The sequence below is a fragment of the Hoplias malabaricus genome, chromosome 12, assembly GCF_029633855.1.
Source record: "Hoplias malabaricus isolate fHopMal1 chromosome 12, fHopMal1.hap1, whole genome shotgun sequence".
Taxonomy (NCBI): Eukaryota; Metazoa; Chordata; class Actinopteri; order Characiformes; family Erythrinidae; genus Hoplias; species Hoplias malabaricus.
In genome coordinates this window covers 22451971-22522663 of record NC_089811.1, presented here as the reverse complement: position 1 = coordinate 22522663, position 70693 = coordinate 22451971, and the positions used below count along the sequence as shown (strand labels likewise).

Below are 70693 nucleotides of genomic sequence, written 5' to 3'. Positions count from 1 at the left end.
CTCATGAAACTGTCCAAATAATCCTTGCAAAGTTCTGGCTTGTATTGTCTTAAACATAGTTTAATTACATTGAATAGTGGGTTTCTGTTGCAGCTTATGTTATTTATAGCAACCAATCACTGCACTTACCTCTTGCAGGGAATAACCCTATACTTCAGTGTAGATATAATGATATCCTCTCTCAGTTGAAATGGTACTGATGAACTCTGGGAGAACTAAGTAAATCTATTAAAGATGTACACTTGTACCTCCACCATGACACTTTATACATTTTTCTGACTGTTTACTATTGTTATAGCACCATTTCCCCACACAGTGTTTTTCCTGGCTCAAAATGAGAGAAAATTGGTACAGTCCTGTCAGCTGCACATGCAAATGATAACCACTGATTTTAAATGGCTTTTGCAAACTTTTGTTTTGAAACAAGCAACGACATGTTTTAAGAGTTATATACAGGAATTATATAATTATAATTGAAAATAACAATTATCCCATTAAAGCAGGCTGTAAACTACTCCTGTGTATTTTATACTGAATTACAGTATTTTTAATGTGATTACAGTAATTAGAGTTTTATACAGGAGCCTGTGTTGGATTTTGGAAAACATATTTACAGTAGCAGCGCTTAATGCAGTATACATTAACATCTTACTGTATGGCTATTGGAATGTTAATGTAGGAATATTGTTGTAATATAGCATACTGTACAACAACATCAGCCTTACTGTAAAACTAGGTGACAGAAAGGTTTTCCCTAATAGTACAAATTTTCGAAATATTAATGGGAGTTCAATAGCTAGCTATTTAGCCGATAAGTGTAAGTGGTCAGCAATTTAAGGACCACAGTTTCACAACCACAAATCCAGGACCCTGTTCTCGGTCATAGTTTGTGTGTGTCTCTGTGTGTGGTTGAGGCAGGTATTTGGGAGATAAAACTTACTTGTTGAATCTTATTGTTATTATTATTGATATCAATAATTTGAAATGTATTATCACTCCAAAGTTGTCCTTGTGTCTCCAAAATCTGATTCAGGTCTGGAGTTGAATTCTGAGATAAAGTGTTATTACTCATTTAGCCAGTTTGCTACTCAGTACCTTTCAGGTTATGAAATAACATGCTAGCTCAATACGTACATATAAACATTTGGATGCAGCATGAAATTTGATGCTGTGACCTTGTAAATCTCTAAGCAGGAAATAGCCTGTAAAATGTAAAAATAAATATGTTCTGGATGGAAAAAAGCAGCAGTGAAAAGTCTCCACACAGCAGGAATAAAAACGTGTTGTTTTGATGTGAAAGTCTTACATGTTGGACCCTGGATCTGAAACATTAGGGAGATATTCCAAAGCCTGTCTTTAGTTTACATTTTGATTGTTTGAGCAGCGTCATAGAGTCTCTTCATTTCCATTTCTATGGGGTATGTGTCTACTTTTCTTATGTTTACCAGAGTGTGATCTCACATCTGGAAACAAGAGCAGCTGTGTGCGGAATTGAAAGAGCACTGTTTAGTTCCTGGGTGTAGTCTGAGCTAGCAGAACTGGCACCATGTGTGTGAAGTCAGGAGACTTGCCCAAAAGGAACGCTTTGGCAAACACTTGGTTCTTGTGTGAAAGTTTTACTGCTAGCTGAACTACAGTTGCGTTTACATGTAGTGTGTGCAGTATATCTGTCAATTCTGTTTCCAAAAAGTAGATTTTATTTAGAATAAAGGATTCTTTCATGTAATGGAGACCTACAGCTTATTGGAAACATTTTGGTTTTGTGAGTTAGGGAGACCTGTAATATTTTGTATATTAAAAACATCAGAGGTGGTCCATGATAGCATCAGGGGAGCTCTCACTGCATTTAAAAATACAAAGTGCACTGCACAGTCTTTTACTTTTCTCTGGGTATTTCAAACCACATAATTGACCATAATACATTATGGTCAAGTGTTTTTCTACCATATTCAAGTAGCTGAATTCACACCTCACATGGACAATCTTTCCCCAGCACCAGGTCAGGTTGTATGGGCAAAATGATTTTTCTAAGTTCTCAATTATTGTGTGGAGTTCTTATAGAAGCTGATACATCTAGAAAGTTATCAATAAAGCTACTTGCTGTGGAAGATTTTGTATAATGCTTCACAAAATATTATGGGACTGAACATATACTCTGACAGAAATTAAATTCATATGCAATAAGGTAATGTTGTGATTTAACCAAATTCTATTGGAGAAGTGTTATATTAATATGTACACCAAAGCTCAGTGCAGTGTTTGGTTAGAGTAGTGAGTTGATCCCATTACATTTTAAGTAAAGTCAGCTGAGTCTTTAACTGATAGCAATGCTTTTTTGCCAGCTATTATTATTTTTGACTATTATAACTAATAATATTACTACTATTACTGTTATTTTAAAACAGCTGGTTAGATTTGTATAATAGTGAATTTCTTCTTGCATTAGCTTTGCGCTGTCTATATCCTCGGTGTCCAATTAAAAACTTGTATCTCCATTTTTGTAGACTTTTAGTTTGCTACATCATTTGATAACAGCAGCTGTCCTTCACTTCACATTGTGTGAAATTTTCATGAGGAATGGACCGATAGAAATGCTTGTGTTGATTTCATAAACCAAATTTCATCTCCGGGATTCATGTTATTTTATTTTATTACACAGTTCTATAATGAAAGCTTACAAGTATTCAATTCTCCTGGAGAAGAGAATGTAATGTACCTTTAGGGAACAAAACTGAGACTTTTACACCACTACTGTATCTTTAAAGATACATTTAAACTGTTAGTAACTTTAGTGAATATTAAATTTTCCACTACTGTACCTCATTTGCCCTGAAAATGTTGATAGTATTTAGATGAACAACTTAAATGTTTTGATAACTGTCTTTAAATTAGGGAGCTCCAAAGTGGCATAGTGGTCTAAGACCTGGCCGATCTCAAAGCTGCACATTAAATTGTTCAGTGGCTTTGCTTTATAATTGGTTAGGGGAAAAAACGCTAAATTAGCTGCATGCTTTGGTGGAAGCACATGCTCCTGCCCATTTTTAAAAGGTTCTGCACACTCCCACATCAATACATTAACGGTTCTTAAAGGAAATGTGACACAAAAAGAGGAACAAAACAGTGGTTGTTCTATAGCATTGTTCCAAGCCTTGTGGCATTTGTTAAACAGTGGCTGTGGATGTGGGCTGTTGAGCAAATTATGGCCCTGAATTATTTCCATATTGTAATATTGCTGTTGGCTCATATACCATAACAGCAAGTGCCTGTTTGTGTAAGTGGGTAGGAAATATGGGGAACTCAACAAACTGTATTTATTTTTGAATGTACACATATACAACACATTACTTGTGAATTCAGCTACATTTAGGTGTACAGACATTTAATTTCAAACAAAGAGCTTATATCTCCACAGTAAGAATGAAATTAGCTGAAGGTGACCACCCTGGGTCAGAGATATACATCCTCCAGCACTGGGCTGTGGAGCAGTGAAACTCAGTTCTTTGGATTGATGGCTCACCATCCTATACCACTGGGATGATGATCCAAAACTAATTATCAACACTGGTTCCTGAATTTGCTCATGTTCTTCTGGCTGAATGCCACAGATACATTGACAGTGGTACCAGCGCAACACAAAATAACAGAACATTACCACATCAGTTTCACTCTGTGGGGGTCCAGTGAGAAGAGAGACTAAAAACAGTAAACATAGCAATAGAAGGTTGGCTCTACTACTGAAAGTTCCTGAGATTGATCCCAGATTTGTCCATTCGAGACCTCGAGTCCAAGAGAGCACAGTCAGCTTACTCACTCTGGGTGTGTAGGATTGCCCTCCATATCCCCATTACTCAATGTGATGCTAGCCAATGTGGGCATCTGTTAGCTAACATAACAAAACTTGACAGTCAGCATTCTCTTTCAAGCATGTTGATCTTCCCAGTGGTTGCAGCAGTTCAGAAAGAAGAGGATCCAGATTAGTCAGAACATAAATTAAATGATGTAGCATTTTTTGTAGTTGGATGCACTAAGGTTTTTTCATTACAGGCCCATACTGTGTGCGATGGGGAAATGATCCTCTACATGTGTCGTCCACATTGGAGCATCTCTGAGGAAGCCAGGACCACAAACACCAGGTGAGAGAAAGGCTGGGACTTTTTAAGGAGAAACAGACCTTGGGAAATGCTTATGTAATGATTCCATTAATTGTCTTCTTGTATTTGAAGACCTTTATCCTCAGCCCATTGGCAGGCAGCAGTAAACACAAATGTTGGATAGTGTGCTCAACTCTCAGCTGTCTCTCATCAGGTCCAGATTGTAGAATGCCGGTCTTGACATTTTACCTCATGGCAATGTTACTGTATGTGAAGGTCCAGCTGGGTACAGCCATTAATTTGCAGTAACACTCATCTTCATATATGTAGGCACCTCAACATACAATATGTCTAATCCAAGATAATGACAAGTTTGACCCCCTCTTTGTAGCAGTAGCAGCCTCTAATCTTCAGAAAAGATTATATTCTAGATGTTGGAACATTGCTGTGAATACCTGATTGCATTCAGCAATAAGAACATTAGCAAGGTCAGGTACTGATGCTGTTGCGATGGTAAAATATTTCATACAGTCACAGTCAAATCTGACTAACAGTTTGAATGATTCTACTTACAAAGAAATGCAGTCAGAACCACTTTTATGAGGCAAAACGTACACAATATATGTCTTGAAAATATCATACATGTTTGAACACGTTGTGATATGCTGTAATGTGTCTACGTAAAGGGAATATCTACGATTGTGGTGAAACACAATTCTTGGTGTTTGTTTACATTCAGAAGCTCTGTATCTTTTAAGGTAGGGATGTGTGTTTGAAGGGAAAAATTACTATGTTTTTATTCATTTGAATTACCACAGAAACTCATTTGTAACTGAGCTAGCAGTTAGCAGTCTCCCAATTCTGGAGACATTTCCAACTTAAGTAATAAGAAACAGCAAAAATAAGTCAATATTACCCAAATATGGAGCAGGAATATAGCAATATCCTCATTTCTGTCCGTGTTTTTCAACATTTGGATTTCTCTTCATTGTCAGACTTGTGTTTTTGATTAAGAAATGTTTTTGATTACAGTTGTGTACATCACCTTTAAAAGTGCAACATAGATGTTGAATGTTGCACACAGCTTGTATATTATCCATAGAACAGCATGCAATGAAATGGAATGCTCTGGAGCAGCCACACGTGAGCCTGTTTGTACTGTTCAGTACATGGTTCTATGCGACTCTCACTTGGTGCTTTGTAGCTTGTCCACTATAACAACCCCACCCCCGAAATATATTCAGATCAATTTTACATGTTCATTTTTCAGAAATGAAAACAGCTCTGCACCCCAGTTATTTCTTGTTGATCTATTTTCGCACTGGACATTTGTCAGCAACCAATCCAAAGAGCCCTTGAAACTCTTAAAAAGACTACAGCATAATTGCACAAGCTGTCATTGCCAGTCAGATAAAAACAAACAAGATCTCTATTGTAGCTTGGAGATTTTACAAATGGTGAGTTTGTGCTGGAGGTCTGCATTTTGTAACAATTAACAAGCATTTTTCTGTGGCCAATCAGTACTCAGGTTTACACCTCCAGTTCAGTCTAATTTCAAGGGAGTGAGACACCAGCCTCGGTAGTGTCTTAGTGAATACGTGCCCTCTCTATAACACACACAGTCAACCCATGAATTTGGTCAACTGACACTTGCTAGAAGAGAGCAAAATGTGTCACATCGCATGCTAGCTAGCATCAGGAGTAGAGTTATGAGGATGGGATGTGGAGGACATCCATACAGTGTGTAAGACCAATTGTGCTCATTAGAACTTCCAACTACTGAGGCATTACTGAGGTTCGAACTTGTGATCTACTAATAATGAGACCAACTCTTAGACCTGTGGTCCTCAAATCTGGATCTTTCTGGTTGTAGGCCAGGGTTTTAAAATGGCTGACTGGTATGCCACTATAATTGCAATTGCTAATGCACCTGAATTGCCAGATATAGTAATAGTAACTGGCCAGCCATTTTAAAATCCCAGCCTGGAACCTGGATCTAAGATTGGGATTCAACGACCTCTGCCTTAGACCACTGGCCAGGCTGGAGCCATACTCAGTTTATATATTTGATGTTGTTATGCCCCGAAAATAGACTTATGGGATTCTATCCTCTGATCTGGAGAGATTTCATGAAGCTGAAGAACAGCTGTTGGTACTGAGGAAGTTCAGATCTGTCAGAGTTTGTTATGTAACCTGGTTACACTGCACAAACAGGGAACAAATACCAAGGTAAATGTTTACTTTGGGAATTTATGTTGAAATGTGCATGTGATTTTATCTTTATTTTTTAATGGGGCACCATCCACCATCCTTTCCTGAGCTGAGGCCCAGATCTTTCTCTATCATTCACTGGCTTTCCCATAGCAAACACCATACTTCTCTTTCTCTTAAAGGAGCAGTCAGTCAGTTTCCCCAGTGATTCTTCTTCATGTTTTAAACAGCTACTGACACATAGCAGCATGGATCAATTAATGATTCTGTTCAAAACCTATGTTCCTATTTTAAACATGGCCAACCCCATGTTGTGGATCCGCTTTGTGGAGCATGAACTAGAGTAAGTTCATTTAAGTGCAAATTCTGAATTATGCCAGAATTCAGTGGGGTTTCTACTGCTGGGCTCGGGTCAGGGGCATGCCAATCCACAGGAAGCATTTAACTATCTAATGAAAGATCGAAGTTATAGCTGTTTTTTGAGTGTGGTATTGATATTTCTTTCACTTCTTCATCCTCTTACAATTTTTTACCTGTGTCATGTTCATTCTGTGGCACGGTGGCGCAGCAGGTACTGTCACTGTCACACAGCTTCAAAGATCTGGGGTTGAGGGTTTGAGTCCCACTCCAGGTGATCGTCTGTGAGGAGTTTGGTGTGTCCACGTGGATTTCCTTTAGGTACTCCGGTTTCCTCACACACGTTGGTAGGTGGATTTGCACTCAAAAAGTGTCCACATATATGAGTGTGTGTGTGTGTGTGTCACCCTGTGAAGGACTGGTGCCCCCTCCAGGCTGTAACCCCACCTGGCACCCAGTGATTCCAGGTAGGCTCTGGACACACTGCGACCATAAACTGGATAAGCAGTGACAGACAATGAATGAATGAAGGTTTATTCTGTTTATAAGTGGTAGTTCTTGTTGTTTTCTGCAGGAGAGGTAGCTGTGGGTAATGGCCCTGAAAATCCTATAAAAACTGTATGTCGTAGTTGTATTTCTTTAGTTGCCATCTTTTTCAAAACTACACCTTTGTTTACAAAAAGTTTGGCAGCAGTACCTAAGGTTACTTTAGATCTCTGCTGTTTTGTAGTGTGAGGGATTCCACACTTTGAGTAAACGTTTACAATATTCACTGGCGTGTGGCATACGATTTGGGACCAACTTTTTGGGATAATTTGCCTGCTCAAGGAACTCAACTGATCTCAACTCATGGCAAAAATCAAGTGCATTCAACATTTTTGCTGTCTACAAATTTAAATTATTTATGTGTGGATACATAACATATTAAGGTTTTGGGCCAAGTGGTATGCCATACGTGTGAGCTTTTCCAACGTGTAAGTTTTTCTATGTATGCCAGCTGTTCCAATTTTCAAGGGAACATTACAGATATTTTGTTTATTATGAGTTTAATTTCATGTACAAAGACCAAGTTTTCTTGATGAAATAATAACAATAATAATGATAATAATAAGAAGAATAATTACTACAGTGCTGAATCCCTACTCTAATTTTGTTGAATAATAATCACTTTTTGAAGTATTATTTGCTAACATTTGCTAGTAAAAATATCTGATTACTTATTTAAAAACATGTTATTTGAGATGACTGGACTTGCTTAACCAGGCTGCTGAGGTCCAGTAATTGCTTTCAGGGGACGCTGGCGGAGTTGTGGTCCTCACAGTGATAGTTTCCCAAAGAGACTTTTAATAAGTTCAGTGTCAGTGGGTTAACTGCAGAGGAATTTTTATTCTTTCCATCTGCTCACATTGCCTTGCCACATCTATTTACACTCTCTTAAAAGAGGAATCTGTAATTTTCTCTAGTGCTGCTGCTTCACATTACGGAACAGCTCTTATAATGACACCTGGATGTATCAGACATTTCCTACATTTACACTACAAAAAAATGCATTTTATATTCTATAACTGTTTAGTCTTGTTTTTAGCTGTGGACTTAACACATGTTCCTTATGGACCTAATAGATGAAAGGGGGTCCAGAAAGGGGTCAGATAAAATTGGTAATGAGAAGGGAATACTGTGATGGAGAGTCCTGTTTCAAGAGCCAATCTAAACATGATTCAAAGCAGAACAATTACAGTGCAGGACTCCTACTGACACCAAGCCAATTTAAATCCTGCAGCCTATAAGTAAATATATCCACATACATCATCAAAAGTTTGTGGACACCTGCTTGTCAAATAATTGCTCTGAAGCTGAAATGATGGGTTTTAATATAGAGATTCCTATCTACTCTTTGCTGTAGTGACAGCCTCTATTAATGCTTTGTGATATTAAACTTATGATACGCTTCTCCAGATCCTTCAGTTTCATTTTATGCTTTTCCTATTTTACCGTGAAATGTGTAAAATAAAAGCCAATCTGTTTTAGAGCCATCTTTAAAATTTAAATCATTACTGGATGTTCTATGATAAAAGCATAATCTCAATATTTTTATAGTGCATTAACGTAGAAATCATCATCATCATCATCATTTTCTTCTCCGCTTCTCCATTTCAGGGTCGCGGTGGCAACAGGGCGAGCAAAGAAGCCCAGACGTCTCTGTCCCTTGCAACATCCACCAATTCCTCCTGGGGGATCCCAAGGCGTTCCCAGGACAGCCGGGAGATATAATCCCTCCAGCGTGTCCTGGGTCTACCCCGGGGCCTCCTTCCAGTTGGACGTGCCTGGTATACCTCCAGTGGGAGGCGTCCAGGAGGCATCCTGATCAAATGCCCAAACCACCTCAACTGACTTCTCTCAATGCGAAGGAGCAGCGACTCTACTCCGAGCTCCTCCCTAGTCACTGAGCTCCTCACCCGATCACGGAGATTACGCCCAGCGACCCGTCGGAGAAAGCTCATTTCGGCCGCTTGTATCCGCGATCTTGTTCTTTCGGTCATTACCCAGAGCTCATGACCATAGGTGAGAGTGGGAACGTAGACTGACCGGTAAATTGAGAGCTTTGCTTTATGGCTCAGCTCTCTCTTCACCACAACGGTGCGGTAAAGTGACCGCATTACTGCAGACGCTGCACCTATCCTACGGTCAATCTCACCATCCCTCTTCCCATCACTCGTGAACAAGAACCCGAGATACTTGAACTCCTTCACTTGGGGCAGGTTCTCACCCCTTACCTGAAGGGAGCATGCCATCTGTTTCCGGGAGATAACCATGGCCTCAGACTTGGAGGTGCTGATCCGCATACCGACCGCTTCACACTCGGCTGCAAACTGCTCAAGTGAACGCTGGAGGCCTCCGTGCGAAGAAGCCAGAAGAACAACATCGTCCGCAAAAAGCAGAGATGCCACCTCCCGAAATCCTCGACGGAAGCCCTCCTGCCCCAGGCTACACCACGCCACCCTGTCCATGAATATCAGGAACAGGAGTGGAGATAAGGCACAGCCCTGACGGAGTCCAATGCCCACACTGAACAAGCCTGACTTACTACCAAGGATGCGAACACAACTCAAACTCTGAGAGTACAAGGACCGTACGGCTCGCCGGAGCGACCCTGGCACCCCATACTCCTGGAGCACCTCCCACAGAATCTCTGGGAACACGGTCATATGCCTTCTCCAAATCCACAAAGCATGTGTAGAGTGGAGTAGCAAATTCCCACGCCCCCTCAATCATCTGTGCAAAAGTAAAGAGTTGGTCCATAGTTCCACGGCCAGGACGAAATCCGCATTGTTCCTCCAATATCCTAGGTTCGACTATCGAACGGATTCTCCTTTCCAGCACCTTGGCATAGACTTTCCCCGGGAGGCTGAGAAGTGTAATGCCACGATAATTGGCACACTTTCTCCGGTCCCCTTTTTTGAAAATAGGAACCACCACCCCGGTTTGCCAATCCAGAGGCACCGTTCCCGAGGTCCATGCGATATTGTATAGGCGTGTCATCCAAGACAGCCCCACAGTATCGAGTGCCTTCAGTAACTCTGGGCGAATCTCATCCACTCCTGGAGCTTTGCCACTGCGAAGCTTTTTCACCACCTCAGTGACTTCAGCCAAGGAAATGGAATCTGACCCCCCAGACACTTCTGGCCCTACCTCCTGTACAGGAGGCATGTCTCTCGGGTTAAGGAGTTCCTCAAAGTGCTCCTTCCAATGCCCAACAATACGCTCAGTCGAGTTCAGAGTTTCACCATCCTTGCTGAGCACAGCTTGGACAGTGTGTCCGGAACAGTGTCCATTCAGACTCCATTCCCCCTACCTGCTCCGGAACATGTGAGAAGTTCTCTCGGAGGTGAGAGTTGAAATCCATCCGGACAGAGTCATCAGCCAGCTTTTCCCAGCACACCCTCACAATACGTTTGGGTTTACCAGGTCTGTCCGGCAGCTTTCCCCGCCATCGGATCCAACTCACCACCAGATGGTGATCGGTTGACAGCTCAGCCCCTCTCTTTACCCGAGTGTCCAAAACATACGGCCTCAGGTCAGAAGACACAACCACAAAGTCGATCATTGACCTTTGGCCCAGAGTGCTCTGGTACCAAGTACACTTATGAGCAATCTTGTGCTCGAACATGGTGTTCGTTATGGACAAACCATGGCTAGCACAGAAGTCCAACAACATCACACCACTCGGGTTTAGATCAGGCAGTCCGTTCCTCCCAATCACTCCTCTCCAGGTTTCCCAGTCATTGCCAACGTGAGCATTGAAGTCCCCCAGCAAAACAACAGAGTCAGTGCATGGAATCCCCTCTAGAACTCCAGTCACTGCCTCCAAGAAGGCCGAATACTCTGAGCTGCTGTTCGGTGCATACGCACACACAACAGTCAAAGTTTTCCTCTCTGCAAGCCGGAGCCGCATTGAGGCGACCCTCTCGTTTACTGGGACAAACTCCAGCTGTACAGGCGCCAGCCGGGGACTTGTGAGTATCCCCACACCCGCCCGGCGCCTCTCACCCTGTGCAACTCCTGAGTAAGAGAGAGACCAACCCCTATCTAGGAGTTTGGTTCCAGAGCCTACACTGTGTGTAGAGGTGAGCCCAACTATATCTAGCTGGTATCTCTCAACCTCACGCACCAGCTCTGGCTCTTTCCCCCCCAGTGAGGTTATGTTCCACGTACCAAGAACCAGTTTCCGCTGACAAGTTTCACGACGCCAGGGGCCCCCTTGCCCCCGCTCTGTGCCCGATGGGCATTGCACCGCACCCCTACTCTGGATCTTGCGGGTGGTGAGCCTACATGATCCTCCCACGTTGCCATTTCGGGCTGAGCCCGGCCGGGTTACCTGGGCTGCCCAGCCACCAGGCGCTCGCCGTCGGACACTACCCCCAGGCCTGGCTCCAGGGGTAGGTCCCGGTAACCCTTTCCCGGGCAGGGTACACTGAATTTTAATGTGTGTACTCATAGGAATGCTTTTGGATCATGTTTGTCTGGATCTTCACTCCAGACCTGTTCGCCATGGGAGACCCTACTGGGAGCTAACAGCTCCCGACGACATAGCCCTGGAGGTCATGAGACCACACAAGCCCTTCCGCCACGACAAGGCCCTGATCCAGGAAGGGTAACGTAGAAATGAATTATTAAAATCATGAGAGTTTGGAACGTGTGTTTCGATGAAATCTGACTGTTGCTGTTTTACAGCCTCCTGTGGGGTTGCCAGATATAAGTACAAAATGACTTAAGTAGCAGTATTGTGGCATTTTTGGTGACAGTTTTGAATGAACTGTCTAGATTTTTGTGCACTGTATAGATTTTTCATGAAAACGGTGATCCTTAGTAGTTCAAAGTATGTGTAAAACTCTAAAATGTCAATTGAGTGTATAAAAAAAAATAAATGTGGTGACTTTTCTTGCTTTGGAATTATTTTAGCCTAATATTAAATGTTACAGTACAACATTAAAGGCGTAGTTCATGACTGTAATCAAACATTTTTATGAAATTCAGAATTTGTTTCCTTACCATTTCTAGCTCTCAAGTTTGTCTGCTCAAAACTGGTCTAATGTGTTTATGAAGCCCCAGTTTCTGTAAATGAGTAAAATAATTAAATAAATACATAAATAAATAAATTAATGGCTGGTATGCTAGCATCTCTCTCTCTCTCTCTCTCTCTCTCTCTCTCTCTCTCTCTCTCTCTCTCTCTCTCTCTCTTTCTTTCTCCTCATGGCAGAGGCATCTGGAGTTCTGTTAAATAACAGAGAGAACTCCAAATGTTGAAAAGCATTAACTGCAATGTTGATTGCTCTATTCATTCTCCATATGTGGTTAATATTTACTTACTTGCGCTGTTTCAGATCATTTAAGGTGGAAATGTCTCCAAAATTAATTAGGACACAGCTAAAGGCATTACCAAAAGTGCTACAAAACTAAACAACCCCAGTTAAAATGTATTTTCTGTGGTAACTGGTAATTCAAACAGTGCATTACACTTACAGATAAGTTAAATGTTAGAGATGTACAAACAGTTGTTATTTCCCCTTAAACACACTTTTCCACCTTAAAAGATGCAGAGCTGTTTCCCCCCAATAACAGACTTTAAGTAAATCTGTCTTAAACCGGATAGAAGGAGATTAAACACCCTCACACACATCATATACAAACACAAAAATAAATTTGAAATTTAACACATTTACGGTCAACAATGAAAAAAGGCTTGTAGCATATCAAAGAAATAAAAAGCTGTACTGTGACCTTTAACTCACCCTGTATATGCTAAGGCATTAGAGAGGATATATTGACAAGTATCCCAGGAGAACTGAGTTGATAATATTAAAAACTGGTGTGTGTGTGTGGGGGGGGGTTTAATAGTGCAATCTGGCAACCCAGCTGCTAGAGTTTATGCTCGCTGCGCTCAGAGCTCAAACACAGCGGAGACTGAGGCGAGCTTGTGCCATGAGCGGAGTATCGTCCAGTGATAAGCGGCTGGGGAAACTTTTCTGAGCGCAGCGAACTTTTTTTTCTGAACTCTTCGTCAGAACATTTTCGCGGATTTCTCTAGCTACTTCATACAACTGAGCGGAGTTATTGACATCAGGGTAGCAGAGGAGAGTGACCTAGTTCAGCTAGTTCAGATGAACTGTGGACCAGAATTTCTTTATTAACCGGAGGATTCTGTGTCATCTGAAAAAGTCATATGGAACTATTCTACTATTTTTGTACGGAGTCCAGTGGTAACCAGTGAAGGCCACGCACACTTGAATGGCCAAGGGCTGCTTTCCACATGAGCCACATGAGGGGCCAGTCACAGGTAAGCGTGCTGAATGTGCAAACTGGGGGCTAAACCAATGCTGGAGTAGCCTGATTGCACTTGTCTTTTGAGAGAAAGCCTTGTAAACCTGAAATATCTCCTGGAACTGGATTTCTTCATTTTGAAAGCTGGACTACTTGAGTGAACTGAAATCAATCATGGTTTGAAATAGTTTTTCATTCTGCTGCTGTGGAATTTGCCCCAGAGGATTCTTGACTTTAGACTACTGTCAGTCATTTGTATTGGATATATATTTTATTATTTTATTTTTTTATATATATATACTTGACAACATGGGGAGGAAACACATGCTGGGTGTTGCTTTTCTGTGTTTGTTGGCATGGGTAGTGTGTGGCTCAAAAAGCAGCCCAGCTGACAAACAAGCCAACCTCAGACCAATGGCCAGACTAAACAAAGCCCAACGGCGAGCAGGTTTCCCAGTGCATGAGAGGATTACCGACAGCCGAAAGGAAATGCAGGGAGATGAAAGCATGCGCTCCACCAGGACTGGCCAACGAAGGAGAGTGCTGACACAGGACAGTCCCATGCAGGTTGGGGCTCAAAACCCAGTCCAGAGGGACAGCAGTGCCCCTGGACCAAGGGCCCGAATGCCCACCAGTGCTGGTTCCCCTAATCTCTTAGCATCATTCGCTGGGAAAAACCGTGTGCTGGTCATCTCAGCCCCTCACGAATCAGAAGGCTACTACAGGCTGATGATGAGCCTGCTCAAGCCAGATGTTTACTGCGAACTGGCAGAGAGACATGTGCACCAGATTGTGATGTTCCATCAGGAGGGCGAGTTGGGGGGAAAAGTCCGACGCATCACCAATGAGGGAAAGGTGATGGAAGAACCTTTGGATACAACCCTCATCCCCAGACTCATGAACTTCCTCAAGTTAGAAAAAGGCAAGTTTGGAATGGTGCTTCTGAAAAAGACGCTTCAAGTTGAGGAGCGCTACCCATACCCAGTGAGACTGGAGGCCATGTATGAGGTCATAGACCAGTCTCCAATGCGTAAGATGGAGAAGGTCCGGCAGAAAGGCTTTGTGCAGAAGTGTAAAGGGGCTGGGGTTGAGGGTCAGGTTGAAGGTGTCTCTAATACTGGAACCCAGGTGGAACTGCCCACTGAGAGGCAATCAGAGAGGAAAGAGGTGCGCAAACCTTTCAGAAGACCCATCCAGAAGACCACCACGCAAGCTACTACTACTACAACAAAGCCTACAACTACCACAACCACCACCACCCGTCCCACTACTACTACCACCACGACTCGCTCAACCACAACAACTACCCGCTCTACCACAACAACTACCCGACCTACCACGACAACAACCCGCCCTACCACGACAACGACCCGCCCTACCACAACAACAACCCGCCCCACCACGACAACCACCACACGGGCCACCACCATTCTCCAGAAGACCACACCATCGACCACCAAAACCACTGCTGAAACATACTACTACAACCGAAGGGACAGGCATCATTCCAAAAAGACCACCGTCCAACCCACCACCCCGTCTTACTATTACACCAAGGCCTATACAGGAAAACATGGAGACAATCACACTGACAGAAAGGACCCCATTCGTAACAGGTATCCTGGCCTTTTGCCCACTCAACACAAGCCCAGCAAAGCTAAGCCCTCCAAGAAGAAACATGGTGATGGTGGACTAAGTAACGCATATGAGGATAAGCATGATGTCGGCAAACCCACAGATAGTTACCCTGAGGAGAAGGAAGTGGAGGTCATTCCCCCTAAGAAGGACAAAGGTAAGCAAGACAAGTCAGAGAAGAAGAAGAAAAAGGACAAAGGCGAAAAGCTGGGAAAGAAGGATAAATCAGAAAGAAGGGGAAAGGACGGGAAAGGCAATAAAAAGAATGGCAAGAAAGTTTCCAAGACACATGAACGAGAAAAAGACGAGTACCAGAAACCTACCAAGAAACCTCCACCCTCTAAAGGAGCTCTGGAAACCTTTTTGGACTATTTTGAGAACAGGAGACGGCTAATTGTGAGTACTGTACATGGCATGTAACTAAGTACATAACTATTCAGATGGGATTAGTTTAACATGGGGAGTTAGGGTAATGCCATTTTACAAAAGGATGTCAGTAATATTTGTGGCAGGCTTGCACTGAAAAAGAAATCTTGGTGAAAATAACAGAGTTGTTATTTTTCAGATTTTAATGTGAATCTTTTTTGAAATTTTAATGTGATCTCTTCTGAGATCAGCCCTTTCATCAAAAAATCCAGCTAGCAGTAACCTTAACTTCTTATTCTTCAAACAGATAATGGGTGAGAAGAATGGGCAAAAAATTTACTAATCCTTCACATGATTATTATAACTGATATTATAAACATTTTATCTGTAAATAAATGAGTAGGACACACATTCATAACACATACATAGTCTGCTCTTGTGCATAAAACCTACCTATAGCTATCAGAAAATTCTCTCCACTGAGTGCTCCTTAAGGTCGTGATATAGATTTGAGTGTGGTGCATCGTTCAGCAGCTGTGCGTATCCTCCTACATGATATTTCATTACTTATCCAGCTCCTCCATTCTTAAGAAATCCTGCAAAAAATTCCTGTACTCCAGGAAATGACAGAATATTCCACCCACATGTCAGTTTATATGGGATTCGTATTACCTGTGGTTATTTTTACTGCTTGTTATAGAGTAGGTAAAGGCTCAGGAATATTTCATGAAACGTGAGCATGCATTCCGTAAGAATGACTCAAATTATCTATTCAGATGGGATTAAAAACTACTGAGCTACTCCTGTATGAATTACTTTACCCCATGTCCACAGGTAAAACCGATCCTGTAAGAAAAGGGCTTAAGATATTAAAAACTTGTGTAAATATTACAAGGCCTTTGACTTTTGCTGCATGTTTAAAAATGTATATCTTTGTCTTTGCTTGTAGCTGATTACAGCTCCAACAGAAGAGCACAGCATGTATGTGCAGCAGAGGGATGAGTATTTGGAACATGTGTGTGAGATGGCCATCAGGAAAGTCTCCATCATCACCATCTTTGGAAGTTTGACCAACAGCACCATGAAAATTGACCATTACCAGCTGGGTGAGCCAAAGATTCCACTGAACCATGCTCTCTTAATGTGCAGTCCCTTAAGTATTTGGATATTTGTGCAATGTTAAAAATATAAATAAATATTCTCAAGGCAGTTGGTGGGTCTTAAATATTTCTATATGTGGTAATCTCTTTGCAGATTTTTATCCAAAATGCTTTTGATCACTTTTGAGTTCATGGTCCCATCCGTGAACGCAATTTTTATAGAGATTTGGTGGCTGTAATCGGCTGAGATGATTTAAACAGTTCTGTATAGACAAACCTCTTACACTAAGGACATCAAAGGAAACCTCTTACTCTATAATCATATTGTGGGACTGATGTTTAAACCTATGTGCTTTACAGCACCCTAAATGCATTCAGCTTCTCCATGTTTTTTTTTTTTGCACCAGTGTTCTACCATCAGTGTGATGTTGTACTACAAGTGTTTTTCTCTGAAAAACACTCATTTTCTGAAGCAATTTATGAAGTAACAAAGTTTACAACATGCTTAAAGGCATTCAGAAAGTTAATTCAGAAGCTCTGTTTCTCATGTTTTAAGGGGGAACTATATGTTTGAATAAGAAGCCGGCTTTTCCATGGTTGATCTTTAACTAACTTTCCAGTAAGTTTTTATTCACTGTTTGAATTACTACAGAAACTCATCTGTAACTCAAATGGTTAATTTGGTAGCACTTTCAGGTGCAGTTAGCAGTCTCCCACATTTGGAGCCTGTTCCTTCTTAAGAAATGCAGTTACAACAGCAAAAATAAGTCAGTATTACCCACTGATGGAGCAGGAATAGAGCAATGCCCTCATTTCTTTTCATGTTTTTCAATGTTCTGAGGTCTCTTCACAGTCGAAACACCTCCAGATGCCGTTTCACGCCTGAGCAGGCAGCAGAGGGAGAGAGCTGCTGAGCCAACTCTGATCGAGACACTTTCTTTGTTTCCCATTTATGGAAAAAGGGCTGTATGCAAACTCTAGACATACAACATGTTTACAACACACAAACAGAATAGAGAGATAGCAAATGATAAGGAAATTCCTCTTAACATTATAAAATGTGTACCAAATTTAAGTTGTGAACATCACCTTTAACAGTTCATGTATCTGTATTATTTTGGGGCCATGTTCTGTTTACATTTTGGGTGACATGTTTCATGGTACTTCCAAAAGTATCTTATAAATCACCCAAATAAAAGCCTGTTTTAAAAGAACTGTATATATAATTCAATATAATATAATTAAAAAAATTCAAATAACGACCTTATTTCACCAGCTATTGAAGGAGATTGGAAGGCTTGTCTAATGTGTTAACATATGCTGATTTCAAGCTTTCCATGCTCCCCTGCCAAAACCAGGTGTGCCCGCCAAGGAACAAAAAAGTCAGTGACATTTACAAAATACAGCAACAGCTTCCTGTACTCACAGCACTTTAACTGGTCTATGGTTTGAAATTATGTGTGACCAGGCCAAAGAGGGACATTTTCACTGGACCTTTATTTTGTGTTGTGGATTAGGAGCTTTGGTGTGATACCCCAAGCAAGAAGTCCCTTGGATCTGACAGCTGGCCTTTGAGTAGTGAGCAAAACCAGCACTTTTCCAGACAATGACCTCATATGACATGGCGACAGTGTAGGAACCTGGCACTAAATCTTGAGAATGGATTCTTGAGGTGTGTGGTTTGAGGAGCGAAATGATAGTTGGAATGGGATATCCGAATCTATCTTGGCATTTGTTCTCTTCAGTTCTTTACAGCAGACATGGGAAAGAATTTTGTAGCTGATACTTTTAACTGGGAGAGGTCAGGTTCACCAAGAGCAAGAGAGATTCAGTTGTTGGCAAAGCAAGTACCTTTTAGAGAGGGTATTTTTACCAGTCCCTGGCATATACTTTAAGACAGGCCTCCCATGTTAGATTTTTTTCCCCACTAAAATAGAATGAAAAATGCATATTGTCGCTGTCTGAAACTTGTATCATCAAAAAGTCAACTATACATTCATTCATTGTCTGTAACCACAGTCCAGGGTCACGGTGGGTCAGAAGTCTACCAGGAATTAGTGGGCACAAGGCAGGAACACACCCTGGAGTGTGTACCAGTCCTTTGAAGGACGACACACAAACACACACACACACCCCTATGGACAATTTTGAGTAGCCAATCAGTAAACTGTGGGAGGAAACCCACGCAGACACGGGGGGACACTCCAAACTCCTAACAGACAGTCACCCGGAGTGTGGTTTGAACCCACAATCCCAGGATCCTGGAACTGTGTATCAGTGACATTACTTGTTGCCATCCACCAACTATACAAGAGAAGAAAAATCATTATCAAATTTTAACAGAATTCAGTTGAACAGGAATGTTTTCCAAAAATGTTTTGCGTGTTTTTTTTTTTTTAAATCCATTAACACGATTTAAAGAAAAACTTACACAAATGTCCAAAAATTTAAATGGAGAAACAAGATGAGGATATAAGGTTTATTGTTAGACAGCGTGTGACTGTTTCAGTGTCGAATCTGAGTCTCAGCGTATGACTTTTTTAGTGTCGAGTCTGAGTCTCAGCATCTGACGGTTTCAGTGTCGAGTCTGAGTCTCAGCGTGTGGCTGTTTCAATGTAGAGTTTGGGTCTCAGCGCGTGACGGATTCAGTGTAGAGTCTGAGTCTCAGCGTGTGACTTTTTTAGTGTCAAGTCTGAGTCTCAGCATGTGACGGTTTCAGTGTCGAGTCTGAGTATCAGCAGATGACTGTTTCAGTTCGAGTCTGAGTCTCAGCGTGTGGCTGTTTCAGTGTAGAGTCTGAGTCTCAGCGTGTGACTGTTTCAGTGTAGAGTCTGAGTCTCAGCATGTGACTGTTTCAGTTTAGAGTCTGAGTCTCAGTGTGTGACTGTTTCAGTGTAGAGTCTAAGTCTCAGCATGTGACTGTTTCAGTGTAGAGTCTGAGTCTCAGCATGTGGCTGTTTCAGTGTAGAGTTTGGGTCTCAGCGCGTGACGGATTCAGTGTAGAGTCTGAGTCTCAGCGTGTGACTTTTTTAGTGTCAAGTCTGAGTCTCAGCATGTGACGGTTTCAGTGTCGAGTCTGAGTCTCAGCAGATGACTGTTTCAGTTCGAGTCTGAGTCTCAGCGTGTGGCTGTTTCAGTGTAGAGTCTGAGTCTCAGCGTGTGACTGTTTCCGTGTAGGGTCTGAGTCTCAGCATGTGACTGTTTCAGTTTAGAGTCTGAGTCTCAGTGTGTGACTGTTTCAGTGTAGAGTCTAAGTCTCAGCATGTGACTGTTTCAGTGTAGAGTCTGAGTCTCAGCGTGTGACTGTTTCAGTGTGGAGTCTGAGTCTCAGCTCGTGATGGTTTCAGTGTAGAGTCTGAGTCTCAGCATGTGACTGTTTCAGTTTAGAGTCTGAGTCTCAGCATGTGACTGTTTCAGTGTAGAGTCTAAGTCTCAGTGTGTGACTGTTTCAGTGTAGGGTCTGAGTCTCAGCGTGTGGCTGTTTCAGGGTTGAGTCTGAGTCTCAGCGTGTGACTGTTTCAGTGTAGAGTCTGAATCTCAGCGTGTGGGTGTTTCAGAGTTGAGTCTGAGTCTCAGCATGTGAATGTTTCAGTGTCGAGTCTGAGTCTCAGCGTGACGGTTTCAGTGTCGAGTCTGAGTCTCAGTGTGTGACGGTTTCAGTGTAGAGTCTGAGTCTCAGTGTGTGACTGTTTTAGTGTAGAGTCTGAGTCTCAGTGTGTGACTGTTTCAGTGTAGAGTCTGAGTCTCAGCATGTGACTGTTTTAGTGTCGAGTCTGAGTCTCAGCGTGTGACTGTTTCAGTGTAGTGTCTGAGTCTCAGCGTGTGACTGTTTCAGTGTCGAGTCTGAGTCTCAGCGTGTGACTGTTTCAGTGTAGAGTCTGAGTCTCAGCGTGACTGTTTTAGTGTCGAGTCTGAGTCTCAGCGTGTGACTGTTTCAGTGTAGAGTCTGAGTCTCAGCGTGACTGTTTTAGTGTCGAGTCTGAGTCTCAGCGTGTGACTGTTTCAGTGTATAGTCTGAGTCTCAGCGTGTGACTGTTGCAGTGTAGAGTCTGAGTCTCAGCGTGACTGTTTTAGTGTAGAGTCTGAGTCTCAGCGTGACTGTTTTAGTGTCGAGTCTGAGTCTCAGCGTGTGACTGTTGCAGTGTAGAGTCTGAGTCTCAGCGTGTGACTGTTGCAGTGTAGAGTCTGAGTCTCAGCGTGACTGTTGCAGTGTAGAGTCTGAGTCTCAGCGTGTGACTGTTGCAGTGTAGAGTCTGAGTCTCAGCGTGACTGTTTTAGTGTCGAGTCTGAGTCTCAGCGTGTGACTGTTTCAGTGTAGAGTCTGAGTCTCAGCGTGTGACTGTTGCAGTGTAGAGTCTGAGTCTCAGCATTTGACTGTTTCAGTTTAGAGTCTGAGTCTCAGCTTGTGACTGTTTCAGTGTAGAGTCTGAGTCTCCACGTATGACTGTTTTAGTGTATAGTCTGAGTCTCAGCATGTGACTGTTTCAGTGTAGAGTCTGAGTCTGAGCGTGTGACTGTTTCAGTGTAGAGTCTGAGTCTCAGCGTGTGACTGTTTCAGTGTAGAGTCTGAGTCTCAGCGTGTGACTGTTGCAGTGTAGAGTCTGAGTCTCAGCGTGACGGTTTCAGTGTCGAGTCTGAGTCTCAGCGTGTGACTGTTGCAGTGTAGAGTCTGAGTCTCAGCGTGACTGTTTTAGTGTCGAGTCTGAGTCTCAGCGTGTGACTGTTTCAGTGTAGAGTCTGAGTCTCAGCGTGACTGTTTTAGTGTCGAGTCTGAGTCTCAGCGTGTGACTGTTTCAGTGTAGAGTCTGAGTCTCAGCGTGACTGTTTTAGTGTCAAGTCTGAGTCTCAGCGTGTGACTGTTGCAGTTTAGAGTCTGAGTCTCAGCATGTGACTTTTTCAGTGTCGAGTCTGAGTCTCAGCGTGTGACTGTTTCAGTGTAGAGTCTGAGTCTCAGCGTGTGACTGTTGCAGTGTAGAGTCTAAGTCTCAGCGTGTGGCTGTTTCAGAGTTGAGTCTGAGTCTCAGCGTGTGACTGTTGCAGTGTAGAGTCTGAGTCTCAGCATGTGACTGTTTCAGTGTCGGGTCTGAGTCTCAGCGTATGATGGTTTCAGTGTCGAGTATGAGCCTCAGTGTGTAACGGTTTCAGTGTAGAGTCTGAGTCTCAGCGTGTGACTGTTTCAGTGTCAAGTCTGAGTCTCAGCGTGTGACTGTTTCAGTGTCGAGTCTGAGTCTCAACTTGTGACTGTTTCAGTGTAGAGTCTGAGTCTCCAAGTGTGACTGTTTTAGTGTATAGTCTGAGTCTCAGCATGTGACTGTTTCAGAGTAGAGTCTGAGTCTCAGCGTGTGAGTGTTTCAGTGTAGAGTCTGAGTCTGAGCGTGTGACTGTTTCAGTGTAGAGTCTGAGTCTCCGCGTATGACTGTTTTAGTGTCGATTCTGAGTCTAAGCATGTGACTGTTACAGTGTCTGAGTCTTAGCATATGACTGTTACAGTGTAGAGTCTGAGTCTGAGCGTGTGACTGTTTCAGTGTAGAGTCTGAGTCTCCGCGTATGACTGTTTTAGTGTCGATTCTGAGTCTCCGCATGTGGCTGTTTCAGAGTTGATTCTGAGTCTAAGCATGTGACTGTTACAGTGTCTGAGTCTTAGCATATGACTGTTACAGTGTAGAGTCTGAGTCTCAGCGTGTGACTGTTGCAGTGTAGAGTCTGAGTCTCAGCATGTGACTGTTTCAGTGTAGAGTCTGAGTCTCCGCATGTGACTGTTTCAGTGTAGAGTCTGAGTCTCAGCGTGTGGCTGTTTCAGTGTAGAGTCTGAGTCTCAGCGTGTGGCTGTTTCAGAGTTGAGTCTGAGTCTCAGCGTGTGACTGTTGCAGTGTAGAGTCTGAGTCTCAGCATGTGACTGTTTTAGTGTCGAGTCTGAGTCTCAGCGTGTGACTGTTTCAGTGTAGAGTCTGAGTCTCCGCATGTGGCTGTTTCAGAGGTGATTCTGAGTCTAAGCATGTGACTGTTACAGTGTCTGAGTCTTACCATATGACTGTTACAGTGTAGAGTCTGAGTCTCAGCGTGTGACTGTTGCAGTGTAGAGTCTGAGTCTCAGCATGTGACTGTTTCAGTGTAGAGTCTGAGTCTCCGCATGTGACTGTTTCAGTGTAGAGTCTGAGTCTCAGCGTGTGGCTGTTTCAGTGTAGAGTCTGAGTCTCAGCGTGTGGCTGTTTCAGTGTAGAGTCTGAATCTCAGCGTGTGACTGTTGCAGTTTAGAGTCTGAGTCTCAGCATGTGACTTTTTCAGTGTCGAGTCTGAGTCTCAGCGTGTGAGTGTTTCAGTGTAGAGTCTGAGTCTCAGCATGTGACTGTTTCAGTGTCGGGTCTGAGTCTCAGCGTGTGACGGTTTCAGTGTCGAGTATGAGCCTCAGTGTGTGACGGTTTCAGTGTCGGGTCTGAGTCTCAGCGTGTGACTGTTTCAGTGTCAAGTCTGAGTCTCAGCGTGTGACTGTTTCAGTGTCGAGTCTGAGTCTCAGCTTGTGACTGTTTCAGTGTAGAGTCTGAGTTTCCACGTGTGACTGTTTTAGTGTATAGTCTGAGTCTCAGCATGTGACTGTTTCAGTGTAGAGCCTGAGTCTCAGCGTGTGACTGTTTCAGTGTAGAGTCTGAGTCTGAGCGTGTGACTGTTTCAGTGTAGAGTCTGAGTCTCAGCGTGTGACTGTTGCAGTGTAGAGTCTGAGTCTCAGCGTGTGACTGTTGCAGTGTAGAGTCTGAGTCTCAGCATGTGACTGTTTCAGTGTAGAGTCTGAGTCTCAGCGTGTGACTGTTTCAGTGTAGAGTCTGAGTCTCAGCGTGTGACTGTTGCAGTGTAGAGTCTGAGTCTCAGCGTGTGACTGTTGCATTGTAGAGTCTGAGTCTCAGCGTGTGACTGTTGCAGTGTAGAGTCTGAGTCTCAGCGTGTGACTGTTGCAGTGTAGAGTCTGAGTCTCAGCATGTGACTGTTTCATTGTAGAGTCTGAGTTTCAGCATGTGACTGTTTCAGTGTAGAGTCTGAGTCTCAGCGTGTGGCTGTTTCAGTGTAGAGTCTGAGTCTCAGCGTGTGGCTGTTTCAGAGTTGAGTCTGAGTCTCAGCGTGTGACTGTTGCAGTGTAGAGTCTGAGTCTCAGCATTTGACTGTTTCAGTGTCGAGTCTGAGTCTCAGCGTGTGACGGTTTCAGTGTCGAGTATGAGTCTCAGTGTGTGACGGTTTTAGTGTAGAGTCTGAGTCTCAGCATGTGACTGTTTCAGTGTAGAGTCTGAGTCTCAGCGTGTGACTGTTTTAGTGTCGAGTCTGAGTCTCAGCGTGTGACTGTTTCAGTGTAGAGTCTGAGTGTCAGCGTGTGACTGTTTCAGTGTAGAGTCTGAGTCTCAGCGTGTGACTGTTTCAGTGTCGAGTCTGAGTCTCAGCTTGTGACTGTTTCAGTGTAGAGTCTGAGTCTCCACGTGTGACTGTTTTAGTGTATAGTCTGAGTCTCAGCATGTGACTTTTTCAGTGTAGAGTCTGAGTCTGAGCGTGTGACTGTTTCAGTGTAGAGTCTGAGTCTCAGCGTGTGACTGTTTCAGTGTAGAGTCTGAGTCTCAGCGTGTGACTGTTGCAGTGTAGAGTCTGAGTCTCAGCGTGTGACTGTTGCAGTGTAGAGTCTGAGTCTCAGCATGTGACTGTTTCAGTGTAGAGTCTGAGTTTCAGCATGTGACTGTTTCAGTGTAGAGTCTGAGTCTCAGCGTGTGGCTGTTTCAGTGTAGAGTCTGAGTCTCAGCGTGTGGCTGTTTCAGAGTTGAGTCTGAGTCTCAGCGTGTGACTGTTGCAGTGTAGAGTCTGAGTCTCAGCATTTGACTGTTTCAGTGTCGAGTCTGTGTCTCAGCGTGTGACGGTTTCAGTGTCAAGTCTGAGTCTCAGCGTGTGACTGTTTCAGTGTCGAGTCTGAGTCTCAGCATGTGACTGTTTTAGTGTCGAGTCTGAGTCTCAGCGTGTGACTGTTTCAGTGTAGAGTCTGAGTCTCCGCATGTGGCTGTTTCAGAGGTGATTCTGAGTCTAAGCATGTGACTGTTACAGTGTCTGAGTCTTACCATATGACTGTTACAGTGTAGAGTCTGAGTCTCAGCGTGTGACTGTTGCAGTGTAGAGTCTGAGTCTCAGCATGTGACTGTTTCAGTGTAGAGTCTGAGTCTCCGCATGTGACTGTTTCAGTGTAGAGTCTGAGTCTCAGCGTGTGGCTGTTTCAGTGTAGAGTCTGAGTCTCAGCGCGTGGCTGTTTCAGAGTTGAGTCTGAATCTCAGCGTGTGACTGTTGCAGTTTAGAGTCTGAGTCTCAGCATGTGACTTTTTCAGTGTCGAGTCTGAGTCTCAGCGTGTGAGTGTTTCAGTGTAGAGTCTGAGTCTCAGCATGTGACTGTTTCAGTGTCGGGTCTGAGTCTCAGCGTGTGACGGTTTCAGTGTCGAGTATGAGCCTCAGTGTGTGACGGTTTCAGTGTCGGGTCTGAGTCTCAGCGTGTGACTGTTTCAGTGTCAAGTCTGAGTCTCAGCGTGTGACTGTTTCAGTGTCGAGTCTGAGTCTCAGCTTGTGACTGTTTCAGTGTAGAGTCTGAGTTTCCACGTGTGACTGTTTTAGTGTATAGTCTGAGTCTCAGCATGTGACTGTTTCAGTGTAGAGCCTGAGTCTCAGCGTGTGACTGTTTCAGTGTAGAGTCTGAGTCTGAGCGTGTGACTGTTTCAGTGTAGAGTCTGAGTCTCAGCGTGTGACTGTTTCAGTGTAGAGTCTGAGTCTCAGCGTGTGACTGTTGCAGTGTAGAGTCTGAGTCTCAGCGTGTGACTGTTGCAGTGTAGAGTCTGAGTGTCAGCGTGTGACTGTTGCATTGTAGAGTCTGAGTCTCAGCGTGTGACTGTTGCAGTGTAGAGTCTGAGTCTCAGCGTGTGACTGTTGCAGTGTAGAGTCTGAGTCTCAGCATGTGACTGTTTCATTGTAGAGTCTGAGTTTCAGCATGTGACTGTTTCAGTGTAGAGTCTGAGTCTCAGCGTGTGGCTGTTTCAGTGTAGAGTCTGAGTCTCAGCGTGTGGCTGTTTCAGAGTTGAGTCTGAGTCTCAGCGTGTGACTGTTGCAGTGTAGAGTCTGAGTCTCAGCATTTGACTGTTTCAGTGTCGAGTCTGAGTCTCAGCGTGTGACGGTTTCAGTGTCGAGTATGAGTCTCAGTGTGTGACGGTTTTAGTGTAGAGTCTGAGTCTCAGCATGTGACTGTTTCAGTGTAGAGTCTGAGTCTCAGCGTGTGACTGTTTTAGTGTCGAGTCTGAGTCTCAGCGTGTGACTGTTTCAGTGTAGAGTCTGAGTGTCAGCGTGTGACTGTTTCAGTGTAGAGTCTGAGTCTCAGCGTGTGACTGTTTCAGTGTCGAGTCTGAGTCTCAGCTTGTGACTGTTTCAGTGTAGAGTCTGAGTCTCCACGTGTGACTGTTTTAGTGTATAGTCTGAGTCTCAGCATGTGACTTTTTCAGTGTAGAGTCTGAGTCTGAGCGTGTGACTGTTTCAGTGTAGTCTGAGTCTCAGCGTGTGACTGTTTCAGTGTAGAGTCTGAGTCTCAGCGTGTGACTGTTGCAGTGTAGAGTCTGAGTCTCAGCGTGTGACTGTTGCAGTGTAGAGTCTGAGTCTCAGCGTGTGACTGTTGCAGTGTAGAGTCTGAGTCTCAGCATGTGACTGTTTCAGTGTAGAGTCTGAGTTTCAGCATGTGACTGTTTCAGTGTAGAGTCTGAGTCTCAGCGTGTGGCTGTTTCAGTGTAGAGTCTGAGTCTCAGCGTGTGGCTGTTTCAGAGTTGAGTCTGAGTCTCAGCGTGTGACTGTTGCAGTGTAGAGTCTGAGTCTCAGCATTTGACTGTTTCAGTGTCGAGTCTGTGTCTCAGCGTGTGACGGTTTCAGTGTCAAGTCTGAGTCTCAGCGTGTGACTGTTTCAGTGTCGAGTCTGAGTCTCAGCTTGTGACTGTTTCAGTGTAGAGTCTGAGTTTCCACGTGTGACTGTTTTAGTGTATAGTCTGAGTCTCAGCATGTGACTGTTTCAGTGTAGAGTCTGAGTCTCAGCGTGTGACTGTTTCAGTGTAGAGTCTGAGTCTGAGCGTGTGACTGTTTCAGTGTAGAGTCTGAGTCTCAGCGTGTGACTGTTTCAGTGTAGAGTCTGAGTCTCAGCGTGTGACTGTTGCAGTGTAGAGTCTGAGTCTCAGCGTGTGACTGTTGCAGTATAGAGTCTGAGTCTCAGCATGTGACTGTTTCAGTGTAGAGTCTGAGTCTCAGCGTGTGACTGTTTCAGTGTAGAGTCTGAGTCTCAGCGTGTGACTGTTGCAGTGTAGAGTCTGAGTCTCAGCGTGTGACTGTTGCAGTGTAGAGTCTGAGTCTCAGCATGTGACTGTTTCAGTGTAGAGTCTGAGTTTCAGCATGTGACTGTTTCAGTGTAGAGTCTAGGTCTCAGCGTGTGGCTGTTTCAGTGTAGAGTCTGAGTCTCAGCGTGTGGCTGTTTCAGAGTTGAGTCTGAGTCTCAGCATGTGACTGTTGCAGTGTAGAGTCTGAGTCTCAGCATTTGACTGTTTCAGTGTCGAGTCTGAGTCTCAGTGTGTGACGGTTTCAGTGTCGAGTATGAGTCTCAGTGTGTGACGGTTTCAGTGTAGAGTCTGAGTCTCAGCATGTGACTGTTTTAGTGTCGAGTCTGAGTCTCAGCGTGTGACTGTTTTAGTGTCGAGTCTGAGTCTCAGCGTGTGACTGTTTCAGTGTAGAGTCTGAGTCTCAGCGTGTGACTGTTTCAGTGTAGAGTCTGAGTCTGAGCGTGTGACTGTTTCAATGTAGAGTCTGAGTCTCAGCGTGTGACTGTTTCAGTGTAGAGTCTGAGTCTCAGCGTGTGACTGTTGCAGTGTAGAGTCTGAATCTCAGCGTGTGACTGTTGCAGTGTAGAGTCTGAGTCTCAGCGTGTGACTGTTGCAGTGTAGAGTCTGAGTCTCAGCATGTGACTGTTTCAGTGTAGAGTCTGAGTTTCAGCATGTGACTGTTTCAGTGTAGAGTCTGAGTCTCAGCGTGTGGCTGTTTCAGAGTTGAGTCTGAGTCTCAGCGTGTGACTGTTGCAGTGTAGAGTCTGAGTCTCAGCATTTGACTGTTTCAGTGTCGAGTCTGAGTCTCAGCGTGTGACGGTTTCAGTGTCGAGTATGAGTCTCAGCGTGTGACGGTTTCAGTGTAGAGTCTGAGTCTGAGCATGTGACTGTTTCAGTGTCGAGTCTGAGTCTCAGCTTGTGACTGTTTCAGTGTAGAGTCTAAGTCTCAGCGTGTGACTGTTTTAGTGTATAGTCTGAGTCTGAGCATGTGACTGTTTCAGTGTAGAGTCTGAGTCTCAGCGTGTGACTGTTTCAGTGTAGAGTCTGAGTCTTAGCATGTGACTGTTTCAGTGTGGAGTCTGAGTCTCAGCGTGACCGTTTCAGTGTAGAGTCTGAGTCTCAGCATGTGACTGTTTCAGTTTAGAGTCTAAGTCTCAGCGTGTGACTGTTTTAGTGTCGAGTCTGAGTCTCAGCATGTGACTGTTTCAGTGTAGAGTCTGAGTCTCAGCGTGTGACTGTTTCAGTGTCGAGTCTGAGTGTCAGCGTGTGACTGTTTCAGTGTAGAGTCTAAGTCTCAGCATGTGACTGTTTCAGTGTTGAGTCTTAGCATATAACTGTTACAGTGTCAAGTCTGAGTCTCAGCGTGTGACTGTTTCAGTGTTGAGTCTCAGCGTGTGACTGTTTCAGTGTAGAGTCTGAATCTCAGCGTGTGGGTGTTTCAGAGTTGAGTCTGAGTCTCAGCATGTGAATGTTTCAGTGTCGAGTCTGAGTCTCAGCGTGACGGTTTCAGTGTCGAGTCTGAGTCTCAGTGTGTGACGGTTTCAGTGTAGAGTCTGAGTCTCAGTGTGTGACTGTTTTAGTGTAGAGTCTGAGTCTCAGTGTGTGACTGTTTCAGTGTAGAGTCTGAGTCTCAGCATGTGACTGTTTTAGTGTCGAGTCTGAGTCTCAGCGTGTGACTGTTTCAGTGTAGTGTCTGAGTCTCAGCGTGTGACTGTTTCAGTGTAGAGTCTGAGTCTCAGCGTGTGACTGTTTCAGTGTGGAGTCTGAGTCTCAGCTTGTGACTGTTTCAGTGTAGAGTCTGAGTCTCCACGTATGACTGTTTTAGTGTATAGTCTGAGTCTCAGCATGTGACTGTTTCAGTGTAGAGTCTGAGTCTGAGCGTGTGACTGTTTCAGTGTAGAGTCTGAGTCTCAGCGTGTGACTGTTTCAGTGTAGAGTCTGAGTCTCAGCGTGTGACTGTTGCAGTGTAGAGTCTGAGTCTCAGCGTGACGGTTTCAGTGTCGAGTCTGAGTCTCAGCGTGTGACTGTTGCAGTGTAGAGTCTGAGTCTCAGCGTGACTGTTTTAGTGTCGAGTCTGAGTCTCAGCGTGTGACTGTTTCAGTGTAGAGTCTGAGTCTCAGCGTGACTGTTTTAGTGTCGAGTCTGAGTCTCAGCGTGTGACTGTTTCAGTGTAGAGTCTGAGTCTCAGCGTGACTGTTTTAGTGTCAAGTCTGAGTCTCAGCGTGTGACTGTTGCAGTTTAGAGTCTGAGTCTCAGCATGTGACTTTTTCAGTGTCGAGTCTGAGTCTCAGCGTGTGACTGTTTCAGTGTAGAGTCTGAGTCTCAGCGTGTGACTGTTGCAGTGTAGAGTCTAAGTCTCAGCGTGTGGCTGTTTCAGAGTTGAGTCTGAGTCTCAGCGTGTGACTGTTGCAGTGTAGAGTCTGAGTCTCAGCATGTGACTGTTTCAGTGTCGGGTCTGAGTCTCAGCGTATGATGGTTTCAGTGTCGAGTATGAGCCTCAGTGTGTAACGGTTTCAGTGTAGAGTCTGAGTCTCAGCGTGTGACTGTTTCAGTGTCAAGTCTGAGTCTCAGCGTGTGACTGTTTCAGTGTCGAGTCTGAGTCTCAACTTGTGACTGTTTCAGTGTAGAGTCTGAGTCTCCAAGTGTGACTGTTTTAGTGTATAGTCTGAGTCTCAGCATGTGACTGTTTCAGAGTAGAGTCTGAGTCTCAGCGTGTGAGTGTTTCAGTGTAGAGTCTGAGTCTGAGCGTGTGACTGTTTCAGTGTAGAGTCTGAGTCTCCGCGTATGACTGTTTTAGTGTCGATTCTGAGTCTAAGCATGTGACTGTTACAGTGTCTGAGTCTTAGCATATGACTGTTACAGTGTAGAGTCTGAGTCTGAGCGTGTGACTGTTTCAGTGTAGAGTCTGAGTCTCCGCGTATGACTGTTTTAGTGTCGATTCTGAGTCTCCGCATGTGGCTGTTTCAGAGTTGATTCTGAGTCTAAGCATGTGACTGTTACAGTGTCTGAGTCTTAGCATATGACTGTTACAGTGTAGAGTCTGAGTCTCAGCGTGTGACTGTTGCAGTGTAGAGTCTGAGTCTCAGCATGTGACTGTTTCAGTGTAGAGTCTGAGTCTCCGCATGTGACTGTTTCAGTGTAGAGTCTGAGTCTCAGCGTGTGGCTGTTTCAGTGTAGAGTCTGAGTCTCAGCGTGTGGCTGTTTCAGAGTTGAGTCTGAGTCTCAGCGTGTGACTGTTGCAGTGTAGAGTCTGAGTCTCAGCATGTGACTGTTTTAGTGTCGAGTCTGAGTCTCAGCGTGTGACTGTTTCAGTGTAGAGTCTGAGTCTCCGCATGTGGCTGTTTCAGAGGTGATTCTGAGTCTAAGCATGTGACTGTTACAGTGTCTGAGTCTTACCATATGACTGTTACAGTGTAGAGTCTGAGTCTCAGCGTGTGACTGTTGCAGTGTAGAGTCTGAGTCTCAGCATGTGACTGTTTCAGTGTAGAGTCTGAGTCTCCGCATGTGACTGTTTCAGTGTAGAGTCTGAGTCTCAGCGTGTGGCTGTTTCAGTGTAGAGTCTGAGTCTCAGCGTGTGGCTGTTTCAGTGTAGAGTCTGAATCTCAGCGTGTGACTGTTGCAGTTTAGAGTCTGAGTCTCAGCATGTGACTTTTTCAGTGTCGAGTCTGAGTCTCAGCGTGTGAGTGTTTCAGTGTAGAGTCTGAGTCTCAGCATGTGACTGTTTCAGTGTCGGGTCTGAGTCTCAGCGTGTGACGGTTTCAGTGTCGAGTATGAGCCTCAGTGTGTGACGGTTTCAGTGTCGGGTCTGAGTCTCAGCGTGTGACTGTTTCAGTGTCAAGTCTGAGTCTCAGCGTGTGACTGTTTCAGTGTCGAGTCTGAGTCTCAGCTTGTGACTGTTTCAGTGTAGAGTCTGAGTTTCCACGTGTGACTGTTTTAGTGTATAGTCTGAGTCTCAGCATGTGACTGTTTCAGTGTAGAGCCTGAGTCTCAGCGTGTGACTGTTTCAGTGTAGAGTCTGAGTCTGAGCGTGTGACTGTTTCAGTGTAGAGTCTGAGTCTCAGCGTGTGACTGTTGCAGTGTAGAGTCTGAGTCTCAGCGTGTGACTGTTGCAGTGTAGAGTCTGAGTCTCAGCATGTGACTGTTTCAGTGTAGAGTCTGAGTCTCAGCGTGTGACTGTTTCAGTGTAGAGTCTGAGTCTCAGCGTGTGACTGTTGCAGTGTAGAGTCTGAGTCTCAGCGTGTGACTGTTGCATTGTAGAGTCTGAGTCTCAGCGTGTGACTGTTGCAGTGTAGAGTCTGAGTCTCAGCGTGTGACTGTTGCAGTGTAGAGTCTGAGTCTCAGCATGTGACTGTTTCATTGTAGAGTCTGAGTTTCAGCATGTGACTGTTTCAGTGTAGAGTCTGAGTCTCAGCGTGTGGCTGTTTCAGTGTAGAGTCTGAGTCTCAGCGTGTGGCTGTTTCAGAGTTGAGTCTGAGTCTCAGCGTGTGACTGTTGCAGTGTAGAGTCTGAGTCTCAGCATTTGACTGTTTCAGTGTCGAGTCTGAGTCTCAGCGTGTGACGGTTTCAGTGTCGAGTATGAGTCTCAGTGTGTGACGGTTTTAGTGTAGAGTCTGAGTCTCAGCATGTGACTGTTTCAGTGTAGAGTCTGAGTCTCAGCGTGTGACTGTTTTAGTGTCGAGTCTGAGTCTCAGCGTGTGACTGTTTCAGTGTAGAGTCTGAGTGTCAGCGTGTGACTGTTTCAGTGTAGAGTCTGAGTCTCAGCGTGTGACTGTTTCAGTGTCGAGTCTGAGTCTCAGCTTGTGACTGTTTCAGTGTAGAGTCTGAGTCTCCACGTGTGACTGTTTTAGTGTATAGTCTGAGTCTCAGCATGTGACTTTTTCAGTGTAGAGTCTGAGTCTGAGCGTGTGACTGTTTCAGTGTAGAGTCTGAGTCTCAGCGTGTGACTGTTTCAGTGTAGAGTCTGAGTCTCAGCGTGTGACTGTTGCAGTGTAGAGTCTGAGTCTCAGCGTGTGACTGTTGCAGTGTAGAGTCTGAGTCTCAGCATGTGACTGTTTCAGTGTAGAGTCTGAGTTTCAGCATGTGACTGTTTCAGTGTAGAGTCTGAGTCTCAGCGTGTGGCTGTTTCAGTGTAGAGTCTGAGTCTCAGCGTGTGGCTGTTTCAGAGTTGAGTCTGAGTCTCAGCGTGTGACTGTTGCAGTGTAGAGTCTGAGTCTCAGCATTTGACTGTTTCAGTGTCGAGTCTGTGTCTCAGCGTGTGACGGTTTCAGTGTCAAGTCTGAGTCTCAGCGTGTGACTGTTTCAGTGTCGAGTCTGAGTCTCAGCATGTGACTGTTTTAGTGTCGAGTCTGAGTCTCAGCGTGTGACTGTTTCAGTGTAGAGTCTGAGTCTCCGCATGTGGCTGTTTCAGAGGTGATTCTGAGTCTAAGCATGTGACTGTTACAGTGTCTGAGTCTTACCATATGACTGTTACAGTGTAGAGTCTGAGTCTCAGCGTGTGACTGTTGCAGTGTAGAGTCTGAGTCTCAGCATGTGACTGTTTCAGTGTAGAGTCTGAGTCTCCGCATGTGACTGTTTCAGTGTAGAGTCTGAGTCTCAGCGTGTGGCTGTTTCAGTGTAGAGTCTGAGTCTCAGCGCGTGGCTGTTTCAGAGTTGAGTCTGAATCTCAGCGTGTGACTGTTGCAGTTTAGAGTCTGAGTCTCAGCATGTGACTTTTTCAGTGTCGAGTCTGAGTCTCAGCGTGTGAGTGTTTCAGTGTAGAGTCTGAGTCTCAGCATGTGACTGTTTCAGTGTCGGGTCTGAGTCTCAGCGTGTGACGGTTTCAGTGTCGAGTATGAGCCTCAGTGTGTGACGGTTTCAGTGTCGGGTCTGAGTCTCAGCGTGTGACTGTTTCAGTGTCAAGTCTGAGTCTCAGCGTGTGACTGTTTCAGTGTCGAGTCTGAGTCTCAGCTTGTGACTGTTTCAGTGTAGAGTCTGAGTTTCCACGTGTGACTGTTTTAGTGTATAGTCTGAGTCTCAGCATGTGACTGTTTCAGTGTAGAGCCTGAGTCTCAGCGTGTGACTGTTTCAGTGTAGAGTCTGAGTCTGAGCGTGTGACTGTTTCAGTGTAGAGTCTGAGTCTCAGCGTGTGACTGTTTCAGTGTAGAGTCTGAGTCTCAGCGTGTGACTGTTGCAGTGTAGAGTCTGAGTCTCAGCGTGTGACTGTTGCAGTGTAGAGTCTGAGTGTCAGCGTGTGACTGTTGCATTGTAGAGTCTGAGTCTCAGCGTGTGACTGTTGCAGTGTAGAGTCTGAGTCTCAGCGTGTGACTGTTGCAGTGTAGAGTCTGAGTCTCAGCATGTGACTGTTTCATTGTAGAGTCTGAGTTTCAGCATGTGACTGTTTCAGTGTAGAGTCTGAGTCTCAGCGTGTGGCTGTTTCAGTGTAGAGTCTGAGTCTCAGCGTGTGGCTGTTTCAGAGTTGAGTCTGAGTCTCAGCGTGTGACTGTTGCAGTGTAGAGTCTGAGTCTCAGCATTTGACTGTTTCAGTGTCGAGTCTGAGTCTCAGCGTGTGACGGTTTCAGTGTCGAGTATGAGTCTCAGTGTGTGACGGTTTTAGTGTAGAGTCTGAGTCTCAGCATGTGACTGTTTCAGTGTAGAGTCTGAGTCTCAGCGTGTGACTGTTTTAGTGTCGAGTCTGAGTCTCAGCGTGTGACTGTTTCAGTGTAGAGTCTGAGTGTCAGCGTGTGACTGTTTCAGTGTAGAGTCTGAGTCTCAGCGTGTGACTGTTTCAGTGTCGAGTCTGAGTCTCAGCTTGTGACTGTTTCAGTGTAGAGTCTGAGTCTCCACGTGTGACTGTTTTAGTGTATAGTCTGAGTCTCAGCATGTGACTTTTTCAGTGTAGAGTCTGAGTCTGAGCGTGTGACTGTTTCAGTGTAGTCTGAGTCTCAGCGTGTGACTGTTTCAGTGTAGAGTCTGAGTCTCAGCGTGTGACTGTTGCAGTGTAGAGTCTGAGTCTCAGCGTGTGACTGTTGCAGTGTAGAGTCTGAGTCTCAGCGTGTGACTGTTGCAGTGTAGAGTCTGAGTCTCAGCATGTGACTGTTTCAGTGTAGAGTCTGAGTTTCAGCATGTGACTGTTTCAGTGTAGAGTCTGAGTCTCAGCGTGTGGCTGTTTCAGTGTAGAGTCTGAGTCTCAGCGTGTGGCTGTTTCAGAGTTGAGTCTGAGTCTCAGCGTGTGACTGTTGCAGTGTAGAGTCTGAGTCTCAGCATTTGACTGTTTCAGTGTCGAGTCTGTGTCTCAGCGTGTGACGGTTTCAGTGTCAAGTCTGAGTCTCAGCGTGTGACTGTTTCAGTGTCGAGTCTGAGTCTCAGCTTGTGACTGTTTCAGTGTAGAGTCTGAGTTTCCACGTGTGACTGTTTTAGTGTATAGTCTGAGTCTCAGCATGTGACTGTTTCAGTGTAGAGTCTGAGTCTCAGCGTGTGACTGTTTCAGTGTAGAGTCTGAGTCTGAGCGTGTGACTGTTTCAGTGTAGAGTCTGAGTCTCAGCGTGTGACTGTTTCAGTGTAGAGTCTGAGTCTCAGCGTGTGACTGTTGCAGTGTAGAGTCTGAGTCTCAGCGTGTGACTGTTGCAGTATAGAGTCTGAGTCTCAGCATGTGACTGTTTCAGTGTAGAGTCTGAGTCTCAGCGTGTGACTGTTTCAGTGTAGAGTCTGAGTCTCAGCGTGTGACTGTTGCAGTGTAGAGTCTGAGTCTCAGCGTGTGACTGTTGCAGTGTAGAGTCTGAGTCTCAGCATGTGACTGTTTCAGTGTAGAGTCTGAGTTTCAGCATGTGACTGTTTCAGTGTAGAGTCTAGGTCTCAGCGTGTGGCTGTTTCAGTGTAGAGTCTGAGTCTCAGCGTGTGGCTGTTTCAGAGTTGAGTCTGAGTCTCAGCATGTGACTGTTGCAGTGTAGAGTCTGAGTCTCAGCATTTGACTGTTTCAGTGTCGAGTCTGAGTCTCAGTGTGTGACGGTTTCAGTGTCGAGTATGAGTCTCAGTGTGTGACGGTTTCAGTGTAGAGTCTGAGTCTCAGCATGTGACTGTTTTAGTGTCGAGTCTGAGTCTCAGCGTGTGACTGTTTTAGTGTCGAGTCTGAGTCTCAGCGTGTGACTGTTTCAGTGTAGAGTCTGAGTCTCAGCGTGTGACTGTTTCAGTGTAGAGTCTGAGTCTGAGCGTGTGACTGTTTCAATGTAGAGTCTGAGTCTCAGCGTGTGACTGTTTCAGTGTAGAGTCTGAGTCTCAGCGTGTGACTGTTGCAGTGTAGAGTCTGAATCTCAGCGTGTGACTGTTGCAGTGTAGAGTCTGAGTCTCAGCGTGTGACTGTTGCAGTGTAGAGTCTGAGTCTCAGCATGTGACTGTTTCAGTGTAGAGTCTGAGTTTCAGCATGTGACTGTTTCAGTGTAGAGTCTGAGTCTCAGCGTGTGGCTGTTTCAGAGTTGAGTCTGAGTCTCAGCGTGTGACTGTTGCAGTGTAGAGTCTGAGTCTCAGCATTTGACTGTTTCAGTGTCGAGTCTGAGTCTCAGCGTGTGACGGTTTCAGTGTCGAGTATGAGTCTCAGCGTGTGACGGTTTCAGTGTAGAGTCTGAGTCTGAGCATGTGACTGTTTCAGTGTCGAGTCTGAGTCTCAGCTTGTGACTGTTTCAGTGTAGAGTCTAAGTCTCAGCGTGTGACTGTTTTAGTGTATAGTCTGAGTCTGAGCATGTGACTGTTTCAGTGTAGAGTCTGAGTCTCAGCGTGTGACTGTTTCAGTGTAGAGTCTGAGTCTTAGCATGTGACTGTTTCAGTGTGGAGTCTGAGTCTCAGCGTGACCGTTTCAGTGTAGAGTCTGAGTCTCAGCATGTGACTGTTTCAGTTTAGAGTCTAAGTCTCAGCGTGTGACTGTTTTAGTGTCGAGTCTGAGTCTCAGCGTGTGACTGTTTCAGTGTAGAGTCTGAGTCTCAGCGTGTGACTGTTTCAGTGTCGAGTCTGAGTGTCAGCGTGTGACTGTTTCAGTGTAGAGTCTAAGTCTCAGCATGTGACTGTTTCAGTGTTGAGTCTTAGCATATAACTGTTACAGTGTCAAGTCTGAGTCTCAGCGTGTGACTGTTTCAGTGTTGAGTCTTAGCATATGACTGTTTCAGTGTAGAGTCTGAGTCTCAGCGTGTGACTGTTTCAGTGTAGAGTCTGAGTCTCAGCATGTGACTGTTACAGTGTCTGAGTCTCAGTGTGTGATTGTTTCAGTGTAGAGTCTGAGTCTCAGCGTGTGACTGTTTCAGTGTCGAGTCTGAGTCTCAGCTTGTGACTGTTTCAGTGTAGAGTCTGAGTCTCCACGTGTGACTGTTTTAGTGTATAGTCTGAGTCTCAGCATGTGACTGTTTCAGTGTAGAGTCTGAGTCTCAGCGTGTGACTGTTTCAGTGTAGAGTCTGAGTCTGAGCGTGTGACTGTTTCAATGTAGAGTCTGAGTCTCAGCGTGTGACTGTTTCAGTGTAGAGTCTGAGTCTCAGCGTGTGACTGTTGCAGTGTAGAGTCTGAATCTCAGCGTGTGACTGTTGCAGTGTAGAGTCTGAGTCTCAGCGTGTGACTGTTGCAGTGTAGAGTCTGAGTCTCAGCATGTGACTGTTTCAGTGTAGAGTCTGAGTTTCAGCATGTGACTGTTTCAGTGTAGAGTCTGAGTCTCAGCGTGTGGCTGTTTCAGTGTAGAGTCTGAGTCTCAGCGTGTGGCTGTTTCAGAGTTGAGTCTGAGTCTCAGCGTGTGACTGTTGCAGTGTAGAGTCTGAGTCTCAGCATTTGACTGTTTCAGTGTCGAGTCTGAGTCTCAGCGTGTGACGGTTTCAGTGTCGAGTATGAGTCTCAGTGTGTGACGGTTTCAGTGTAGAGTCTGAGTCTGAGCATGTGACTGTTTCAGTGTCGAGTCTGAGTCTCAGCTTGTGACTGTTTCAGTGTAGAGTCTAAGTCTCAGCGTGTGACTGTTTTAGTGTATAGTCTGAGTCTGAGCATGTGACTGTTTCAGTGTAGAGTCTGAGTCTCAGCGTGTGACTGTTTCAGTGTAGAGTCTGAGTCTTAGCATGTGACTGTTTCAGTGTGGAGTCTGAGTCTCAGCGTGACCGTTTCAGTGTAGAGTCTGAGTCTCAGCATGTGACTGTTTCAGTTTAGAGTCTAAGTCTCAGCGTGTGACTGTTTTAGTGTCGAGTCTGAGTCTCAGCGTGTGACTGTTTCAGTGTAGAGTCTGAGTCTCAGCGTGTGACTGTTTCAGTGTCGAGTCTGAGTGTCAGCGTGTGACTGTTTCAGTGTAGAGTCTAAGTCTCAGCATGTGACTGTTTCAGTGTTGAGTCTTAGCATATAACTGTTACAGTGTCAAGTCTGAGTCTCAGCGTGTGACTGTTTCAGTGTTGAGTCTTAGCATATGACTGTTTCAGTGTAGAGTCTGAGTCTCAGCGTGTGACTGTTTCAGTGTAGAGTCTGAGTCTCAGCATGTGACTGTTACAGTGTCTGAGTCTCAGTGTGTGATTGTTTCAGTGTAGAGTCTCAGCGTGTGACTGTTTCAGTGTAGAGTCTGAGTCTCAGCGTGTGGCTGTTTCAGAGTTGAGTCTGAGTCTCAGCGTGTGACTGTTGCAGTGTAGAGTCTGAGTCTCAGCATTTGACTGTTTCAGTGTCGAGTCTGAGTCTCAGCGTGTGACGGTTTCAGTGTCGAGTATGAGTCTCAGCGTGTGACGGTTTCAGTGTAGAGTCTGAGTCTGAGCATGTGACTGTTTCAGTGTCGAGTCTGAGTCTCAGCTTGTGACTGTTTCAGTGTAGAGTCTAAGTCTCAGCGTGTGACTGTTTTAGTGTATAGTCTGAGTCTGAGCATGTGACTGTTTCAGTGTAGAGTCTGAGTCTCAGCGTGTGACTGTTTCAGTGTAGAGTCTGAGTCTTAGCATGTGACTGTTTCAGTGTGGAGTCTGAGTCTCAGCGTGACCGTTTCAGTGTAGAGTCTGAGTCTCAGCATGTGACTGTTTCAGTTTAGAGTCTAAGTCTCAGCGTGTGACTGTTTTAGTGTCGAGTCTGAGTCTCAGCGTGTGACTGTTTCAGTGTAGAGTCTGAGTCTCAGCGTGTGACTGTTTCAGTGTCGAGTCTGAGTGTCAGCGTGTGACTGTTTCAGTGTAGAGTCTAAGTCTCAGCATGTGACTGTTTCAGTGTTGAGTCTTAGCATATAACTGTTACAGTGTCAAGTCTGAGTCTCAGCGTGTGACTGTTTCAGTGTTGAGTCTTAGCATATGACTGTTTCAGTGTAGAGTCTGAGTCTCAGCGTGTGACTGTTTCAGTGTAGAGTCTGAGTCTCAGCATGTGACTGTTACAGTGTCTGAGTCTCAGTGTGTGATTGTTTCAGTGTAGAGTCTGAGTCTCAGCGTGTGACTGTTTCAGTGTCGAGTCTGAGTCTCAGCTTGTGACTGTTTCAGTGTAGAGTCTGAGTCTCCACGTGTGACTGTTTTAGTGTATAGTCTGAGTCTCAGCATGTGACTGTTTCAGTGTAGAGTCTGAGTCTCAGCGTGTGACTGTTTCAGTGTAGAGTCTGAGTCTGAGCGTGTGACTGTTTCAATGTAGAGTCTGAGTCTCAGCGTGTGACTGTTTCAGTGTAGAGTCTGAGTCTCAGCGTGTGACTGTTGCAGTGTAGAGTCTGAATCTCAGCGTGTGACTGTTGCAGTGTAGAGTCTGAGTCTCAGCGTGTGACTGTTGCAGTGTAGAGTCTGAGTCTCAGCATGTGACTGTTTCAGTGTAGAGTCTGAGTTTCAGCATGTGACTGTTTCAGTGTAGAGTCTGAGTCTCAGCGTGTGGCTGTTTCAGTGTAGAGTCTGAGTCTCAGCGTGTGGCTGTTTCAGAGTTGAGTCTGAGTCTCAGCGTGTGACTGTTGCAGTGTAGAGTCTGAGTCTCAGCATTTGACTGTTTCAGTGTCGAGTCTGAGTCTCAGCGTGTGACGGTTTCAGTGTCGAGTATGAGTCTCAGTGTGTGACGGTTTCAGTGTAGAGTCTGAGTCTGAGCATGTGACTGTTTCAGTGTCGAGTCTGAGTCTCAGCTTGTGACTGTTTCAGTGTAGAGTCTAAGTCTCAGCGTGTGACTGTTTTAGTGTATAGTCTGAGTCTGAGCATGTGACTGTTTCAGTGTAGAGTCTGAGTCTCAGCGTGTGACTGTTTCAGTGTAGAGTCTGAGTCTTAGCATGTGACTGTTTCAGTGTGGAGTCTGAGTCTCAGCGTGACCGTTTCAGTGTAGAGTCTGAGTCTCAGCATGTGACTGTTTCAGTTTAGAGTCTAAGTCTCAGCGTGTGACTGTTTTAGTGTCGAGTCTGAGTCTCAGCGTGTGACTGTTTCAGTGTAGAGTCTGAGTCTCAGCGTGTGACTGTTTCAGTGTCGAGTCTGAGTGTCAGCGTGTGACTGTTTCAGTGTAGAGTCTAAGTCTCAGCATGTGACTGTTTCAGTGTTGAGTCTTAGCATATAACTGTTACAGTGTCAAGTCTGAGTCTCAGCGTGTGACTGTTTCAGTGTTGAGTCTTAGCATATGACTGTTTCAGTGTAGAGTCTGAGTCTCAGCGTGTGACTGTTTCAGTGTAGAGTCTGAGTCTCAGCATGTGACTGTTACAGTGTCTGAGTCTCAGTGTGTGATTGTTTCAGTGTAGAGTCTCAGCGTGTGACTGTTTCAGTGTAGAGTCTGAGTCTCAGCATGTGACTGTTTCAGTGTAGAGTCTGAGTCTCAGCATGTGACTGTTTCAGTGTAGAGTCTGAGTCTCAGCATGTGACTGTTTCAGTGTAGAGTCTGAGTCTCAACGTGTGGCTGTTTCAGAGTTGAGTCTGAGTCTCAGCATGTGACTGTTTCAGTCTCGAGTCTGAGTCTCAGCGTGACGGTTTCAGTGTCGAGTATGAGTCTCAGTGTGTGACGTTTTCACTGTAGAGTCTGAGTCTCAGCATGTGACTGTTTCAGTTTAGAGTCTAAGTCTCAGCGTGTGACTGTTTTAGTGTCGAGTCTGAGTCTCAGCGTGTGACTGTTTCAGTGTAGAGTCTGAGTCTCAGCGTGTGACTGTTGCAGTGTAGAGTCTGAGTCTCAGCATGTGACTGTTACAGTGTCTGAGTCTCAGTGTGTGATTGTTTCAGTGTAGAGTCTCAGCGTGTGACTGTTTCAGTGTAGAGTCTGAGTCTCAGCATGTGACTGTTTCAGTGTAGAGTCTGAGTCTCAGCATGTGACTGTTTCAGTGTAGAGTCTGAGTCTCAGCATGTGACTGTTTCAGTGTAGAGTCTGAGTCTCAGCATGTGACTGTTTCAGTGTAGAGTCTGAGTCTCAACGTGTGGCTGTTTCAGAGTTGAGTCTGAGTCTCAGCGTGTGACTGTTGCAGTGTAGAGTCTGAGTCTCAGCATGTGACTGTTTCAGTCTTGAGTCTGAGTCTCAGCGTGACGGTTTCAGTGTCGAGTATGAGTCTCAGTGTGTGACGTTTTCACTGTAGAGTCTGAGTCTCAGCATGTGACTGTTTCAGTTTAGAGTCTAAGTCTCAGCGTGTGACTGTTTTAGTGTCGAGTCTGAGTCTCAGCGTGTGACTGTTTCAGTGTCGAGTCTGAGTCTCAGCGTGTGACTGTTTCAGTGTCGAGTCTGAGTCTCAGCGTGTGACTGTTTCAGTGTCGAGTCTGAGTCTCAGCGTGTGACTGTTTCAGTGTCGAGTCTGAGTCTCCACGTGTGACTGTTTTAGTGTATAGTCTGAGTCTCAGCATGTGACTGTTTCAGTGTAGAGTCTGAGTCTCAGCGTGTGAGTGTTTCAGTGTAGAGTCTGAGTCTCAGCGTGTGAGTGTTTCAGTGTAGAGTCTGAGTCTCCGCGTGTGACTGTTTTAGTGTCGAGTCTGAGTCTTCGCGTGTGACTGTTTCAGTGTTGTGTTTCAGCGTGTGACTGTTTCAGTGTTGAGTATTAGCATATGACTGTTACAGTGTAGAGTCTGAGTCTCAGTGTGTGACTGTTTCAGTGTTGAGTCTTAGCATATGTCTGTTACTGTGTCAAGTCTGAGTCTCAGCGTGTGACCGTTTCAGTGTAGAGTCTGAATCTCAGCATGTGACTGTTTCAGCATAGAGTCTGAGTCTCCGCGTGTGTCTGTTTCTGTGTAGAGTCTGAGTCTCAGCGTGTCACTGTTTTAGTGCAGTCTGAGTCTCATCGTGTGGCTGTTTCAGAGTTGAGTCTGAGTCTCAGCGTGACGGTTTCAGTGTGGAGTCTGAGTCTCAGCGTGACGGTTTCAGTGTGGAGTCTGAGTCTCAGCGTGTGACGGTTTCAGTGTGGAGTCTGAGTCTCAGCGTGTGACAGTTTCAGTGTAGAGTCTGAGTCTCAGCTTGTGACTGTTGCAGTGTAGAGTCTGAGTCTCAGCGTGTGACTGTTTTAGTGTCGAGTCTGAGTCTCAGCGTGTGGCTGTTTCAGTGTAGAGTCTGAGTCTCTGCATGTGGCTGTTTCAGAGTTGATTCTGAGTCTCAGCATGTGACTGTAACAGTGTCTGAGTCTTAGCATATGACTGTTAGAGTGTCAAGTCTGAGTCTCAGTGTGTGACTGTTTCAGTGTTGTGTTTTAGCGTGTGACTGTTTCAGTGTTGAGTCTTAGCATATGACTGTTACAGTGTAGAGTCTGAGTCTCAGTGTGTGACTGTTGAGTCTGAGTCTCGGCGTGTGACTGTTTCAGTGTCGAGTCTGAGCTTCAGTGTGTGGCTGTTTCAGTGTAGAGTCTGAGTCTCAGTGTGTGACTGTTTCATTGTAGAGTCTGAGTCTGAGCGTGTGGCTGTTTCAGTGTAGAGTCTGAGTCTCAGCGTGACGGTTTCAGTGTGGAGTCTGAGTCTCAGCGTGTGACAGTTTCAGTGTAGAGTCTGAGTCTCAGCTTGTGACTGTTGCAGTGTAGAGTCTGAGTCTCAGCGTGTGACTGTTTTAGTGTCGAGTCTGAGTCTCAGCGTGTGGCTGTTTCAGTGTAGAGTCTGAGTCTCTGCATGTGGCTGTTTCAGAGTTGATTCTGAGTCTCAGCATGTGACTGTAACAGTGTCTGAGTCTTAGCATATGACTTTTAGAGTGTCAAGTCTGAGTCTCAGTGTGTGACTGTTTCAGTGTTGTGTTTTAGTGTGTGACTGTTTCAGTGTTGAGTCTTAGCATATGACTGTTAAAGTGTAGAGTCTGAGTCTCAGTGTGTGACTGTTTCAGTGTAGAGTCTCAGTCTCAGCATGTGACTGTTACAGTGTCTGAGTCTGTGTGTGACTGTTTCAGTGTAGAGTTTCAGCGTGTGACTGTTTCAGTGTTGAATCTTAGCATATGAGTGTTACTGTGTCAAGTCTGAGTCTCAGTGTGTGACTGTTTCAGTGTTGAGTCTTAACATATGACTGTTACTGTGTCAAGTCTGAGTCTCGACATGTGACTGTTACAGTGTTGAGTCTGAGTCTCAGCGTGTGGCTGTTTCAGTGTTAAGTCTGAGTCTCAGCTTGTGGATGTTTCAGTGTAGAGTCTGATCCTCAGCTTGTGAAGGTTTCAGTGTAGAGTCTGAGTCTCTACGTGTGACTGTTTTAGTGTAGAGTCTCAGTCTCAGCATGTGACTGTTACAGTGTCTGAGTCTCAGTGTGTAACTGTTTCAGTGTAGAGTTTCAGCATGTGACTGTTTCAGTGTTGAGTCTTAGCATTTGACTGTTACAGTGTCAAATCTGAGTCTCAGCGTGTGACTGTCTCAGTGTTGAGTCTTAGCATATGACTGTTACAGTGTCAAGTCTGAGTCTCAGTGTGTGACTGTTTCAGTGTAGAGTCTGAGTCTCAGTGTGTGACTGTTTCATTGTAGAGTCTGAGTCTGAGCGTGTGGCTGTTTCAGTGTAGAGTCTGAGTCTCAGCGTGTGACTGTTACAGTGTCTGAGTCTCAGTGTGTGACTGTTTCAGTGTAGAGTCTGAGTCTCAGCGTGTGACTGTTACAGTGTCTGAGTCTCAGTGTGTGACTGTTTCAGTGTAGAGTTTCAGCGTGTGACTGTTTCAGTGTTGAGTGTTAGCATATGACTGTTACAGTGTCAAGTCTGAGTCTCAGTGTGTGACTGTTTCAGCGTCTGAGTCTCAGCGGGTTGAATGTTCATCTCTGTTGAGCTGTCCTTATTGTGTACCTATTTATCTTCCAGTGTTTATTCTCAGTCTCATTTTGGGGGGCGATTTCAGCATCGAGTCTGAGTGTTGGGACATTCAGGACTGAGTGTCAATTTCAGTGCAGTTTCTGAGTCTGTATCTTGTGTCTATCTCAGTTTTTTGTCACTGCCTCTCTGTGTTAGGCAGTGTCCATGTTGAGTCTGAGTCTCTGTGTAATGTCAGGGTTGAGTCTGAATCTCAGTGTATTGGGCTATGTCAGGGTTTTTTCTGATTTTCAGCTTGTTTGCACTCTGTCTCTGTGTTGAATCTGAATCTCAGTGTACTTGGCTGTGTCAGGGTTGAGTCTGAGTCTCAGAGTGTTCAGCTGTGTCAGCTTGCTGGGCAGTTTGAGTGCTAAATCTCAGTCTCACTGAATCAGGCTGTGTCAGTGTTGAGTCTGAACTAGTGCTGGGCTGTTTTTGTGCAGGGTTTGGCGTGTGTGTGGTATTCAGATACTGCCAACACACAGCGACTGAGCCCACTCCATCACAGGGGATCAGAGAGAGCAGAAAGGGAGCGTGTATAACTGAATGGGCTGAGGTTTTTGGAACCTCAATTAAAGGCTTATTACTGTGGGTCTGTTCACTGCTGTACAGCTACAGTAGCCCTTCTAATTGGGAACATGCGTCAAATACACTCTTTCATTTTCTAGCTCCAGGGTGGTTATGATGTAATTCACCTTAACAGGGCGTTTTATTTATGTTCTCTTTTTAGGATATAATCAGTAGTAAGCTTTAAGACCTTGGTGTATGCCATTTTTGTAGGCCAATGACTGCATGCACATAGCATGTGCTGTGGAGAAAGGCTGATATTTTTATGTATGGCTTTTTGTGTTGTTTTCCCATGAGGGCTCGAGTGGCAGGAAACCAGTTGCATCATGTTGCCAGAAACTGTGGTCTAGTCCCAACCTTGCCACACTTGTTTGTGGCCCAGAGTCCAACAGAATATAATTAGCTGTGTCTCTCTGCATGAATCTGATATACAATTAGGTTTTGAGCTAATGATATCACAGACGGCTGAACTATGTAAATGAGCACTCTTTTACACTTTTATTTTTGCAAAATTTTATATAGACAGCCCTTATTAATGACCCACCCACTTTCACAAGGTAGGGCTGTGGGTTTGTGCATCTGTTTCCTGGCATGATACAGCTTTGGGATGAGTTGGATGAGTTTATGATCTATGACTTATCACCTAAAATCAGTGCTTGATCTCAAAGGTTATAGCAGAATGCCATCATTTTTTAATGCTCCAGGATCTGGTGGCAATGCTTCCATTTGAAGGGCAAACTAATACCTTTGATTTCAGAAGAAATTATATATGTCCAATTTGTGTTCGTAGAGTGTATATTGTATATTGATAGCACTGTTAATACAGATGCTATTTAAAATACTCCGAATACTGAACCAAATGTTAATAATTGTCCATCTACCAGCCTAAATAGACACATCTGGTCAGTTGGCACACTATTCCAAACTGACATCACTGGCTGACTTTTTAAGTGTTAGACAGTAGGTGGGAATTAAAATGAACTAAAAGGTGAAATGATAATTGGGCTAAAATGTAAAGTGAAACATAATTAGATTCACAGGAAAAGCCTGTCAAGTTGTCCTCTGAACTAGGAATGTCTACTGGAAATCTGAGTGAGAAATTCTTAGAATTTTGAGCAAGGCAAAACAAACACTAAGGCTGGGCTGTGTGTTCCCACACTGTCTCCCACATAGATTCAGTCTCAAGTGGGTTTAGAGGTTCTTTAACATGAGCTGCTGGGGTTTTTATCTGTCTGCTTTTGGACAGGAGGTAGCTGTTCTCCCAGAATAAACACCTTGGACAGTCATCTCTAAGAGGCTGTGGCACTTCTTAAAAGTGCACTCATAACTTTCCACCCAGACAAAAAGCAGACATCCACTAAAGTGATTAGTCAGCCTTTGATCCTGGGAGACAGATTATAAAGTTGTTTATCATTTAAATGCAACACAGGCTCAATAGCGCTGTCTAGAGGTGGGACACAGTATTTATACAACAAGTTCGTAATATTTTGGATGACAAATATAATACCATTAGGAAGTCAAATAGCACGATTTGCTTATTATGGCGTAATGGTTAGAGAAGAGGGCTTAGTACTGAAAGGTTGTTGGTTCCATTCCCACAACTAGCAGGATTGTGGGAATGAAGGAACAGCATTGTCCTCTTCCCTTAATCCACAACTGAGGGGCCCTTGAGCAAGCCCCCAAACCAAAACTGCTCCCCAGGCACCTGGTTTGTGTTCACCGCCCCTAATACACTTGTATGTGTGTCTGTTCACTACCACAGAGGGGTTAAATGCAGAAGACACATGACGTTGTACCAAATCAGACAAATAATTGCTCATTATTATATTCTCTGTTGATATCTAATTTTTTAAATTACAAATACACCTTAATATTTAGCCAGTCAGATTGAAGGGTTCTTTTGCTCTCTTTGCAGAGAATGACAGGCCTATGAAGGGCCTGAGGCAGGAGGATCTGGTGAACCAAGAACTTATTACAGACCTGAGGAAAGAGTATGGAATGGTCTTCAATGACTTCTACATGGTGCTCACAGATGTGGATATGAAATGGAAGGTAAGTAGTGTCAGTTAACATGTCCGTGACCAGAATGCACCAGTAATGTCTTTTCTTATATTTCTTACATTTAAGAGCCCCACATTAATCAACGCATCCTGAGTTGGGTCATCATCTATGGCATGGCATTTACATTACACAAATGTGTTAAAGAAGCAATATGTCATTTTGTCTGGTGATGGTCTTCTTTATGTTATGAGTCATTGACTATTCAAAAAATAATAACCTGTTTTTAATCATGGCCACACACATATGAAATGGCCGGAGCATAAACTGGTTTATTCTGGAACTACAAAGCAGATTCTCATGTGAGCTGCAATGTGTGGAATAAAAGTAAAATTACAAAATAAACTTTCATAATACTATTTGCTGGTGGTAAAAAGAAAATGGCTTACTGCCCTGGGTTAAGGTTAAACATTGACTTTCTGTGTGAAATCTTTGGCTTTGATCTTGTGTTAGCATTTTAGTAAGGCAGATATTTTGGGCCTGGAATTTTCACGTCCTTTCTGGGACCTCCGGTTTATAAACAGCAGATAAAATCAGCTGAAATGCTTATTCCCTTTGACTTTCAGTGAAGAAGGGCTACAGTATACTACGTTTTAACGCAAACTTAATCCCTTACTCCAAACCTCATTGTAGCTTATACTCTACCGTACAACATACATCATATAACATTTTTACAGCGGTATAGCCTTTATTCCCAGTAGTTTTCAGTTGCATGTTTGTGTGTGCCAGGGTTCTGTTTGCACACTGCCAGTTTAGACAAAGAGTCCAGTGTGTAGGCAGGCCACAGAGAGGACAGAGTCTTTTAAAAGGGCACTGAGCCATGGCTGGTCAAGACACATTTAGTTGCGCCACTCTCCAAAACATACCTGTCTTTCTAAATATCTCATTACTCTCAGGGAGGACAATTTTGTGCTATTTTGCTGTACTGTTTTCACATATCTGATTCCATCTGATGCATTTTGCTCTATGGAAAGTGATTATGAAGTTACTTGAAATAAATTGGTTTCATATTTACTATATTTACATCTAATTGATAACCAAGAAGGGTATTTTTTCCCCCTTCTATAAAAGTTATCATTATGGAGATATAGGTTTTACTCTGACAATGCCTTCTGCTTTTCCTTGTCTATGGTTGGAGACGGTATTAATTAAGGACCACCAGGTCTCATATTTTTCTCTTAACTCCCACTTTAAGTGAAGCTTAAGACTAAAAACTAAATGTGAATTGTAAGAAATCCTTGAGGCAAATGAGAGGCTTGAAATTTGCAGAAAGGTTTCATAAATAGAGATTTCCAACTTTATTTTATATCATTACATCATAGACTTATATCTTCACTGACACCGCCGTACATATATCTCTTACATACACAAGATACAATTATACCTGAGAACAGCCAGCTGAGCACAATAAAAGTGTTTAAGTGTTTAACTTCTTTAAAAAGCACATATGAAATGTGCTAATGCTAATAATTATACTTTAAATATGGTGCTCAAAGATATCTTTCAAGTCATGATAAGTTACATACATGATGCATCTGTCAGTCAATTTATGTTGATGGATAATGGCAAATAAATGACTGTAAAATCCTCTGATTTGGTCAATGTAACTATATAGGGACAGCCAGGTGGGAGCAACTAACAGGAGCAGTAAAGGGGATGTGTAGAATCCTGTATTATGACATAAGCTTTCCTCTTGCCAGCCAATCTGTATAGTTTTCTTGGCAGCAACAAAGTTATACCCAGATGTAATATTACAGATAAGCAGTTATCTGTAAACAGATGTCAGTGTACTCTTTCCACATCAAAACTTTGGAGCTTCTTCAAAAAATCTGACTGTTGCTGGGATTTCCTATAAACTGTATCAGCAGTTTGGGACGAAGACAGATACTTGTCTCTCTCTGAGCTCAGATATTTGTCATTATACTGTACTACTTTGGCTTTTATATCTAGAGATTCAGAATAGGTTAAAGGGAATTAACATTTGTTTCATGGTTTCCTTGTGTCCTTACACAACACATCCATTGGTCTTAGAAATACAAAGTGCTAAGGAATTCTCCTCAATGTTGGCAGTCAGTGAGTCAATAGACATCAGTCTCTCCTTGACGGACCCACCAGGGCCATATCATCTTCATCAACTGCTTTTTAATACTGCATTTGAGTCACTTTTCATATAGACAATATTTGAGTACAACTTTAAGAAATTTTAAGAAACTTGCTTAAAGGGACACCTAAAATGTTTGATGATTGCTATCTTTTACATTGGGCTTGAACATTTTCTCATGTCTTGTATCTTTGAGGTTGAGGGATTTTTGCTTTAGTGTTTTTGAGATTGGATAGTTTGAAATGTTTTTATTAGCTGGTGAATTCAGGATAAAATTCTAGTGATCCTGGTTTAAATATATATTTTAGCATATGACCATGTTAAATGCTTTCAAATAAGTTTTACAATTGGGAAACTGGATTAGCAAGAGAAATGTTTCAATAAGCTATAAGCATAAGCCAATTTAGCAAGAGGACTTCTTTTCTAAGTGTAAAAATGTCCCTTTTATGTTGTTTATTCCAAGAATCATTGTGAAGTTGTGAAAAACCTGGTTGTTTTTGCTAATCTTTGGATCAGCGTCTTTGCTAGTTAGAACTGTCTAAGACATTCCTTCAGGCGTTCTCAAATGTTAGATTCCTCTGGGTATTGTAATGCAAGATGACTGCTGATCAAAACATGAAAAGGATAAGACATTATGAACAAAATTATAACTCAGAATTAGGCCAAAAAGTGTCACATTTATTTGAAATAGAACTTAAACAAATGTTATATATATTTCTTTCGATTGGTTTACTATCAGCAGGTTCAGTTGTCATAAATATAAAACACAATTTGATGGTTCATGTACCCTTATAAATGTAAGATAAAATGTGATTTCCAAAAGCCTGGGATGGGATATTTCTCTTTGTTTATTGCTTTGGCTCTGGTCCTGCCTTGAATCACTTGTTTATTGTGGTTTGAAGAAAAATCCTGAGAATTCTTGCAAGATGTGTCGTTGTGACAGGCCAAGTGACACACATAATTTGAGGTTTGACTTGTTATTTTAGAACTGTATTTTACAAAAACAAAATGTGCACGGTGAAACTAGTCAAGGTATCAGTTGCCATTAGCTGATTTACTTTCTCTGTTCTCCATATTCCCATGTCATTCCAGCAATTTTATGAGGTGCCTATTGCTATGAAGGCTGTATTCAGCTACATCGACACATTCTCGTCTCGCCTCCGAGAAATGGAGCAGCAGAAGAGAGACGGGGTGACATGTAAAAAAGAGGACAAACCGCGGTCACTGGAGAACTTCCTGTCAAGGTAGCACTCTTTCTGATTTTGTTTCTCTTTCTCTATTTCCTCAACATTAAAGCCCAACTGTGGCTAATTTTTCGAAGGATAATTATACTTCTTGAAAGATGCTCATAGATGGCTTATTACCCTTAAAACGGATTCTCCTAAAATTACTTATGAAAAATGGTATCATACAAAGATGAAATATGGGCATTTAATAATAACATTTACAGCTTCGAAACTGGGAAGACACATAGTCATATATGGGAAACTGTTGACAAATTACAGAGATATATGAAGACATTTGTGTTTTTCCTTTACTATGGGATTTATACTCACACAGCCTCCGTATGCTGTTCAGTTCTCATTATGTATGCCATTGAATGTACAAGCAATTTCCGAACAAGGAAAATGTCTCCAATATGCAGTCACTCAGTGTGTGGGAAGAGTGGGCTAACTCACACTCAGGTGCCAAAAGCAGCTTGGGTAGGAGTAAATAAAATCCTGAACATCTGATTTCTACACCCAGCATGCCTCAGTATACAACTGAAGTTGATGCTGTTTTCTTCTAGGTTCCGCTGGAGACGCAGATTGTTTGTGATATCGGCTCCTAATGATGAAGAGTGGGCTTATCAGCAGCAGCTCTATGCACTGTCTAGTCAGGCCTGTAACTTAGGTACGTCTCACTGGATTTACCAGAATATTACTTTGTACTGAATTCAAGTTCCGGGTGACTGTCTGTGAGGAGTTTGGTGTGTTCTCCATGTGTCCGCGTGGGGTCCAATTTCCTCCTATGGTCAAAATACATGTTGGTAGGTGCTTTGGAGACTCAAAACTGTCCGTAGGTGTGAGTGTGTGTCACCCTGTGAAGGACTGGCACCCCCTCCATGTTGTGTTCCTGACTTGCACCCAGTGATTCCGTGTAGGCTCTGGACCCACCATGACCCTGAATTGGATAAGTGGTTTCAGAGAATAAATATATATATATATATATATATGGGCCTAATATAATAATATAGTTTATATTTAGGTTTAAAATCTTAGTCGTAGACAAATTTTCATGCACTAAAAAAACCTTAGAACCTAAGATTACCTGTGTAATACTCTTTGAAGTACTGTAAATTTTTTTCTTATAAAACAGTTCTGTTATGATTATGGATTGCACTGCCATCCATAAACATAACAGATTTGACAGTGTTCTCTTCTTGTCCAATTATGTTGCATTATTGTTTGTTGGTGGAAGGATGCGATAGCCTTCACTGTCCCAGTTTAGTAACATTGTATCACTGGGACAGACCTAGCTAAGACATAGCATTGGCAGTTGCAAAACTTGACAAAGATGAAAAGTAGGTGATAGAGCAAATGACAGCGATAGAAATAATCTTGAGTTATAAATGTTTCCAAATCGGGATCAGACAGACTTTGCATTTATTTTATTTTATTTATTTATATTATTTACAATTTTTCATCTTATCAAGAAATGGGGGAAAAAGTTTAAAATCTACTGATTCTTTACTGCAAAGAGAAAGATGGCTGAAAAAAAAAACAAAATAATATGAAACTCGGAGGGGGGGGTAGTGACAGGTAGTGTCACTATCACACATCTCCAGGGACCTGGGGTTGTGTGTTTGGGCCTGGCTCTGGTTGACTGAAGAGTTTGGTGTGTTCTCCCTGTGTTCGCGTAGGTTTCCTTCCACTGTTCAAAAACACACATGATTACGTGGATTGGCTGCTCAAAAGTGTCCATGGGTGTGAGTGTTAATGTGTGAGTGTGTGTCACCCTGCGAAGGAATGCGCTCCCTCGAGGGTGTGTTCCTACCTTGTGCCCAGTTATTCAGTGTAGTCTCTGGACCACCGCAACCCTGCATTGAATATGCAGTTACAGACATAAATTAATTAATGAATCTCAGGCCCAATTAAACATCGTTTAATGTTGAATATAAAGACAACCCCTCCAGGGTGTGTTCCTGCCTTGCACCCAGTGATTACAGATAACCCTGGACTGGATAAGAGCTTACAGACAATGAATGAATGAATGAATGAATGAATGTAAAGACAAATTCTGAATTACACAAAAATGCCCAAAATTACCTAAGCCTCCTAAGGGCTACCACATTTACATCTTTCAGGCTCATATATCTGTGCACTCAAGAAAAAAGACCTCACACTGATTCTCACATGTCAGTCAAGGGTGATTGGAACCAGACACTTTTTTTTATGTAGTTCAGACCCAGCCAAGACTTGTAAATTCTGTTGTGTAGCCTTGGGATTTTTCACTCGTGTTTCTAAAGCATGATTTGGAAGTGGGTCCCAGATGACAGAATTGGCAGGACCTTCACGAGGAATAAGTTTGACTGCACACGCAGCAGCTGTTCCAGCTTGTCACTTTGCCTTGTGTCCCAGTCCTGACAGCCACATACCTCAGCCTAATAAATCTCTGTGGCACGCACATTTGAAATGTGGATATTTAATGAAGAGTAAAACAGTGCGTTTGCATCTTGTGTCAATCCAACTCCCATTGGTCAAGGACATGACCCTAGTCTTTTGCATGACCACACTCAGAACAGCTAATGGTAGGGTCTGAAGATAGCTAGTGGCCTGCATCCAACAGAAGACACAGTCCACAATTGATGTATGTGGAGAGCATGATACAAAGATATTCCCTGTTGTTACTGACTTAATCAGTGTGAAATGACTCCCCTTATTCAGTGCTGGGTTCAGTAAACATTTAGGATGTTATTTGTCATGACATACCATTTTGCATGCATCCATTCCTCAAAGTGGTTGCAGGTTCATTTTGGCCGGAAGATCCCTTTAAGCTCTTGAAAATGCATACCGGAAGATCAGCAGGCTAACATGAATGATTGTGGTAATCACATTTCACTTGCTTGCCAGAAAGTTCAGTTTCCTCTCTGTTTGACCTGGCATTGATTACTGGACTTGGCTCCTGATCCTGGCTTAGCTGATTTAATCAAGCTCTGTTGCCCATTGATGAAAATCAGTTGTGTGTATTGAAATGCAGCTCACATACCTTACAGATTACAATCACTAAGACTCAACAATTGTTCTACTGGACTAATGGGAAAACAGGGAATTTTGGGAAGATGGATGGGCTGATTTTTGTGTGTGTGTGTATTTGCAGGGCTCCGTCATATATCCATTCTGAAGCTAGTGGGGACTGACATGGTGGATATGGGTGGAGTACTGGAGCTGTACCCCATTAATGGTGAGATGTTTTAGGCAAAGACATCTTTCAAATGAACTGTGTGATTAACTTGTATAATATGATTTAGAATCAGAGCCTAGCAACATCTAGGTTATATCTATGCTCATTGTCCATTTTATCAGCTCCACTGACCCTACAGCAACATTGTTTCCCTGCATACTTTGCTTGCTCCCTTTTACGCTGTCCTTCAGTGATCAGGACCCCCACAGGACCACCACAGAGCAGGTTGGTTTGGGTGGTAGAATTTTTTAATTCCTGTCCACTCTGTTAGACACACCTTCCTTGCTGGTCCAGCTTGTAGAGGTAAAGTCAGAGACAGTGGCTCATCTGTTGCTGCACATCCTCTAGTTTTTACATTTACATTTACATTTATGCATTTGGCAGACGCTTTTATCCAAAGCGACTTTCAAAAGAGGATCTAACATTCGAACTACAGCACAAATTATAAAAAATACCTTACATTAAGTGCAATATGCCAGGAAGTAATAAGTGCATTAAAGAAAGACTTTCAGTGCAAAAGATACTCTCAGAAGTGCTGGGTCTTCAAGGATTTCTTGAATGCGGAGAGGGTTTCTGTTGCTCTAGTGCTTGGAAGCTCGTTCCACCAGCGTGGTACCAGAGATGAGAATAGCCTCAACTGACCTGTATGGGGGGTTGGTCGTGTTAGTTGGCGCTCCTTTGAGGAACGGAGAGGGTGGGCGCTAACGTATGGTTTTAAGAGTCTATTGAGGTAGATGGGAGCAGAACCAGTGAATACTCTGAAGGCCATCATTAGTGATTTTTCATCAGTGGACACAGGATGCTGGTGTCTGGATATTTTTGGTTAGACACTGTTCGACTATTCTCAGTCCAGCAGTGACACTGAGAACTTTAAAATCTCTAACAGCCCTGCTGCGTCTGATCCACTGGTACCAGCACAACACACACTAACAACACAACCACCTCAGCGCTAAGAATGATCACCAATCATACCTGCTCTGTGGGGTCCTGTGGGGGTCTACACATGTGCACTACAGTCTGCAATTGTAGAAAGACCAAGTGCTCCTGTGTGGTCTGTGGAACTGGTAAAAGGAACAATGAGTGTAGATACAAGTTTGGTGTTTCTAATCCAGTGATCGTTCAGTGTAAATGCAAGAGCACCTTGTGTCCTTAACTCTGAATAAATGACAGTGCTCTTGTTGATTTATGTTGATGTTGATTTCTTGGTTATGCTTTTTAGTTCTCAAAATATTTGTTCTCGTTTGGACACTGTGTAATTCAAACCACATGCCAAACATTAACTTTATCAACATTTCAACTGTCAGAAAAGAATGCGACAGTGTTAGAGTGTAATGAATGTAGAGTCATGTATGACTGCCACATCGTGGCTGATGGATGACTGCTTGTGCTAAACTAACTCTCAACTACTGTGACTTAAAGAAAACAAACATGTGGCTAATTCGGCAGCCAGGTGTTCAGCTCCTGGTCTGAGGGTCAAATTAGAGCTTCTCAGTGTGTAGTTGTTGACATTAGTTCAGCTGTAACACAGGAACAGCAGGTAGACTGTGAAAGATGGTACACGCCTTCCATGATTCACACATAAAACAAGACCTTCAGCAACATAACCTCGGTGTTGGGAGGTACACTGGCAGAGTACTGTGCAGAAGTCTCAGACCATGCTTTCATTTATTTGATTTAGAGTTGAGAGTGAAAAAAGAGGGATTTCCAAAACAAAATGTTAATGGTGTCCTCCAGTGAAAATAAAGTTGTTTACATCGTGAGCATGTCCATGTGCTGTTGTTCATACACCAGAAGCCAAAATAAGCAGTGAACTCAGTAGCTGGGGATTTCCACCTTGAAACTGCTTTGTTCTCGTGACAAATTAAAAGGGGCAGATTCAGACCATAAGGGTTTCTTATGCATTAACCTATGAAAACTGACCCATCATTCTGTGGGGCTGCAGGCATCAGAGTAGTTAGTGGAGATCAAGCTGGGGAATTATTGCATATTTATAAACCTGCAAATACTTACAAATACAATTAATACTACATTAATTAATACTACAAATACAATTAAGGTGAAATTGTTAATAGATTTAATAGACGACCAGAGGAGGACTTTAAGCAAAGATTGTACCTCTAAATATCTTAAGAATTATTTATAAAAATGCTCTGCTGGGAAAAAAAAAACAAAACAAAACATAAACACATACACTATGCAAGCACAAATTGGGAGACACCATTTTAAGAGAGTCATTCCTGATTCTTTACCATCTACACATTGCTGGCAAAGACATTAAAGGAACACTAGGTAAGTATTTTTGCTCCTGGGATCCCCCTAGAGGGGCATAATTTTTCACTTTTCTAGCACTGTCCTGAAAACAGGGGAGAGTGGGGGGTGGGGCTTGGTTTCCTACCTTCTTCCAAAAGTTACATGAAGTAATCTTTATAGAAATGCATTGACAGTAGAGGTCACCATGCCCAGTCCCAAGTGTAGGTTATATATAGTAAGGGGTATAAAGCCTACTGGCACTGGGTTTAAGAGCAGTGAATCTGTATTTTTTGGAGAAATGGAGCTCTATCCAATAGCTTTATGCATAGTTGGAGTGCCATTTGTTATCCTAAGCTTCCATAAAAATAATCCTAAACTACTACCTGTTTTATCTAATGCCGATATTGCAGAATGCAATCAAACCTCACAGCAATGTTCCAATATCTGGAGTAAAGCTTTCCCTGAGTTTAGAGTCAGTGAGATAAACAACCTATAAGTTTTTTTTGTTTTTTTTTACTTTCAAAATAAATATTCGGCTTTAAATTGTGAAATGATAATATGAAAGTTGTTACTATTTATTTTTATGCAGTTTAGTGCCCTATTCAGACAAAAGCTGAAATCAGAATATAAAGTGGAGTTCATATGGTCAAGCCCTGTTCCAAACCTGAAAGCAAGCAGACTTTTCCAGTTTCCAGGGTCTTCAGCATTGCTGAAACCACAGCCGCTCTCCGTGTGCTTGTGCAGCTGCTGCTGAGCTGAGTGTCAAGGCTTTTCATGTGTTTAAAGGCTGCATCAGCAAGTCTGAAGGATGGACTCTGTGATGCTTTTAGATCAAACAGCTGTTTGAGTAAGCAGTATTAAAGAGGCTGACTTTAGAAAGAGCCACAAAACCTCCTGAGGCGCTCCCTTATGAGACATGAAAGCAAAGCTACATTCTGCAGAAATACTTCAACCTTACACGCATAAACCTGACTTTAAAATAAGTGAACAGGGCTTTCTTTCTTTATTTTTCTTCTTTTTTTATTTTTTTTTTTTTTTTTTTTTTTTTGCTTATACATAAAAATCTCTGCTTATGTTATTCTGTCTCTTTTAGCCGTCACAGTCCCTGCTGCATTCATCAGTTAGACTGTGAACAGTGTTTTCACAGATGGATGAGGGGATATGTTAAAACAACACAGCCACACCCTCTGCTAGCTTCCACTGGCCAAAAGAGACACAGGACATAAATCAGATTTTAAATTTAAAGCCTGGTTTCTAAAGATTTCTAGCTTTTAGAATGTGTTCGATCCATTCCGCATGTTTTCTTAGTCTGTTTGCAATAACATTAAATGTAACAATTTGAATTCTGACTCTGTAATCTGCATCTAAGTACTAGCTTATAAAAAAAAACTATTGTTGAGACATCTTTTATGTCCTTCTTATATATATATATATTTTTTTTCATTACACAGTCCATCTGCTGTTTGTGATCAAAACTAGACATCGTAGGTTGGGTGCCACACTGAGTTGCATTTTTGAGGCACTGAATTTGCATTTTTGTGGGAAATCATTTACTGAAAATTAAATCATACCTCAATCACAGAATCTTCCATTTTCACCCTGCAAATGACTGGTGCCCCCTCCAGGGTGTGTTCCTGCCTTGCGCCCAGTGGTTCTGGGTAGGCTCCGGACCCAACACAACCCTGAATTGGATAAGTGGTTTCAGACAATGAATGAATGAATACTCAATTTTATAAAAAGTATTTTAAATGCAAAGAAATATAAAAACAATAGACTTACAAATCTACCTTGAATTATATTTAAATGTAAACAGTACAAAAGAAAGATTCAGTGTTCTGCCTTACTAATATCATGTTGTTTTTCATAAATGAGTGAATTAATATAAATTAATTTAGGGTTTTTAACTAAAAAAATAAGCATATGATCATAGTTTTCATGGAATGCTGAAAAAATCTTGGTTTAAAAAGGAAGGTTGAAACTAAACCTGAATACAATTGATCTTCATTCCCTCAGACACCACTGCATTAAAAATAGTATTGTTCTATGGTGTCGTCACATGCGTTCAGCAATACTGTCAATAAACCCTGTATATATATATATCACCCAATCCACAAATACATAGCTGTGTGAACTCTACAGTAAATAATGCAGAATAATGGTAAGTTCCTTCTCCTAACAGGCAAGTATACCTGTGTATGTGTTGCAGGCAGTGCCACAGTGGAGCGAGAGGGCTTATCTGCCACATTGGTAAAAGATATCAGGAACTACTTCCAGATCAGCCCTGAGTACTTCTCCATGCTGCTGGTGGGCAAGGATGGCAACGTGAAATCCTGGTACCCTTCACCCATGTGGTCCATGGCCATTATCTATGACCTGATTGACTCCATGCAGCTGCGCAGGCAGGAGATGGCCATCCAGCAAAGCCTGGGCATGCGCTGCCCCGAAGATGAGTATGGCAACTACGGCTATCACCATGGCTACCATGAGGGCTATCAGGAGGGCTATCACCAAGGATACGGTTACTGAGGGGCATTGGTCTGCCAGGATATTCCTGAGACAGGGCTGTATTTTCCTGTTCATAATTTATGTTTTAAAGTTCATATGAGCAATTAGGAACACTTGGTCAGCCAGTTTCACTTGGGTATAAACATGAGGTGACAGTCAGTGTCGGAGGTCACACTCCAGACTTCCTTTTTTAATGTTTTTTCTATTAATCATTTATAGCGGTCAGTGTCTGAACATGCCTCCTTTCTCCTGTACGTTCCCTGCCTGTCTCTTATTGAGCTTGTATAGACTTCCACAGCTATCAACAATTTTGTAGATAAAAAAAGATGATATACTTTTGTATTTATTGGACGTTTGCTCTGAATTAATTGATTAATTAATCAATAGGTCACAAATTGCTTGTTTGAATTTTGGTATTCTGTTTTCAATGCACTGTTGCTTATATACTGAAACTTTGTCCTTATTTATAATGATGCCAATAAAAAAATAGCCTCGTATCAAAACGCTCCCTTTGGTTATTAAATAAAAATATAAGTTGATAGCACTAGAGCAGTGCTTTTAAATCCTCAGGGAATTGTCTAATTCTATTTACATTTTCTTTACTACATCACCCCCTGATGGTCAGTCATGGCTAAGGCTAGCGTAGCCTTCATAACTAGGTGATGGAGGATGTTTAGGGAAATCCAATACGTCCACACAAAAAGGCCTGTAAGGCTTCAATACAGCTGTATCCAAACATTTATCAATATACATCTATTATATACATGCACATAGCCATGTTCCCATGTAAGCACTTATATAATACAAGCCCTGTTTCCAAAGAGTTAGGATTATCTTTAAAATGAAATAAAAACAAGAATCTGATTTGTTAATCCCCTTGAAGCTTTATTGAACTATCAAAACACATTTGGAATTTGAGGCCTGCAATATATTCCAAAGAGACATTTCAGCTGCTCAACAGTTTGTAGTCACCGTTGTCTGATTCTCTTCTCATGATGTGGCATTGGAGGCAGTTGTGCAGGTACAAAATCTTCACAAACTTTGTGACTACTAAGGTACAGTGTTGTAGCACATATTGGCATTGTCTTGCAAAAATATCTATGAACATCCCAGGAACAGATGTCAACCTATGCCCATATATAAGTCACCCATGCTGTGGACAATGATGCACCCCCATACCATGACAGATGCTGGCCTGAATATTTTGTTGCTTTTAATCGGTTATAGGACTTGGATAACTGAAAAAAGAATATGATTAGAAAGCTTCTAAAAGAAGAAATCCAACAGGGAGTGTGGAAACAAATGTGTTTATGTTCTAAACTTTAATGCTAAAAGGAAAAGAAACTGTTTGAATAAGAAAGGATCCAGATGGAAAATTGCCTTGAAAATAGAAAACTGAAAAGTCAAATGAAAACTAGCACTGACCCCTAAACAGAAGAAGCAGAATCAGTCAGTGTGAATGATTGGATCAAAGTGATATTCAGCGATGAATCGTGACTCTGCTTTAGCCAAATCCGAAGCGGCCAGGGTACAGGTGAACACTTATTGGAGTTATGGACACTTTACTCGTCCTGTAAATACAGGGTGGGCCATTTATATGGATACACCTTAATAAAATGGGAATGGTTGGTGACATTAACTTCCTGTTTGTGGCACATTAGTATATGGGTGGTGACCATGGTGGCCATTTTGAAGTCGACCATTTTGGATCCAACCTTTGTTTTTTCAATGGGAAGAGGTTCATGTGGCACAAACTTATTTGGAATTTCACAAGAAAAACAATGGTCTGTTTGGTTTTAATGTAACTTTATTCTTTCATGGGTTATTTACAAGTTTCTGACCACTTACAAAATGTGCTCAAAGTGCTGCCCATTGTGTTGCATTGTCAATGCAACCCTCTTCTCCCACTCTTCACACACTGATAGCAATACTGCAGAAGAAATGCTAGCACAGGCTTCCAGTATCCGTAGTTTCAAGTGCTGCACATCTTGTATCTTCACAGCATAGACAATAGCCTTCAGATGACCCCAAAGATAAAAGTCTAAGGGGGTCAGATCGGGAGACCTTGGGAGCCATTCAACTGGCCCACGACGACCGATCCACTTTCCAGGAAACTGTTCATCTAGGAATACTCGGACCTGACACCAATAATGTGGTGGTGCACCATCTTGCTGGAAAAACTCAGGGAATGTGCCAGCTTCAGTGGATGAAGAGGGAAACACATCATCATGCAGCAATTTCATATATCCAGTGGCCTTGAGGTTTCCATTGATGAAGAATGGCCCCACTGTCTATGTACCCCATATACCACACCATACCGTCAAGATGTACAGCACCTGAAACTATGGATACTGGAAGCCTGTGTTAGCATTTCTTCTGCGGTGTTGTTGTCACTGTGTGAAGAGTGGGAGAAGAGGGTTGCATTGCCAATCCAACACAATGGGCAGCACTTTGAACACATTTTATAAGTGGTCAGAAACTAAAAATAACTCATGAAAGAATATGGTTACGTTAAAACCAAGCACACCATTGTGTTTCTTGTGAAATTCCCAATAAGTTTGATGTGTCACATAAGCCTCTTTCCACTGAAAAAACAAAAGTTGGATCTAAAATGGCCGACTTCAAAATGGCTACCACGGTCACCACCCATCTTGAAAAGTTTTCCCCCTCCCATATACTAATGTGCCACAAACAGGACGTTAATATCATCAACCATTCCCATTTTATTACGATGCATCCATATAAATGGCTCACCCTGTAGTACAATGTTTTAGTGAAGGAGACATATATCAGGATGATAATGTTTCTCACCATAGAGCAAACACCATAAAGCTTTTCTCCAGGAAAAGTTTACAAACTTAATGACATGGCCAGCAAACAGTCAAAAGTCTGACTGACATTTAATCATGGAGCTAATCAAATTGGGCCATGACCAGTTTCCATCCTGCAAAAACGGAACCAGCTTTAGGATTTTGTTTTTCATTAGTGAAGTTCATGCTTCAAAGAATTCAAGCCAGATGAGCAAAAGTACTAATTCTGTTTGTTAATGAATCCATTTTTCTTTACATTGAATGATTCCATATTTTTTCTTCTGCTTCATCTGGAAGAAATATGCCATAAATCTTATAAATATATAATTGAGAAATGTTTCCAGAAATCAGAATATTAACTAAAAGTACCAAATATATTTTGAAAATTGTACATTCAAATTTTTTTTCATACTAAGAACTTCACTTCATTACCAATGCCTGAACAATACGGTATTTTAAATTTCACATTGAAAATACATATTAATTACATATGCAAAGAGAATGCCTATGATTGTGGGCAAATGCAGTTTTAAGCTCAGCATATTTTAAAGTGGAATGGTTGAAAGTGGAATGTTTGAGGAAAAATAACGTCTGTTTATACATCTCTGAAACTGAACTACACTGCATGTTTGTATTCATTGTTTGAATTACCACTGGTAACTCTGGTTTTGTAACTGTAATGCAGTTAGCTGTCTCCCGAGTTTGAAGACATTTCCACCTTAAGTGATTCGAAACAGCAAAAATAAGTCAATATTTCCCACCAAAGGAGTTGAAATATAGCAGACCTCATTTCGGTTTGTGCTTTTCAATGTTCGGAATTATTGTGTTGTCTAATAAAAACCCCAGATTCTTCTGCCATGAGCCAAGAAAGAAAGAAAGAAAAGAAAGAAACAGACTAGCATACCACATCAAGGTTGTTTGCTTATTTTCTCATTTACAGACACCGGGGATTCGTAAACACATAAGACCGGTTTCAAGTACGCAAACAAGACTGGAGAGCTAGCAAATGGCAAGTAAATACCTGACATTTATAAATAGTGTTTTTTGTTTACAATCATTAACTTCACCTTTAAATGCACAACACATGTTCAATGGTGCACAAACAGCTTGTATATTTTCCATAGAACATGCAATGAAATGGAATGCTCTGGATCAACCACACAGGAGCCTATTGGTGCTTTTTTGAATATAATTGCGAACTTTGCCTTTAAATGACAAAATTTTGAGATTCTTGGTATAACGGAAAAAAAGGGTCAGAACCTTTTAAAAGGGATCTGAATTCTATTCAAAGCATAGCACAATAGAAAATGCATCTGTAATACTTTAACAATGTAAACAAGTGTTTATAAATTTAAAGCTTAGGAAAAAGATCCTCAATTAAATATTGATATTCTCGCTGTTGGAACAAAATTTTCTGCAATTTTTAATTATATTGTGTCATAATGTCATTACAAAATGAGCAGAAATTGTCCAAATGTTATTGGAAATAAATGTTGTTGCTTTAATTTACACTGAAATGTAGAAATATAGGAATGTTACCATTTGTTGTTTTACTAACAATATTTTTCTATTACAGCTTAATTTAACATAAAAAAATTAAAATTTTTTGACATTGTTAACAACTACTCGTAGTTAACTACTAGTAGTAATTTATTATGTAATTACTTTTGCAAAAAAAAAAAAAAAATCCACTTCATTAAATTTTCTTGGACAATTTCAAAGAAACCTGATCTAATCTTATTTAAAAAAACATCCATGTCCATCCAAAAATACCACAATATACAGACATTAGTGCATAATTAAAATTACAACATTATAAATACAAGTACATTAACACTTAATTTACAAGAAAAATACAATCAATTCACAGCAGGTCAAGGCTAGGTTCTGAGCATTTCATCCAGACTCAAAGAGACTCCTCTTCAGAATCACTATCTGTGTTGGACTTTGTTAATCTTTCCAACTCTTCTCCGTCCTAAAATAAAACAAACAAAAAATTGAATAAATAAATAATGTGAAAATAAATGTACACAGCATAAATAAATTACACACAATACATACCTGAAAACAAATTAATCAGTAGAAAATAAAATATGAAATAAAATGAGCATAGTAATGTGATTGTTTCCTCAAGGGGGTGCTATTTTGCTCCTCAATGACATTTGTATTCTTGCCTTTCAATGAGACGTTGATATTCGCAGTATTTGTTTGTATCAGCTTGCATGTAAAAACAAATGCACCCAAGTTAGTACAGATTACTTTGTGTGTACAATTATTTTCTATGCAAATACTATGTTATCTACTGTTGTTTTCTCATTTTCCTATTGCTAACAAGTCAACTTCAAGTCAAGCTTTTAACAGGTTATTAAATATTGAACACATATTTATGTATAGGCCTGATATCCATATATTTCATCTTAAATACAGACCAAAGTTGAATAACTTTCAATGAAAATAGCATGCTCTTATTTTTCAATAACGGAATCCTTCCTGTTTTTTCTAATTTTTTTTCCTTTAATCTCAATCTCCAAAAATGACTTTATTAATTTAAATAAAGATATTATATATGCCTGGGCTGCATTAAACCATAATTCATTCTAGAGAACCAAGTTTCTTTGCACGTTGCCTAAATCAGATCACTCAGAAGCTCTTGTCTTTATAGATCCACCTGTGTACACATAAACTAAAAACTGACACAGATAAAGAGGAGCATGGCCATGTTTATTTAAATAAAATATCAGTAAATGTAGAGTTATTTTCAATTTTGGGGTGGGCAATATAACAATTAGATATATCATCATGATAATGTACTTCTTTAAGATGTATACTATAGTATTATAGAAGATCAGTACTTCTATAAGAGAGATTAGCTGCACATATTAAAAATACTAACAAACCAATTAAGTTGATTTAACTCTGCCTTATAGGTGTGGGGCACAGTACACTGTATATCATGGAATAGTGCATTGGCTGGAACAGTGAGGAGATTATGTAAGTTTCTGGCATGTCAAATTAAACATTTGATCAGGTCAACTTTGGGCCATATGCCACAATCTGAGCAACTCTGCACTAATATATGCACTCAGTAAATCAATCCTTACCCCTCTGGACCTCTCGTACACCTCCCCGTTGATGACCCTGAGCCGCTCCTGCTGCAGTGTGTACTCTGGATCTTTGGGTTTGCTGCTGTGGTAGATGAAAATGGCCAGCAGCACCACAGGCGCCTGCAAGAAGAAGTCCAGGGATGGACGGAAGTCAAAGAGGAACAGCGAGAGAGCTGTGATGATCACTGTAGTGACTTGGCCCGTTAACACGTGGAACATGTTATCACGAAATTTGAGAATGAAGGCCACAGAGAGGCCAAAGACAGCTGTGATGAAGATCAGGGCCACAGAGTAGGCATTGTGACCATGCAGCAGGCCACAGTGTAGCGTGAGTGCCCGAGAGTCTGCACGCAGGAGCAGGGTGAGGCCGTTAAATGCCAATCCAAACGCGTACAGTTTGCTGTTTTGGATGAAGATGCTCTCAGTCAGCTGCTCGCCATCCTTGAAGATCTTCTCATTGTAGATGTTGGCCAGTGGCGAGATAAAGCACTGGATCAGCAGCAGTACATAGCCCAGGCCAAAGCTGTGCAGACGCTGGAGCAACCGGCTGTCCTGCAGCTGATGAGGAAGAACCTCCATCCAGCTGGAGCTGCTGTTGTCATTCCTCTCCGTCTCCAGATGTGTATAATTGAGGCAGCTGCTAGAGGGAGTAGAGAGATGTGCTGGGTGGAGGATGTGTGTGGCATTGGAGGGTTGATTACCAGCTGTGCCTGAAGTCAGTGCCATAATAGAGAGGAAGAGGATGACAAGGGAAGCCCATTGAACCCAAGCGAAGCGCCTCCTGCAGAAAGCAGCAAGAAATTACAATGACAGCAGATTACTAAGGACTCTTAAAAAGATTCTCTGTGTCTTATTTAGTCCAGAAGCATATTAGCTGACAGATTATTTTTTGACATATTGGTTTCAATTTACACTTAGAATTAAAATGCCTCTCTATATCTCAATCTATTAATAATAATATAAATAAAAATAATTAAAAAAAGTGTATTTACTTTGTAATTGTCCTTGACCCAGAGGTACTCAATTAGACTCAACTAGTTTTGCTCTGCATGTCATGTGTGTGCATGTAAAAATGCAAAGCCATATAGATGAGCTGTCTTGAATGATGATTTTATCAGTGTGTTTGCATGTTAAAGCCAAGTTTTTAGAACCTAAAGATCTGTGCAGTCATGAAAATGAAGCACAAAGCCAAACAATTAGTATCCAACAAGGCTCATCTGGCCCTGTTATACTTGAAATACACTTGCATGCACAAATCAAGATGCTTGACTTGGCTACTAAACACTTCACATGACTGATTAAAAATTAAACTTAAAAAACTTATTACACATTCAAAGTATTGTTGACTTTAAAGGATCACTATGTAGTGTTTCTACCTTAAAATCAGCTTCAAATTTCAAAATGATTGTGATGCCCCTCCGACATGTAATAGTGAGAAAAGTGCCTCTATTACCCTTTCTCTGAGGGGATGCTCACCTAACATAATTTTCAGCATAATTATCATTCCTTACAGACTGAAGGCCATGGAGAATGTCTTTCACATGGCACATCATAACTGAATCCACCTATCAGGTAATTGTGTACTTGTTAAAATTGTTACAGTAGGGAGAACACCAAAAACAGGAAGCAGTTGTGGTCACAATGAACTATAAAATGAGAGATTAGTGCAGATACTTACTTCAGAACAATTCGAAAGAGAATGGCGGTGGTAAGAATGACAACATTGGAGAACAATACTGCCATGGCCTGTACAAAATCATATAATAAATTATATATAAAAATATATCAGCTTTAGTGTTATTTATTTATGGCCAAGACATGCACTACAATAACGCTTGAAACATTAATGTAAGAACTAGATCGCATTCAGCCACTAGAACATTAGTAAGTTCAAGTACTAGTTCTTAAGAAATAATTCTGAATCACAAATGGAACTCAAACTAAACGTCTAAATGTAAAAATATGTGCCACAGCAGAACTGGGACCATGTCTCTCCAATGCTGGGGAGCAAGAATAACCTCACATTGATTATGATGTCTTTAAACATATGTGCAGCTGAGAGGTGTCTACAGACATTTGCAAATATAGTGTACATGTCTACACCAACAAAAGCATGTTCAACACAGTGCAAACTACTGAAATCCAGCTTACAGGTTGCAAGTAGGCCATCACATAGAAAATAATGAAGTTGTCAAGGAAATACAGGAATGCAGGCACAGCCCATTTTAGACAGCTAAGAGAAAAACCAGAGGAGCAACCCAAGTCCTTATAAGAGCGACCCTCTGAAAAACAAACACACAGAAAACAGCAGGTTACATTATTATAATACACTTAAATCTGCAAGAGTAAATTAATTTACTTAACATTCAGTTACAAAACTTTTATTTGTGTCAAAGAATTCCACTATTGGACACACACCTGTAACATTCTACAACCAAAACTACAGTGGAAGGATTAGGAGGATTGTTTGGCCCAAACACTGATGTTTAAAACTCACCTCGAATTATTACTCTCAACGACATTACTAAACAAAAAACAAGCTTGACAGCCTCTGCCAATAAGTTCACAGAGGCAGGTAGGAAGTCATACTTGTTATCTGCAAAAGAGAGAAAAAAATATCATCAGCTCAACAATACAGTCCAGTACATCCCTTAAATTGCAAAAAAAGACCAATTCTAATAAGGGTCCCAAAAACTATTTGACAAGCAGATAAAATCCCTATTAAGTAGAATACAGCTTTATTCCAATCACCCTTTAAATCTGAAGTTATCCGTGATGCACGATATATCAGTGGCCAATATATTATTTGCAGACATTTTTTAGTTATTGTTATCGGCACGATATTTGAATTTTAGTTGATATTACAACCGATAAATTGCCGCCTTTTTGTGCACAGACACTTTTAAATACACAACTCTGCCAGCCGTGTATATGTATTTCACAATTTCTGGGTTTAAATTTCACTGTGGTGAAAACTAATTTAAAATATCAGCAATGCTCTACACATGCACACACAGATAGTAGTGTAAACATACACAGCAGGTTAAACGACAGAAAGATACTCTCAACCACCACAGTGCAGGAGTGTTTTGTTGTATTTGTTTTATTTTCAGTTAAGCGTCTTTGAGTTGTAAAAAAAGCGCTATATAAAACTGAAGTATTATTATTATTATTATTATTATTATTAATAATAATAATAATAATAAATGAACTACAACTAATAAACTTAATTCATTCATTCATTCATTCTTTAGCCACTTTTCCAGTTCAGGGTTGTGGTGGGTTCAGAGCCTACCCAGAATCATTGGGTGCAAGGCAGGAATACACCCTGAAGGGTTCACAAGGCAAAGCACACTAACAAATATGGATATTTAGAGTCACCAATCCACATACCAATTTGTGTTTTTGAACTGTGGGAAGAAATTTGAGCACCCAGAGGAAACCCACGCAAAAACACAGGGAGAACACACCAAACTCCTCACAGTCCCCTGGAGAAGGACTTGAACCCACAATCTCCAGGATCCTGGAGCTGTGTGACTGTGAAACTACCTGCTGCGACACCATGCCGCACTAATAAACTTAAAAGATAAAATTACAATTAATCAAAAATATTGAAGAAAAGACAACCTATGATAAAATAATTTATTTTGCTTTAATCCAATGAGAATTTGCTTTAAATACAAAAAGATATAATTATTGGTTATTATCGTCAGTATCGGTTACTCCAAGGTGCAATTATCTTATCGCCTCCAAAACATCAAAATTTTTGCATCCCTAATTATCACTAATTACACAGAAGCATACATTTTAAAAGTTCAGTTAAATAATTTAAATAATTTTATTTTGATTTAATGTACTTGTATATTAATTGTAATATAAATTGATAAAACTCTACTGTAGTGCATGTAGTCTTTATAGAGAGAGAGAGAAAAAAATCTTTGCCATGAGTAAGAATTGAACAAAAGGGTTAAAAGCTTTAAACCTAATGATAATTTATAAATGAGACAATAAAATTTGTAACCACAAGCACTGATTTACGTCAAAAAATTATTTTGGAAATTGCATATGTATTTTAACCATTAATTTTTTGTATATAATGCATAATAACGGTTGGTTATTTTTGTTTGTTTGTTTGTTTTTTCTCATTTCTCACAGCACATTGCTTAATTTCTTTACTGGCTGACCGTAACACCATATTAATCTGTTAAAAGAGAATGTAAACACAATGAAAGTAACTGTGCAGTAGGGGAGCAAATTTCTCCACCTCACAGCCACTTTCCACCATACTTCACTGTGGCTAAATGACTCGTGTAAAGAACGTATGCTGTATTATGGGTAACTGCATTTTGAAAAATGATGATGATATTATTCTGAACGATACGATATGGCACAAAGGCACAGCCCTACTGTGCAATTAACATATAGCAATTTTATGTAACTTTCAATGTAATTAACTGCACAATTATGTAACAATACTGCAAAATCACAATACAGATTTCTGACTGTTAGTTTAGCCCAAATATGCTGACCTTCATTAGCAGAGAATTTGAGCAAGATAATTCGACTGGTCCCCAGTGTGACAAAGCCCAGGCCCAGAACTAGTGTGTAGGCTGAGGAACGAGAGCACAGCCAAGAACGGGGACAACAACAACAGCATGAGGTAGAGGAGGTGGATGAAGGAGCCATTCGGGAGACGGAGAGTTGGGGCTGAATCCAGCAAAAAAAAAAAAAAAAAGAAAAGAAAAGAAAACACAACATGGTTACTCATAAAAATGTCACCTGCTCAGCTACTCAAATAAAATTGAGAAGGGTCAACAGTAAAATACAGTATCAATAGTCATTAGGCATAAAAACCTCCTAAAAATGGAAGCTCCTGTTTCAAAGTAAATGTTTGTTTCTGAGCTAACAGAAGGTGTGTGGGTAATTCATAAGCAAATTGACAAGCTAGGAAAAAAAAAATGGTGGTCATTTAGATAGGACCTACACATACACATCAGTGATGCTAGAACTTTCAAATCCCTCAGTGTCACTGCTGGACTAAGAATATTCCACCAACCAAATATGTACACCTGTCAGTGTCCTGTGGACACAAAAGAATTAAGAAAACTGCAGCAACTGATGAACTACTGTTTCCGTTACTGTGATTTTACAGCTACAACTAAAGGTGAACCTAACAGAGTGGATATTGTGTGCTGTCTCTCATCCACACTAAAACGCCACACCGAGAATGAACCACCACCCAAATAACACCTGCTCTGTGGTAGTCCCACATGACCACTGAAAAGAAAAAAGGGTATAAGTCTGGTAACAAAAAATTAAGAGCATTAAGTGGACTACAGTCTGGAATTGTAGAACTACAAATTGTCTCTGTATAGGAAGTAGAGCTGATAAAAATGGCAATAGGTGCAGATGCAGAATATTAGTTTTTTCGACACATGGTGTACGTGGACTCATTACACAGTTAAATAGCGATACCTGGAACCAACGAGCAAAGACAGACAAATGGTGTAGAATATTACTAAATATTACTCTGAGCTGGGAGCTGCAACATTGTGATATTATTAATGAAAGTTGTCTATTTACTCTGCGGTAAAATGCAAAGGAATACAGAGTATACACACACAATGTCGCGTACATTGTAACTAACACACGAACACAAAATAACCAACACCACACTCGTTCCTTAACAAATACATCGCTTTTACCTTTGTTTATTTCTGCTTTATTTCTACACCAGCCCACACTCCTCTGTCACAGCGAGGACAGTGCGCATGCGCTGGGTCCAACCGCTGACAGGAATGTGCGCACTTTCACACTAAAAGTCCCTTTTTTTGTTTTGTTTTTTAAAGAAAGCCACGCATAAATCAGACAGGTCCATAGCCCGTAGTATTGTCACGCTCATAAAAAAATCTAATCAAATTAATAAATCATTGCCTCCATATATTTTAACTTTATATATATAAAATATTCCTGTGTATCAAGTGGCCCTAGATGTATTCATTACAAAGGAACTGTCCTTGGACTGCATCGTTTTATAAAAAGTAGAGAGTATATAGATTACTTTAAAACTATATCTGCCTTTGTGTTGTCTATTCTAATTGTTAAACAAATGGTGTCTAAAAACCAAACAGCTTGTAAGTGACCCAAATCTCAACACTAAGACACCTTGAATATGTTTCCATATGCTATCATGAACTTCAGAGACTGTAAATTTAACTCGGAATTTAAGAATATACAAAACCATAAAAATGAGGAATGTTTACTTTAGTAAAGTGTTAAACGTTGGGTTTTTCAATACAATGATGCATTTCATCATCACCACCACCATCATATATAGAAATATAATTGTAATATAAGTAAATTAAAGTAAGAAAATCATTTATAAAACACTCTTAAATTAACAAAATGTGCTTGAATGGAATAATACTTGAATAAGTCAAGGATACTGTACTAAGCACAAGTTTTCTTGATTTATAGATAACTAACCTGTGCTGTTAGGACTTATTGCAGATTTACAGTTTGGGTCCACAGGTTTGCACATTTATACCATAAACAAGATGGTTGGCTATATCCAAATAGGGAGTTGATGTTGGAAATGTACGATCAGCACTCCGCAGTTTTGAGGTCAGGTCGTTTGGGTCAATATCGTTAAAAGTCCCTTGTGTCCTTGCTGAGTTTGTCTTGTTGTGGAATCCACTCACTTTGATCAGGTTTCTTCAGTTTAGTGCTCTTACTGATGCCTGACTAAAAATTATGAAAGTTCTTTGAAATTATTATTTATATATAGATAATAAATTAAATTATCTTTGAATTGATTTATAATTAAATAATAGTACATCAATGTAGGGAATGTTCTTTTAGATAAAATTCTGTATTTAAAATTTCCAAATATTGGTATTTTTGCTTTAAAGATTTTAATTATATATTTCACATATCACTAATAGCAGAAATAGAAATAATAGTACATCAATTGTATATAGTAATAGTAATAGTACATCAGTGGGGAAAAGTGGCACAGCAGGTAGTGACATGGTCATCTGGCTCCACGGACCTGCTGTGGGTGACTGTCTGTGAGGAGTTCGGTGTGTTCTCCCCATGTACACATGGGTTTACTCCCATGGTCCTAAAACACATGTTGGTAGATAGATTGGTGACTTGTGTGTGTCACCCTGTGAAGGACTGGTGCCCCCTCCAGGGTGTGGTCCTACCTTGCGCTAAATGATTTCTAGTAGGCTCTGGACCCACCATGAACTGGATAAGTGGTTGCTTTATATATATATATATATACACACACACACACACACACACAGGTGCTGGACATAAAGTTAGAATATCATGAAGAAGTTTATTTATTTCAGTAATTCCATTCAAAAAGTGAAACTTGTATATTATACTCATTCATTACACACCGACTGATATATTTCAAGTGTTTATTTCTTTTAATTTGATGATTATAGCTGACAACTGAATGAAAACCCCAAGTTTATTATCTCAGAAAATTAGAATATTGTGAAAAGGTTCAATATTGAAGACCCCTGGTGCCACGCTCTAATCAGCTCATTAACTCAAAACACCTGCAAAGGCTTTTAAATGGTCTCTCAATCGAGTTCTGTAGGCTTCACAATCATGGGGAAGACTGCTGACTGGACAGTTGTCCAAAAGGCGACCATTGACACCTTACACAAACAGGGCAAGACACAAAAAGTCATTGTAAAAGAGGCTGGCTGTTCACAGAGACCTGTGTCCAAGCACATTAATAGAGATGCGAAGGGAAGGAAAAGATGTGGTACAAAAAAGTGTACAAGCAATAGGAATAACCG

The 70693-nt window shown here is 42.1% G+C and overlaps 2 protein-coding genes across 4 annotated transcripts; one reads left to right on the top strand and one right to left on the bottom strand.

The window, feature by feature from the left end:
* Window positions 1-13128: 13128 nt before the first annotated feature.
* ccdc80 (coiled-coil domain containing 80) lies at window positions 13129-57432 on the top strand. The gene is made up of 7 exons (XM_066686696.1): window positions 13129-15509; window positions 16429-16585; window positions 45518-45654; window positions 48854-49005; window positions 49551-49654; window positions 52121-52204; window positions 56661-57432. Exons 1-7 carry the CDS (start codon window positions 13788-13790, stop codon window positions 56978-56980), a joined length of 2676 nt encoding a protein of 891 aa, XP_066542793.1. The 5' UTR covers window positions 13129-13787; the 3' UTR covers window positions 56981-57432.
* A 3828-nt stretch (window positions 57433-61260) lies between these two features.
* Window positions 61261-69560, bottom strand: slc35a5 (solute carrier family 35 member A5). Of its 3 annotated transcripts, none has more exons than XM_066640960.1 (7): window positions 68509-68549; window positions 67403-67580; window positions 65371-65469; window positions 65025-65155; window positions 64552-64619; window positions 62871-63654; window positions 61261-61744 (listed from the first exon to the last, which is right to left on the bottom strand). In XM_066640960.1, exons 2-7 carry the CDS (start codon window positions 67557-67559, stop codon window positions 61676-61678), a joined length of 1308 nt encoding a protein of 435 aa, XP_066497057.1. In that variant the 5' UTR covers window positions 67560-67580; window positions 68509-68549; the 3' UTR covers window positions 61261-61675. The 3 variants fall into 3 exon arrangements, with proteins under 3 accessions (XP_066497057.1, XP_066497056.1, XP_066497055.1); XM_066640959.1 differs by lacking the exon at window positions 68509-68549 and adding an exon at window positions 69360-69560 and having other exon boundaries at window positions 61262-61744; XM_066640958.1 differs by lacking the exon at window positions 68509-68549 and adding an exon at window positions 68579-68674 and having other exon boundaries at window positions 61262-61744.
* Window positions 69561-70693: the final 1133 nt, after the last annotated feature.

What these genes read in the sequence shown, in the direction of transcription:
- ccdc80 (XM_066686696.1), top strand. Translation starts at nt 13,788, where the DNA reads ATGGGGAGGAAACACATGCTGGGTGTTGCTTTTCTGTGTTTGTTGGCA. An exon ending in AATTGACCATTACCAGCTGG is followed by an intron (nt 16,586 to 45,517) that starts GTGAGCCAAAGA and finishes CTCTCTTTGCAG; the next exon opens with AGAATGACAGGCCTATGAAG. An exon ending in ATGTGGATATGAAATGGAAG is followed by an intron (nt 45,655 to 48,853) that starts GTAAGTAGTGTC and finishes ATGTCATTCCAG; the next exon opens with CAATTTTATGAGGTGCCTAT.
- slc35a5 (XM_066640959.1), bottom strand. Translation starts at nt 67,559, where the DNA reads ATGGCTCCTTCATCCACCTCCTCTACCTCATGCTGTTGTTGTTGTCCC. An exon ending in CAAATTCTCTGCTAATGAAG is followed by an intron (nt 65,470 to 67,402) that starts GTCAGCATATTT and finishes TCTCTTTTGCAG; the next exon opens with ATAACAAGTATGACTTCCTA. An exon ending in CTCTTTCGAATTGTTCTGAA is followed by an intron (nt 63,655 to 64,551) that starts GTAAGTATCTGC and finishes TGCTTTCTGCAG; the next exon opens with GAGGCGCTTCGCTTGGGTTC.